This window comes from Elaeis guineensis, chromosome 4, assembly GCF_000442705.2.
Source record: "Elaeis guineensis isolate ETL-2024a chromosome 4, EG11, whole genome shotgun sequence".
Lineage (NCBI taxonomy): Eukaryota > Viridiplantae > Streptophyta > Magnoliopsida > Arecales > Arecaceae > Elaeis > Elaeis guineensis.
In genome coordinates this window covers 135,972,199-136,044,287 of record NC_025996.2, presented here as the reverse complement: position 1 = coordinate 136,044,287, position 72,089 = coordinate 135,972,199, and the positions used below count along the sequence as shown (strand labels likewise).

General features: G+C 38.5%; 2 protein-coding genes across 5 annotated transcripts; one reads left to right on the top strand and one right to left on the bottom strand.

Annotated features, from left to right (window-relative positions):
- Positions 1–16,451: 16,451 nt before the first annotated feature.
- Positions 16,452–35,498, top strand: LOC105042552 (protein CHAPERONE-LIKE PROTEIN OF POR1, chloroplastic). Of its 2 annotated transcripts, none has more exons than XM_073256832.1 (3): positions 16,452–16,884; positions 33,267–33,627; positions 34,873–35,030. In XM_073256832.1, the coding sequence occupies exons 1-3, from the start codon at positions 16,537–16,539 to the stop codon at positions 34,881–34,883; spliced, it is 720 nt and encodes a 239-aa protein (XP_073112933.1). In that variant the 5' UTR covers positions 16,452–16,536; the 3' UTR covers positions 34,884–35,030. The 2 variants fall into 2 exon arrangements, with proteins under 2 accessions (XP_073112933.1, XP_010918122.2); XM_010919820.4 differs by lacking the exon at positions 34,873–35,030 and adding an exon at positions 35,138–35,498 and having other exon boundaries at positions 16,453–16,884.
- Positions 35,499–37,858: 2,360 nt separating this feature from the next.
- Positions 37,859–48,863, bottom strand: LOC105042553 (probable protein phosphatase 2C 60). 3 transcript variants are annotated; one of them, XM_010919822.4, is made up of 6 exons: positions 48,636–48,853; positions 48,162–48,544; positions 47,450–47,873; positions 46,440–46,807; positions 44,050–44,286; positions 37,859–38,373 (listed from the first exon to the last, which is right to left on the bottom strand). In XM_010919822.4, the coding sequence occupies exons 3-6, from the start codon at positions 47,766–47,768 to the stop codon at positions 38,104–38,106; spliced, it is 1,194 nt and encodes a 397-aa protein (XP_010918124.1). In that variant the 5' UTR covers positions 47,769–47,873; positions 48,162–48,544; positions 48,636–48,853; the 3' UTR covers positions 37,859–38,103. The 3 variants fall into 3 exon arrangements, with proteins under 3 accessions (XP_010918124.1, XP_019705711.1, XP_010918123.1); XM_019850152.3 differs by having other exon boundaries at positions 48,382–48,544; positions 48,636–48,852; XM_010919821.4 differs by lacking the exon at positions 48,162–48,544 and having other exon boundaries at positions 48,636–48,863.
- Between the last annotated feature and the right edge of the window lie 23,226 nt (positions 48,864–72,089).

Here is a 72,089-nt window from a genome sequence, read left to right as displayed (position 1 = left end):
TGCTTGTAGAGCACAGTGATGCAGGCTCGCTATGGTGGATGGAGCCATGGGACTCCCATCCAGGTTATCCAAGGCTGCTCCTTCATATGGAAGAAGATTTATGTTTGGAGATTTGAGGTGATGGACCAGATTAGATGGTTAATCAATGATGGTCATTCGATGGAGGTGATCCAGGATGCCTGGATTTCAAACATTCCTTTATCTCGTTGGTCGATCCTTGTCAGCAGCGAGGTGGAAGATCATATGAGGGTGTCTAATCTCATTACTGTTGATGCCCCTAGCTGGCAAGCATAGGAGATCACCCAACTTTTTGGGCAGTCTCTTGTGGAGCAGATCCTTGCCATCCTAATTCTAGTGCACCCTACTTAGGATGTGAGGGTCTGAGGTCATTCTTGCTGCCTTAGGGTTTCCTTGAAGGACCTCTCCCTTTTGTACAGACTGACATCTTCCAGACGGATTAAGGCTGCCTGGATCTGGAGAGTTGCCGCTCATCCTAGAATGCAGATTTTTCTTTAGAAACTTGCCTGAAATCGTCTCCCTACTCGGATACTCCTCGAGGAGAGGGGCATAAAGATTCCGATCTTGTGTTCGATTTATGGCATGGAGGACGAGACTACAGAGCACACAGTCCTACGGTGCCTTAAGACGAGGATCATTTGGAGACAGACAGGAGGTTACCCATGGAAGGCGAGCACTGATCCATGGTTGGCATCTTTCGTTGCCTTTATCTATCAGAGTGTGACAGACAGGATGCTTATGATCGGTGGGTGAATGATTTATATTGCTTACCAGATTTGGCTGTTTAGGAACAGCCTTATCTTTGATAATGAGGTCATTTCTGTCTATCGGGTGCTGGATCGAGCGATTTGTTTGGCTCAAGAGTACTGCCAGTTTGATACTGCTATTTCGTTCCTTAACATCCTCAATCTCTGATGCTCCCTGACTGTCTCGACAGCGATTCATAGGGTTCTATCTATTTCTTGGGAGCCCTCTCCCCCAGAATTTATTAAAGTTAACTTTGATGGCAGTGTCAGGAATGGGAGGGGTGGAGCGGCCTTCGTCATCCATGGGCCAGATGGAAGACTTTTGATAGCTGGTGGGTCTCACCTTTTCAAGCCTTCGGTTCCAACGGTGGAGCTTCACACCGCGTGGGCTAGCATCATTTTTGTTAGACAGCAGCTTCACGTTGAGAGGACCTTTCTAAAAGGTGATCTGCTACCATTATTTCTTGGATTTAAGGAGATGCCAGGCAGCTCGAGGTTCATCCACTTATCTGGGATGTCTGAATCTCTCTTCACCAATCTGTTATAGTGCAAGTCCGGCATGTCTATCAAGAGCCAAACACTGCAGTAGATTGGATGGCAGCTTTTGTTGCTGAGCACTCCGACGATTGATTATGGAGGTAGGGAGATGACTGCCCACTGACACTACAGAATTTTATATATCTTGATTTTTTGGACTGCTCTAGTACCAGATTGGTATAACTACCTATTTGTTTAAAAAAAAGAGAGATATTCAACAAATGAATTAAAGGTAATGGCATTTGATGATGATGGCAATAAATGCCTCTATCGAAAGATGATTGAGGCTAAAAGGCCATGAAAAAGAAATCAAAATAGTATTTAAAACTTCCAATATTACATTGAAATTTAGAAAATTATATTTAATTATTGATATTAAGCAACCAACACTAGTGAAACAAAAGGCCAACCAAAAAAATTGAGGTAGTATATACATACATACATATACAGATATAGATACATACATATACAGATATAGACACACACACACACACATACACACACACACACACACACACACATATATATATATATATATATATATACATACATATATACATACTGTTGGTGCAAAAATTTGCTTGCACCGGAGAAGCTGGAGTCGGAGAAGTCGCGGTCGCCGCCGGAACCTGCAAAGGAAGTCTAAACCGGAGGTGGGGTTGCTCCGACAAGACCCTCCTACGCTCAAGTCAGTTCTCTGCCTCAACAAGAATGGAGTGCTCGAACGGAGAATTTAGCAGAGTTTTGAGATAAGAAATGAGCTTAGAGAATAACGTATCTGGGTCCCCCTTTTTATAGGCGGAGGAGGTAACGGATTGATGGCGACGTTTGTAACCGTTTGGTAGTGGGCCGCCCATAGTCAGAAAAAATTTATTGCGGAGGGTAGTGGAGCGGAATCATGGCTATCGCCGTAGCTCGCCACGTGGAATCAGTTGCGAGGAGTGGAGCAGCGTCCGTTGTCGTGACTTGCCAGCGGATGGGAGAATCGCCCGGTATTCATCGCAGGAAGTGGAGCAGGATCGTGGCCGTTATTGCGGCCTGCCATAGAGTAGTGGAGCTGCGTGGAATCCATTGTAGGAAGTGGAGCAGGGCTGCGACGTTACTGCGGCCTGTCAGGGGTGATGGAGCTGCACGAAATCCACCATGGGAAGTGGAGCAGGATCATGGTTGTTGTTGTGACTTGCCAGGCGGTGCAGATCCATCGGCTGAAGTTCGGCAGCGGTCGGAATCCGGCCTCTGTAGGGGTCCGGGCGGAGTCCTCCTTGCGGTTGGGGTCATGGATGGAGCCCGGCTTCCGTGGGAGTCCGGGCGGAGCCCTCTCGGAGCTGAAGTTGCGGGCGGAACCCAGCTCCCGTAGGAGTCCGGGCGGAATCCCCTGCAATCAAAATCAGATGCGGAGTCCGGCTCCCGTAGGAGTCCGGACGAAGTCTGCTCGTAGCCGTTGGAGTCGAGGACGAAGCCCGGCTCTTGTAAGAGTCCGGGCGGAGTCTTCCTGCAATTAAAGTTAAAGACGAAGTCCGACCCCCGTAGGAGTTCGGACGGGGCTTACCAGCAGTTGACGTTGAGGACTGAGCCCGGCTCCCGTAGGAGTCCGGGCGAAGTCTACTTGAGGTCGAAGTTGTCGGCAGAGTCCGGCTCCCGTAGGAGTCCGGACGAAGTCTGTCTGCAGCCGTTGGAGTCGAGGATGAAGCCCGGCTCCCGTAGGAGTCCGGGCGGAGTCTTCCTGCAATTAAGGTTAAAGGCGAAGTCCGGCTCCCGTAGGAGTCCGGACGGGGCTTACCAGCAGTTAACGTTGAGGACGGAGCCCGGCTCCCGTAGGAGTCCGGGCAGAGTCTACTTGAGGTCGAAGTTGTCGGCGAAGTCCGGCTCCCGTAGGAGTCCGGACGAAGTCTGTCTGCAGCCGTTGGAGTCGAGGACGAAGTCCGGCTCCCGTAGGAGTCCGGGCGGAGTCTTCCTGCAATTAAGGTTAAAGGCGAAGTCCGACTCCCGTAGGAGTCCGGACGGGGCTTACCAGCAGTTGACGTTGAGGACGGAGCCCGACTCCCGTAGGAGTCCGGGCGGAGTCTACTTGAGGTCGAATTTGTCGGTGGAGTCCGACTCCCGTAGGAGTCCGGACGAAGTCTGTCTGCAGCCGTTGGAGTCGAGAACGAAGCCCGACTCCCGTAGGAGTCCGGACGGAGTCTTCCTGCAATTAAGGTTAAAGGCGAAGTCCGGCTCCCGTAGGAGTCCGGACGGGGCTTACCAGCAGTTGACGTTGAGGACGGAGCCCGGCTCCCGTAGGAGTCCGAGCGGAGTCTACTTGAGGTCAAAGTTGTCGGCGGAGTCCGGCTCCCGTAGGAGTCCGGACGAAGTCTGTCTGCAGCCGTTGGAGTCGAGAACGAAGCCCGACTCCCGTAGGAGCCGATTTTGCTGAGGACTTCGGCTGTGGGTATTTTATACCCAACACCAGTCCCCCTACTTCCGAGTTCGAATTTCGAACGAAGGAAGTACAGAGAGATGGGCACAGCCGAAATCGTCTCCTCGAATCCTGCGCACCGCCGCCCCCAGATATTTTGGCATTAAATGTGTGCATATCGGAGCTCTTTTTCTGGTTAAGGTGACCCGAAGAGTCTTTTCAGAACTCCCGCCGAAATGCGATCCCAAGCGCCACGCATCGGAAATCTGCGAACGGTCAACCCTCGATAGCGGTGAGGGGGACATGCCGGACACGTGGCATGTATCAGTTGGCCCAGATACGCCCGTTGCCATAATTATGCTAAGATTTGCTGTCTATTTAAACCCCCTGCTCTCCCTTCGGGGTTTCATTCTGTCGAGAAGATGGCACCCTTCTTTCATCTGAGAGCCTAGCTACTCCGCTACTTCCCCGCACTAGTCCTTGCCGTCTTCAGCCCCCCAATTCTTCTCTAAGGGGTTCTCACGCCATGTCCTCTACCCCGGAGGCCATCCTTGAAGGGATGTCTAGGGCTTGGAGGAAGGCGAGGAGGAGAACAGCGGCCGGTGAGGATCCCCGTCGTTTCAAAGGAGGCCCAAGGAAGAATTCCTTCAACAATAGGGGTTTAATAATGGGGGCCGCCGGTAAAGTTATTCTGTCCGAGAATTTTGGAGTAGCAAGGCGGGGTGATACCGGTCAAGAGGGCAGAGCTGTCGTCACAAGCTGTGGCAGGATCCTTGATGCCGTCGGGGCCGAGGGACCAGAAGCGGTCGGCGTCGATGGTGGGGCAGTGGAACTTGTTGCGGGGATGATGGAAGTAGCACATGCCGACCTTGCCGGAATATTTTGGATGGCGGCTGTCGTGGAGCATTCGGAGATGGAGCATATCTTTGACATCACCGCTGCCTCCAAGGTGACTCCGGCTCTTCTTGAAACAGGTCTTCGTCACTGCTGCCGTTGCCTTTACCACCCCCGGGAATCTATCCCACCCTTTTCCCCCTAGGGTTGGGACTTCGGAGATGGAGCGAAGCGAGACGGGACGAGAGCCGATAAGTCCGTTACACGCACTGGAGAACACGGCTGAGAAGGACAGAAACGGGAAGAGGAGTTTGCAGCTTGGAGCGGCCTCCGGTATATCCTTTCCAAGCCGTGCTCGCGAGGCTTGCAATGATGCATATCTTTTTTTCCTTGACCCACCGGGTCTTGTAACGTATATCTTATTAAATGAAAAGGAGATTTTGTTACCTTGTCTGCATCTTGCATCAAATAGTTGTCTGTCGAACTTCTTCATTTTTCTTTCCTCTTTCTTCCTCCTTTTCTTCTTTTCTTTTTCACGTCGTCCTAAGGTCATCGACGACCTCTTTTATTCGTGTAGGGTTATTATTTGCCGAGCTCCTTTTCGGCTTTTACGTCGTTCGAAGATATTCGGTTGTCATTCCGTCAATGGCTGCAGGTTCGCTTGGGGCCATTCGGGCCCGGGGTTCCTCCTAGGGCTTGAATTTGGGGATCCGAGCCTCTGTCACCCTTGGGCGCTGTTTGTTTTCCAATCGTCACTGTTGCAATCCATTGCTTTCCTTTTTTCGCTTGGAGTTTTGCTCCGCTGAAGCCGAGGCGAAGTTCGGCTCCCGTGGGAGTCCGAACGGGGAATCCCTCTCGAGGTTGGAGTTGTGGGTGGAGCCCGGCTCCCGTAGGAGTCCGGGCGGAGCTTTCCTTGGCGTCGTGGACAAAGCCCGGCTCCCATAGGAGTCAGGGCGAAGTCTTCCTGCAATCAAGGTCATAGGTGAAGTCCGGCTCCCGTAGGAGTCCGAACAAGGCTTACCGGCAGTTGTTGTTGTCGACGGAGTTCGGCTCCCGTAGGAGTCCGGACGGAGTTGTCCTGTAGTCGATGTCGATGATGGAGCTCGGCTCCCGTAGGAGTCCGGACGGAGTGCCCTGTAGTCGATGTCGGTGATGGAGCCCGGCTCCCGTAGGAGTCCGAGCCGGGCTTACCGTCGGTCAAAGTTGCTTAAGCTAGGGCAAGGTTTTCTTCTTGGGGGGGGCGCATATGGGCGTTGCAGGGCCTCTCCCCCCATCCGGTCTAAAAGAACTAGGCCTTTGACTTTGTTCATGTCAGGATGAGGTCCTCTTCCTGTTCCTGACATGGCTGTGGGGGCGCATATGGGCGTTGTAAGGCCTCTCCCCCCATCCGGTCTAAATGGAACCGGGCCTTCGACTTTGTTCATGTCAGGATGAGATCCTCCTCCTGTTCCTGACATGACTGTGGGGGCGCATATGGGCGTTGTAAGGCCTCTCCCCCCATCTGGTCTAAATGGAACCGGACCTTCGACTTTGCTCAAGTTAGGGCGAGGTTCTCCTCCTGTCCCTAACAGGGCTGTGGGGGCACATATGGGCGTTGTAAGGCCTCTCCCCCCATCCGGTCTAAATGAAACCGGGCCTTCGACTTTGCTCAAGTTAGGGCAAGGTTCTCCTCCTGTCCCTAACAGGGCTGCGGGGGCACATATGGGCGTTGCAAGGCCTCTCCCCCCATCCGGTCTAAATAAAATCGGACCTTCGACTTTGCTCAAGTTAGGATGAGGTTCTCCTCCTGTCCCTAACAGGGCTGTGGGGGCACATATGGGCATTGTAAGGCCTCTCCCCCCATCCGGTCTAAATGGAACCGGGCCTTCGACTTTGCTCAAGTTAGGGCGAGGTTCTCTTCCTGTCCCTAACAGGGCTGCGGGGGCACATATGGGCATTGCAAGGCCTCTCCCCCCATCCGGTCTAAATGAAACTGGGCCTTCGACTTTGCTCAAGTTAGGGTGAGGTTCTCCTCCTGTCCCTAACAGGACTGTGGGGGCACATATGGGCATTGTAAGGCCTCTCCCCCCATCCGGTCTAAATGAAACTAGGCCTTCGACTTTGCTCAAGTTAGGACGAGGTTCTCCTCCTGTCCCTAACAGGGCTGCGGGGGCACATATGGGCGTTGCAAGGCCTCTCCCCCCATCCGGTCTAAATGAAACCGGGCCTTCAACTTTATGAGGTTGCCCTTTTGTTTTTGATACAGTTTGTTTGAATTATCCGAAGACATATAGGCATGCGATTTTCGATTAAAACGAAGTCACTGGTAGTACATCCGTAAGTTTTCTGAGCTCCACGGTCGTGGGAGGTCGGTTCCTCCGAGCTCCTTAAGATAATAAGTTCCGGGCCGGACTACTTCTTTGACCTCATAAGGTCCCTCCCAGTTTGGAGCGAGTTTCCTCCGGTCCTGAGGTTGCGAGACAGCAGCTCGTCGAAGCACTAGATCTCCTGCTTTAAAGGCTTTGTTCTTGACCCGGGCGTTGTAATATCGAGCGACTTTCTGTCTGTAGGCTGCCATTCGAACCTGAGCGATCTTCCATCTTTCTTCCAGCAGGTCGAGGTTGGCTCTAAAACTTTATGAATTTTGGTGTTCGTCGAATGCCACGACTCGCACCGACGGGAGTTTAAGCTCGATCGGGATGACGGCTTCCGTTCCGAAGGCTAAAGCAAAGGGGGTCCCCCCCGTAGGTAACCTCTGGGTAGTTCGATACGCCCATAGCACATGATATAGCTCGTCCGCCCAAGTTCCTTTTGCTTTTTCAAGCCTTGTCTTAATCCCCTGCAAAAGGATTCTGTTAGTCACCTCAGCTTCGCCATTCGCCTGAGGATGGGCTACTGATGTGAAGTTGTGGGAGATGTTGAGATCTTCACAGAATTTAGCGAATCTGGCTCCCGCGAATTGCCGTCCATTGTCAATGATTAGGGTTCTAGGCAAACCGAACCTGCAAACGATTGATTTCCAGACGAAATCTTGCACTTTCGCTTCTGTGATTTTCGCTAGTGGTTCGGCTTCAACCCATTTGGTGAAGTAGTCGATCGCTACAAGGAGAAACTTTCTTTGTCCAGACGCCATGGGAAAGGGGCCAAGGATGTCCATCCCCCATTGTGCAAAAGGCCATGGGGCACTCAAGGGTGTGAGCTCGGTGGCGGGCTGTCTCTGGACATTGGCGTATCTCTGGCATCGATCACACTTTTTGACATATTCAATCGAGTCATGATGCATCGTGGGCCAGTAATATCCTTGGTGGAGTAGCTTGTGGGATAAAGATCTAGCTCCCAAATGGTTTTCGCAAACTCCCTCGTGTACTTCCCATAAGGCGTAGTCAGCTTCCGAGGGACGGAGGCATCTTAAGAGGGGCAAGGAGTATGATCTTTTGTACAATTTGCCCTCATAAAGGATGTACCGAGAGGCTTGATTCTAGAGCTTCCGAGCCTCCTTCGCGTCCTGAGGGAGAACTCCATCTCTAAGATAGGTTATCAGCGGATCGACCCAGCTGGGCTCGTGGTCGATCTCCATTACGGGCCGCGATTCTTCTGTACTCGGATGTTTTAGAACTTCAAAGAGGACGTCTTTGGGCAATTCGGCCGGAGCCGATGTCGCCAGCTTGGAGAGAAGATCGGCTCTGGTATTCTCCAGCCTTGGAATCTGCCTAATGTCGAAACTGCTAAAGACGGGGGTAAGTTCCTTTACTTTCTCAAGATATTTGGCCATACTATCCTTCCGCGCTTCATAACTCCTGCTGACTTACCCCACCACTAGTTGGGAGTCGCTGTGTACCCGGAGTTGACCTATTCCCAGCTCTTTGGCGATCCTTAATCCTACGATCAGAGCTTCATATTTCGCTCCATTGTTTGTTGCGGGAAACTCGAAACGCAGAGCGTACTCCGCGATGACTCCCTCCGGGCTGACCAAGATCAGGCCTGCACCCGCACCTGCCATGTTGGAAGATCCGTCCACATAGAGGGTCCAAAAGCAATCGGAGGGATTGGCTTCTTCGTTGGGGGAGTTCGGTTGAGACTTCAGGTCGTCAACTTTGCTTTGCTCAGGTTCGGCCTCCTCTGGGATGGTGCACTCTACTATGAAATCTGCCAATATTTGGGCCTTTACTGCTGGTCTAGGTCTGTAGTTGATGTCGAATTCCGTGAGCTCGATCGCCCATTTTGTCATTCTTCCGGAGGCGTCAGCCCGATGCAAAATCGCCTTGATCGGTTGATCGGTGAGTAGCATCACGGTATGCCCTTGAAAGTAGGGTCGGAGCCTCCGAGCTGCAACCAACAAGGCGTAGGTCAGTTTTTCTAATTTGATGTACCTGATCTCGGCGTCCCTCAGTGTGCGGCTAATGTAGTAGACTGGTCGCTGGACTTTCGTTTCTTCTTTGACAAGGACGGTCGCTAGGGCCATGGGAGAGACCGTCAGGTATAAAAATAGTTCCTCCCCAGGTTCAGGCTTTGCCAGCAGTGGGGGTGAGCTGAGGTAGTTTTTTAATTCTTCGAATGCCTGTTGGCATTCAGGGGTCCAACAAAAGTTCTTCAGCTGCTTGAGGGTTTGAAAGAAGGGCAAACATCGTTCGGCCGACCTCGCGACGAAGCGATTAAGAGCTGCTATCCTCCCCGTGAGGCGCTGAACCTCCTTGATCGACTTTGGGGTGGTCATCTCTTGGATGGCACGAATTTTCTCTGGATTGGCCTCAATCCCGCACTTTGATACCATGAAGCCTAGGAACTTTTCTGAGGTTACCTCAAAAGCGCATTTAGTTGGGTTCAGCTTCATTCTATACTTTCGAAGAGCGCCAAAGGTTTTCTCGAGATCGGCGACATGATTTCTGGAAGACTTGCTTTTCACAAGCATATCGTCCACGTAGACCTCCATGTTTCGGCCGATCTGCTCTTTGAAAATTTTGTTCACCAGCCGTTGGTAGGTTGCGCCCGCATTCTTGAGGCCGAATGGCATGATCCTGTAGCAGTAAAGGCCGTGATTAGTGATGAAAGCTGTCTTTTCTTCATCTTCCGATGCCATTTTAATTTGATTATAGCCGGAGAACGCGTCCATAAAAGTGAGGAGCTCATGGCCTGAGGTAGCGTCAACCAGTTGGTCGATTCTGGGCAGGGGGTAGCTGTCCTTTGGACAAGCCTTATTCAGCTTTTTGAAGTCTATACACATCCTCCACTTGTCGTTTGCTTTCTTGACCAAAACAACATTGGAAATCCAATCAGGATAATTGACTTCTTTAATGAATCCGGCCTTGAGAAGCTTATCCACTTCCTCAGCTATCGCCTTCTGCCTCTCCGGGGCATGATTTCGGATTTTTTCTTTTGTCGGTCGATGCTTAGGATCGACTGCTAGACGATGCTCCATGACTTCCGTGTCAATCCCCAGCATGTCCGTCGGAACCCAAGCGAAAACGTCCGCATTCCTTCGGAGAAAATCAATAAGACGCATCCGCACCTCCTTCCCCAGGTTGGAGCCAATTAACACCACATGCTCCGCGTTCCCATCATTCAGGGGAACTGGTACCAGATCTTCGATTGGGCTGCCCCTTTCTTCGGTGAGGTCGTCGCGAGCATCCAATCCATTGACGGGATAGGGGTCAGTCGGGTCGCTTCTTTGCAAGGCGATGTTGTAGCAATGTCTGGCCAGGGCTTGGTCTCCCCGGACCTCTCCGATCCCCTGGTTGGTGGGGAACTTCAAATGGTAGGTTGAAACGACAGCTCTGAGAGCATTGAGGCCGGGTCGGCCAAGGATTGCATTGTAGGCAGATGGTGCCTTTACCACCAAGAAATTCACCAGAGCCCTGGACTGCTTTGGATACTGACCCGCGGCCACAGTCAAAGCTATCATTCCCTCCGTCGGAACGGCGTCACCGGTAAATCCTATCAAGGGGGAGCAAATCGGTCTTAGATGACCGTCAAGAGTGGACATTCTTGAAAAGGCGTCGTAGAACAAGATATCGGCCGAACTTCCGTTGTCGATGAGAATGCGACGGACGTCGTAATTTATTATATTCAAGGAAACTACGACCGCATCGTTATGAGGGAATTGGACTCCCTGGGCGTCTTCTTCGGTGAAGGTTATGGATTCTTCAACTTTTCGCCGCTTAGGGGATGCAGCTGGTATGTTGGTTGCCTCCCGTTGGGATTCCCCCGAGACGGCATTGACGGAATCCGACAGAGGTCGGTCACCCGGCCACTCCTCATCGGCGACCATAGCTGGAGGTGATTGTGCAAAGGCTTCGCGAGGAGACATCAGATGAGGGAAGGAGGAGTGGGTGCCGGAAAGGATGGTCGGAAGTGGATCCGTTGAGCGCTCCTTTAAGAACAAGGGTATTGCGAAGGTTCAAGCCCTCCTTCTAGCGCCAATCCTGTTGGTGCAAAAATCTGCTTGCGCCGGAGAAGCTGGAGTCGGGGAAGTCGCGGTCGCCGCCGGACCTGCAAAGGAAGTCTAAATCGGAGGTGGGGTTACTCCGGCAAGACCCTCCGACGCTCAAGTCAGTTCTCTGCCTCAACAAGAATGGAGTGCTCGAACGAAGAATTTAGCAGAATTTTGAGATAAGAAATGAGCTTAGAGAATAACGTATCTGGGTCCCCCTTTTTATAGATGGAGGAGGTAACGGATTGATGGCGATGTTTGTAACCGTCTGGTAGTAGGCCGCCCATAGTCAGGAGAAATTTATTGCGGAGGGTAGTGGAGCGGAATCGTAGCTATCGCCGTAGCTCGCCACGTGGAATCAGTTGCGAGGAGTGGAGCAGCGTCCGTTGTCGTGACTTGCCAGCGGATGGGAGGATCGCCCGGTATCCATCGCAAGAAGTGGAGCAGGATCGTGGCCGTTATTGCGGCCTGCCATGGAGTAGTGGAGCTGCGCGGAATCCGTTGTAGGAAGTGGAGCAGGGCTGCGACCGTTACTGCGGCCTGTCAGGGGTGATGGAGCTGCGCGGAATCCACCGCGGGAAGTGGAGTAGGATCATGGTTGTTATTGTGACCTGCCAGGCGGCACAGATCCATCGGCTGAAGTTCGGCAACGGTCGGAGTCCGGCCTCTGTAGGGGTCCGGGTGGAGTCCTCCTTGCGGTTGGGGTCGTGGATGGAGCCCGGCTTCCGTGGGAGTCCGAGCGGAGCCCTCTCGGAGCTGAAGTTGCGGGCGGAACCCGGCTCCCGTAGGAGTTCGGGCGGAATCCCCTGCAATCAAAATCAGATGCGGAGTCCGGCTCCCGTAGGAGTCCGGACGAAGTCTGCTCGTAGCCGTTGGAGTCGAGGATGAAGCCTGGCTCTTGTAAGAGTCCGGGCGGAGTCTTCCTGCAATTAAAGTTAAAGGCGAAGTCCGGCTCCCGTAGGAGTTCGGACGGGGCTTACCAGCAGTTGACGTTGAGGACTGAGCCCGGCTCCCGTAGGAGTCCGGGCGGAGTCTACTTGAGGTTGAAGTTGTCGGCGGAGTCCGACTCCCGTAGGAGTCCGGACGAAGTCTGTCTGCAGCTGTTGGAGTCGAGGATGAAGCCCGGCTCCCGTAGGAGTCCGGGCGGAGTCTTCCTGCAATTAAGGTTAAAGACGAAGTCCGGCTCCCGTAGGAGTCCGGACGGGGCTTACCAGCAGTTGACGTTGAGGACGGAGCCCGGCTCCCGTAGGAGTCCGGGCGGAGTCTACTTGAGGTCGAAGTTATCGACGGAGTCCGGCTCCCGTAGGAGTCCGGACGAAGTCTGTCTGCAGCCGTTGGAGTCGAGGACGAAGCCCGGCTCCCGTAGGAGTCCGGGCGGAGTCTTCCTGCAATTAAGGTTAAAGGTGAAGTCCAGCTCCCGTAGGAGTCCGGACGGGGCTTACCAGCAGTTGACGTTGAGGACGGAGCCCGGCTCCCGTAGGAGTCCGAGCGGAGTCTACTTGAGGTCGAAGTTGTCGGCGGAGTCCGGCTCCCGTAGGAGTCCGGACGAAGTCTGTCTGCAGCCATTGGAGTCGAGAACGAAGTCCGGCTCCCGTAGGAGTCCGGGCGGAGTCTTCCTGCAATTAAGGTTAAAGGCGAAGTCCGGCTCCCGTAGGAGTCCGGACGGGGCTTACCAGCAGTTGACGTTGAGGACGGAGCCCGGCTCCCGTAGGAGTCTGGGCGGAGTCTACTTGAGGTCGATGTTGTCGGCGGAGTCCGGCTCCCGTAGGAGTCTGGACGAAGTCTGTCTGCAGCCATTGGAGTCGAGAACAAAGGCCGGCTCCCGTAGGAGTCCGGGCGGAGTCTTCCTGCAATTAAGGTTAAAGGCGAAGTCCGGCTCCCGTAGGAGTCCGGACGGGGCTTACCAGCAGTTGACGTTGAGGACGGAGCCCGGCTCCCGTAGGAGTCCGGGTGGAGTCTACTTGAGGTCGAAGTTGTCGGCGGAGTCCGGCTCCCGTAGGAGTCCGGACGAAGTCTGTCTGCAGCCGTTGGAGTCGAGAACGAAGCCCGGCTCCCGTAGGAGCCAATTCTGCTGAGGACTTCGGCTGTGGGTATTTTATACCCAACACATACATATACAGATATAGATACATACATATGCAGATATAGACACACACACACACACACACACACACACATATATATATATATATATATATATATATATATATATATATATATATATATATATATATATATATATATATATATATATCAGGAATTAATTTTAAATATCTGAAACAAATATGAATTCTTCCACCTAAGCTTGGTCCAAATAGCTGTCAAACCCTTATTCTATAAAGGCATCACTAGTGCAATTATAATGTGCCTCAAGGACGATAGGTTTATAGAATACTATGACTCAATCCTAAGAATGATAGAATCAAATCTTTTTGATGGTCTAGTCTATTGCAAGTGTAACATAGACCTCACTGTTAAAATTAAAGACAAAAATATTCTCAAAGCCTTAGAGTTAGAAATCAAACTCCAAAATCTCAATATGCTGTTTGTCAATACCCTCAATCACATAGGAGCCATGAACAAAAGATTTCTGGGTCAAACGGATTATTTCCAAACTGACCCAAGCAAAGAAAATGTATTCATTCCCAGAACATTAAACTGGGATCAAGTTCCACTTCCTGAGGACTGGCTTCTCAAAAGATCAAGCTATTAGGCAAAAGCAGAGCCAACTTGAAACAATCACGACAACATAAAAAGGTGATATTTCAATTTGATTCAATCAGATAAAAATTGAGAGAACTAATAGTTGTAGATTTGATTCTCCAACTATTTCTTCAACTCCTTCTGTTGCTCCATCAAGGCAAAGTTGTTCAATAAATGTTAATTTGGTCCAAGTAGATCCTAGATCCAATATTCTAAAACTACCTATCAAGAACCAGCCTGAATAAAATCACCAAATATGTCTCCAACCTACTCCTAAAGATTTTCTTAGGAAAGAATTTTATGTTGGATGAAATAAATCATGTTGGTGCAAAAATCCGCTTGCGTCGGAGAAGCTGGAGTCGAGGAAGTCGCGGTCGCCATCGGGACCTGCAAAGGAAGTCTAAACCGGAGGTGGGGTTGCTCTGGCAAGACCCTCCGACGCTCAAGTCAGTTCTCTGCCTCAACAAGAATGGAGTGCTCGAACGGAGAATTTAGCAGAGTTTTGAGATAAAAAATGAGCTTAGAGAATAACGTATCTGGGTCCCCCTTTTTATAGGCGGAGGAGGTAATGGATTGATGGCGACGTTTGTAACCGTCTGGTAGTGGGCCGCCCATAGTCAGGAGGAATTTATTGCGGAGGGTAGTGGAGCGGAATCGTGGCTATCGCCGTAGCTCGCCATGTGGAATCAGTTGCGAGGAGTGGAGCAGCGTCCGTTGTCGTGACTTGCCAGCGGATGGGAGAATCGTCCGGTATCCGTCGCAGGAAGTGGAGCAGGATCGTGGCCGTTATTGCGGCCTGCCATGGAGTAGTGGAGCTGCGCGGAATTTGTTGTAGGAAGTGGAGCAGGGCTGCGACCGTTACTGCGGCCTGTCAGGGGTGATGGAGCTGCGCGGAATCCGCCGCAGGAAGTGGAGCAGGATCATGGTTGTTATTGTGACCTGCCAGGGGGCGCAGATCCATCGGCTGAAGTTCGGCAGCGGTCGGAGTCCGGCCTCTGTAGGGGTCCGGGCGGAGTCCTCCTTGCGGTTGGGGTCGTGGATGGGGCCCGGCTTCCGTGGGAGTCCAGGCGGAGCCCTCTCGGAGCTGAAGTTGCGGGCGAAACCCGGCTCCCGTAGGAGTCCGGACAGAATCCCCTGCAATCAAAATCAGATGCGGAGTCCAACTCCCGTAGGAGTCCGGACGAAGTCTGCTCGTAGCCGTTGGAGTCGAGGACGAAGCCCGGCTCTCGTAGGAGTCCGGGCAGAGTCTTCCTGCAATTAAAGTTAAAGGCGAAGTCCGGCTCCCGTAGGAGTCCGGACAGGGCTTACCAGCAGTTGACGTTGAGGACGGAGCCCGGCTCCCGTAGGAGTCCGGGCGGAGTCTACTTGAGGTCGAAGTTGTCGGCGGAGGCCGGCTCCCGTAGGAGTCCGGACGAAGTCTGTCTGCAGCCGTTGGAGTCGAGGACGAAGCCCGGCTCTCGTAGGAGTCCGGACGGAGTCTTCCTGCAATTAAAGTTAAAGGCGAAGTCCGGCTCCCGTAGGAGTCCGGACGGGGCTTACTAGCAGTTGACGTTGAGGATGGAGCCCGGCTCCCGTAGGAGTCCGGGCGGAGTCTACTTGAGGTCGAAGTTGTCGGCGGAGGCCGGCTCCCGCAGGAGTCCGGACGAAGTCTGTCTGCAGCCGTTGGAGTCGAGGACGAAGCCCGGCTCCCATAGGAGTCCGGGCGGAGTCTTCCTACAATTAAAGTTAAAGGCGAAGTCCGGCTCCCGTAGGAGTCCGGACGGGGCTTACCAGCAGTTGACGTTGAGGACGGAGCCCGGCTCCCGTAGGAGTCCGGGCGGAGTCTACTTGAGGTCGAAGTTGTCGGCGGAGGCCGGCTCCCGTAGGAGTCCGGACGAAGTCTGTCTGCAGCCGTTGGAGTCGAGGACGAAGCCTGGCTCTCGTAGGAGTCCGAGCGGAGTCTTCCTGCAATTAAAGTTAAAGGCGAAGTCCGGCTCCCGTAGGAGTCCGGACGGGGCTTACCAGCAGTTGACGTTGAGGACGGAGCCCGGCTCCCGTAGGAGTCCGGACGGAGTCTACTTGAGGTCGAAGTTGTCGGCGGAGGCCGGCTCCCGTAGGAGTCCGGACGAAGTCTGTCTGCAGCCGTTGGAGTCGAGAACGAAGTCTGGCTCCCGTAGGAGTCCGGGCGGAGTCTTCCTTTGAGGTCGGCATCGTGGGCGGAATCGTTGATTCTGTTGAGAACTTCGGCTGTGGGTATTTTATACCCAACAAATCAAAAAAAAAAAATTTAAAATCTACATAAAATCTAAAGAGGTGAAATCCAACCACACTATTATGTATTTATAAATTCAATCAAAAATTATTTTTGATAGATTCAAAATAGATAATAAGCAGAGAGATATAAATATGTTAACCACTCCTGGCAAAGAAACTAAAGACTGTAAGGCTCTTAGAAATTTAGGCACAAAAATCATGATGTCCTGACAGAAGGATAAGGGGAGAATCATTGAAAGAGTTCATCTGCCCCCAAAGGGAATAAAAATTTTTGTAAAAGACACCAATCACAGACTCCTCCAGTTAAATTTAATGAGAGAGATGTAAATAATATAATTGAAAAAAATAATTTTATAAATTAAAATTTAAAAATAATAAGAAAACTCAATAGGATAGGAAAAAATATATACGTAGACAAATCATATATATATATATATATATATATATATATATATATATATATATATATATACTGTGTATGTGTGTCAACTGTGTCAAGATAATGGTGATGATGACTTTAAATGATGGAGATGATACGACGATGTCATGTCACTTCCTTCCAGCGCTTATTCCCACAGCACAAAAAAAATCAGTTAAAAAATCAGTTAAGAGAGAGGGAGAGAGGAACGAAGAGGAGGAAAAGAATGGCAGCGGCTCTCTCGCTCAACGGCTCCATCCTCCACAAGAACCCCACGATGCCGCCTGCCGCCGCCATCTCCGCCCGGCACGCGCCCCACCGCCTCGGGTCGCGGCCGAGGAGGTGGTGGTGGGGCCCTGCGACGGCCCTCCCCCTCCTCCGCCGCCCCCCCACCGCACCGCCCCCGCCGGCGGCCGGATCTCGGGCAGACGACTCCTCGGCCCCGTTCGAGATGTCCTTTGAGAGCGCCCTCAAGCTCCTTGGCGTCTCCGAGAGCGCCTCCTTCGACGACATCCTCCGCGCCAAGAACGCCGTCCTCGCCTCCTGCAAGGACGACCAAGAGGCCGTCGCCCAGGTCTATCCTTCCTTCATCTAGTCTCTTCTTTAACCTGAGTTCTTTTTGGTGTATATATTTTGCCTAATTTTAGTTTCGCTGATGGGTATTCTTATTCTTGATGCTCGTGCGTTCAGAAAAAGAGTAATCTTGGTGATAAATTGATGATATATGACGATGGAATGCAAAGCATTCTATGTTTTCTGAACCCTTTGGCTTCAGGATTCTTTTGGAATGAACCTATGGTCTATGTTTCGGTTGTTGGGTCCAAAAGAAGGATAATTTTTAGGAGATTAGTTATGTTAATACTTACCGGGTAAAAGAAGTTTTGAATCTCTTCTTTATTAGTGCCAAAAAGCCGGGAATTTGGGAATCTTTGGCTTAGAACATTGCTGTGAAAACTTGAAATTTATGTGCCGATGATTGGGATATTTTTAAGGTTTATAAGATCATCCAGTCTTAGTTGCTCAGGAGGAGACACTACTAATATTGTTGCAAAGATTAGTAACATGTGTTATGCATGTCTTTTCTTCTCTCTTTTTGTTGACCCTTGTTTAATGAAATATCTCTCTCTCTCTCTCTTTCTCTCTCTATCTCTCTATCTATAACTCTATTTTAAAAAATGAACATGCGCGTTTCTTATTATCAAAGCCAATATCAGGCAGCTGATGGATTAATATACTATCTAAATCTGTAAATGATATTTAGTAATTCATGATAGCAGACCAAACAGATGATGATTAAATAGGAAGAGGGTTGATGAACTTCAGCACTGGAAGTCATTCAGATAGGTACATGAAAAGTGAATTATCATGCTTAAATAGGGAAGATCCCATTTCTTGTGTATACAAAACAGAATAATTCATGTTCATCCAATCTTCAAAAATAAATAGTCTTCTCAGCAACTTTCTATAATGAAAATGAATCCATATACAGATAGCAATGCATAGAAAATACCGGGGATTCTGATCTTCTGGGTTGTACTTTGGGAGGTTAAGCTTGTACAATTTGAGCCAAGCAAACTTTGAAGACATCATGCTGCTCATAAAATCATGCCAAATACTTACTACAATGTACGAGCATCACCAATCAGAAAGGTTGCCAGATAAAATAATATAATGTTTTTTCTCCTTTTTCGTTGGTTTCAATTTGGAATTAAGGACAATATCTGTCCTGATGTTCAAGTGTTCACACACAACATGGTGTGCAAGCAGTAAAAAGGGAAAATCCTACCTGTTAATATTTGTCAATGTAGAGTATCAATTTGTCAACTCATACAATTGAAGCATGTTATATTAGAAAATAAAGGTATTCTGCTGCAACTGTGATGAGAAGTTCTCGACCAGTTATGTAAGCAGACCCATGTTCTTTACAGGCATGATCTTCATTGCGCTGTTTACAACCTGCAACTTTGTTGTTCACCTGTTCATGGTGGTAACTGGCACTTGCATCATGCTGGTGTTTTATGTTAGAAATCAGAATAATACTCTACAATATATTGTCAGAAGAGCAATAATCTCCACATAGTATGCAGTGGTAACTAGTGCATGAAAAGCTATGCTTACTTGATCAAGAAGGTAGAATGATAATCTGGACATGCAGGAAAAAATATCCCAGAAGTCAAATTGGGGCTTCACCAAATAGAACAGAAGTAATGCAATTTTATTCTGAATATGCATGCATGATTCCATTCAACATATTTCAATCTTTAAAGTTTCATTTTGACATCATTTTATTTCTTTGAATCTTTTTTTGAACAATGTAAAATAATTTAAATATCACTTTCTTATTCAATAAAATTATAGGCATCTTGCAATAAATCTGGACTTTCCAGTTTTTACTGAAGTTGTACACATAACCGAACTTTATTCTCTTCAGACTTGTCATATATCATCGTAGAAATTCTTCTATCCTTAACATTATGGTGACAGCAACTCTTTTTTTATGAAATCAGATTCATTCATCTTTTCCTTCCAATGTAGGAATTGGTAAAATCAAACTTCAAATCTATAGATCATGCCAGTCCATTTCTTGTCATCTTGAATTATGTTCTGTTCAATGGTATCCTTCCTACCATATATGTTAATCCACATACAATAAATAGACTGATGGAAATATAACATTAACAAATGCAACACAGAATAACCAATCATGAGGTCTCTGAACTTCTTTAATCAAATCAGAAGGAAAAGTTTGAGGTGTTTTTAATGATACCAACATCAACTATAATTGAATCTGGTGCAAAGAAAATGCATGATATCTTGATGAAGGTAAATAAATGCTTTCATAAAGCATTTCTTCCTTCAGCCCAAAATACCCTTTCTTCTACCAACATTTTAGTCATCTAAAGTTCTTGCATAACAATGCTTTACCAACTCCTGTACATAGTCAATTTTCTTTTCTCATTAGGACTTAATGCAACACAATTCACACCAGTATGTTAAGAGTCAACTAAAGGTGAGCTGACCCACTTAACGCATATCAATAAGAGAGAGGAGACATGAAAAAGAACGTGTACAATTAAGAATAAAATCCTAATTTCTGGCATGCCCTTCCACAAGATGTTTTTGATGTGGTCAATTATCCATACCTTTCTAGTGAGAAAAGGAACATCTCTTTTGGTATTACCTAATTGTTTTATGGTTTCCCCACTGCCATCAATGTTCTTCTAATTATTCTTCCAAGTGGGTTGAAGTAATTTATGTCTAGGCCTTGTATGTAATTCTTAAGGACGATGATGCTTCATTAAATAGAATTTAGAGTGGATGTTACTTTAATGATACATCACATAACCTTAGTGATGGATTGAATGTATAACTATCTTGTAGCCTTCTAACGATCTGCATATTGCCTTGTTATTTAATTTAACCTTCTAACAATGCGATACCAGAAATTTACATGTTCAATGCACTTGGGGGAAGAGAAGAGGATGGAGATGTATCTATGCATGAGGAGTGTGTGCGAGAAAGGAGGTTGGAGAATCATGTGTTTGCCGTAGAAGTGGATGCATGCATGGTAAGAGGGGAGGGTTGGGTGCATTGGTTGCTAATATAGTTAGTTAAAATGTGTGCTAAATGGATCATTCAATTTGTGGAAGGAAAGAAAACTAAAAGTTTATTAGATAAAATTTCTTTGGGAAAAAATGTCATTGTGACAAATCTTTGTCAAAGAACCACATTATGCACAACCTTATGCTCAGCTTATCTTTTTCCTTCCTTTTTTTCTATATGCCCTATCATCTTGCAATTGTAGTTCCGTACTCCTCACAGCTTGTCCTCAACAAACAGACTAGATGGCAGGTTTTTAAAGAGATAGACCATGTGAAATCTCGTGACACATGTACCATTGCAAGAGCCACCTTTCTTTAATGTTTGATCTTTTGAGGCTGCTTATGCTGTTAGTAGATGAGTCATTTCTTGTTTTACAAATACTCTAATTCTGTTTAGATTGCATGCTCCATGCTGTCCTTGCCTACTAACCATGCATGCATCTTGGTAGGAAAATATATGAAAAAAGATGATGCTAAATTTTGTTTTGCTTAAAATAATGACCTTTTTTCGAGTTTATAGAGTGCAACCTTTTTTGGTTTGTAAGGATCCCACCTGAGCGCTTCCTACTTCTAATAGGCCGTGCACTAGATCAGAATCATTCTCAACAAATCTATAAAGAGTGATCAATTTTTTTTCATCGGGTCAGGGTGAGGACCAGAGATCTTGAGCGATCGATCCGACAGAACAACTCGAAAGATAAAAAAGTATTGTTAATTTCTTCATGCTCGTTCCAAGTTTGAAGTGCCATTTGTACAAATAAGAATCCCCTTACATGATTTCTCCTTCATATAGATAGATATTGGATCTATGGGGCAATTACTATATATCACTCCATAAGGTATTCGATGGATTTTTGTTATCACCAGCACTAGCTCAGTGAATTTCATTTAGAAGATGCATTTAAAGAAGATTTTTATTAGTTTGGAGAAACCAATATTTTTTGTTGAACCTTTTCATTTTGCTGGCAGTTTGGTTATTGTTGTTATTGCACTCGGTCATAGTCTGAACTGACAGGCATTATTTTATTAAATGGGGTTGGCTTTATAGATCAAGGTATGATATATCAAATTTCAAAAACATTTTGTGACTAGCTCTCAGCTGGACATCAATTATCATGGTGCTGAGATCTTGATCAAGATAACATTGGTAAGAGAGGTCTTGGAGGAGTGTGCCAAGAAATTTAGAATACCAACTGGCAGGCAGAGTGTTAAGTACTATATGCTTATGTAACTAAAGTCCAAGGGTCAATATGCAAAAGATGTGAAAGTAAGCATGATCGTTTCATAACTAAAACTTTTGAAGTTCCTCAAGGCAGAATTATGACATGATTATAGTCAATGCATGAAATTTTTTTCTTCAAAAACTTAAATAACTATTTCCATTGATCAATCTTTGTTCAGTTGGTGTAGTTACTACATTTATAAATGCTGCAACCATGTATGGTCTTTCTCAGAAGCTTGATGTTGTCATGCTATATTTTCTTGTTTTTAGACATCTCTTTGCAAGAGTCACATTCTAGTTCCGGAGTTTAATTAAAATAACTTGATTTTGAATTGCTTGTGTAAGTTGAGGATGTTTATTTTGCCTTAGAAGTCCGTTTTTTAGTAGCTAGAATCTTCTAAATTGGGTGGCACATTGGCTTTGAAATCTCACGAGAATTTCCACTTCTAAGTCATATTAGTACCTCAAATTTATTTGAGAGCCTACTTTCTTGCTTCAATGCTTGGATCTACTCTTGCATTAGCTCTCAACTCAGGAGAAGTCCTACTCCTGACATACTGGTTCTTCAGCTTTACAATTGCATGGTTTTAGCAAGATGTGCTCTTAGTTACCAAACTCTGAATGCTAAATGCCAAGACCTCAAGAACTTGATGTTGAATTGGCACCACGTACATCCCTTTTTTGGGAATATAATCGAGACACCCCTCTAAGTTTGAGCCATTTACATTTAGACCCCCAAAATTTAAAATGTTTCAGTTAGCCACCAAAACTTTATTTTTGTTGCATTATGGCCCAACCATCTATCTGGGTCTTGACATTGTTAATGGAGTGAGAAAAAAGATAAAAATATCTTTAATTTTGAGATGTTGGATCGTACCTTTTACGTGATTTCAAAGCACTCCATCCTCTATCATCCATTTGCTTGCATAAATCTCAAACCAAATCTATCATCCATCCACCTGCATAGATTTCAAAGCACTCCATCTATTGTCATCCATCCACTTGCACAAATCTCAAAGCACAATGTCATTTGTCATTTATCCACTTACATAGTTCTTAAGGAGCTCCATCCTCTATCATCTATCCACCTGCATATATTTCAAAGTGCTTGGTCCTTTATCATTCATCCACATGCATAAATCTCAAAAAACTCCATTTTGTTGTTCATCTGTTTGCACAGATCTCAAAACATTCCATCCTCTATCACTCATCCACCTGCATAGATCTCAAATTGCTTTATCGTCTGTTATCCATTCACTTGCACAGATCTCAAAGCACTCCATCCTTTGTTTTCCATCCACATGCACAGATCTCAAAGGCTTTATCCTCTATCATTTGTTTATCTGTATAGATATCAAGGCCTCTATCCTCTATCATCCATTCACTTGCATGGATCTTAAAGCGCTTCATCCTTTGCTATCCATTTGTTGCACATATCTCAAAGAACTCCATTCTTTATCATCTATCTCCTTGCATAGATCTCCATTCTCTATCATTCATTTGCTTGCATGGATCTCAAAGCATCCATCTGTTGTCATTCATTTGTTTGCATAGATCTCAAAGTGTTCCATCCACATAATTCAAAGTACTCCATCCACATAACTCTCCTCCTCTTCATTTCATCCTGGAAGAAGAGCCCTTTGCTAAGTTAGTGGGAAGGGCAATTTTGGGATTTTATAAAAGTTATCCAGTGATCCTTACGTGATAACATTTTGTAATGGAGATAGACGGCTAAGTCACATTGCAACGAATTTGAAGTTTTGGTGGCTAATTGATACTCTTTAGACTTTTTGTATCTTAGTGTAAATAGCCCGAACTTGGAGGGGTGTCTCTATAATTTTTCTTTTTTTGAATCTCTTTTGCCAATATTTCCATGAATGCCATGGTACTCTTGCTATGAATTCTTGTTTGCTATTTTTGTTGTCCTATGGCTTGTTTTGATCATTGTAGCAATTTGATCTTCTCCATTTGGTGCAACAAGGCAGACAATCAAGTGAAGTATAGAGAACAACTGGAAGATATGTCTGGAAGAAAGTAAATATGAATAGTTGTGTAGATTTTATCTCTTCAAAAGATAATGAGTTACTCTTCTTTGCCAAAGATATGTCATCATTGGAAGATAATAAAATTATCTGAACCATTGACTGATGTTAAGGTGTCCTGTTATGTTGCTAAGGGAGCTTATTTGACTGAATGTTCTGCCTACGATGTTGCATGGTTTGTGGAATTCGCACCGGCTTTGGTGCTTGCTTCATATTGCTGCCATTTCATCTTAAATTATTCCATCTTCATTGGCAGATCGATTTTTATTAAAATCTGTCTTAGTTCAATTGTTGATGTAGCATTTACTATCAAAAAAATTTTGTAAATTCCTATATCATGCATCTCTTTGTTATGAAATAGTTTAAAATAAATTTGAAACTTCTACCTATATTGATACATCCAAAGCACTTGTTTACCCCTTTTCCGCAAGCTTTTTGTTTTGGCACTTGAGTATACTCTCAAACACCTCTGATTCAAAAAACTAAGATGGCAAGATCTTGTTTCCTGGAAGTTCAGTGATTATTACAGTAACTGTGTTTAAAAAAAGATTCCATGTAAACGAAAATAAGAAGTCCCAAAACCATATATCTAAGTGCCAATCTGCACAACAATGCACGACATGTCGCAGTATGTACCATGCTAGTGCTTTACTGGCATGTGGCACTGCATGGTACTATTGGCATCCAGAGCCTTGCTGTTGTGCCTCTGCATGCCAAGCGCTTGTGTAGAATGACATCATATGGATATATCATGTGAGCGTTAGGTTGGCATGCCCCTGGTATGTGATCCAATCTTTGCACCAAAAAAAAAAAAAAAGAAAGAAAAAAATAAAAACAATGGTTGAATTTGAGACAACATAATAAAGTGAAGAAAATGATGTTGACCTGGAAAAATCTGCAAATTGTAGATTATGAGCTTCAGGATTGAGAAAGTATGTGTAAGAACCTTAAGATGAATACAGTAGAGTTCAAGGTGGTTCCAAAAAGATGAGAGGCTCAATCTCCTGTTATTAGACATGCATTACTATCTGATGTCATTAATGCACTTCAAAAATTTAGCCTTCCAAGATCCTTGCCATGGATGGGCCTTAATTACCCATCTAGTTGCAGGGTTTGGTTATTCAAATTTCTCTCTCTTTCTTGACTCTCTGAAATTAATATCTATGTTTCGTAGCATTTTGCAAATTTGACTTCTGTTAGGCAAGTTTCATTTTCTGTTTCACTATCTCACTTTGTTCCTCTTCTTATGCTTAGGATACTTGTAGTTGCTAGTGTGGGACCAATTTATGAGTAAGCAAACTTATTAACTGAAGCATCTGTATGCTCTTCCATCTTGCTTGCAATTACATGATCGAGTGCTGCAATTCTTATTTATTTTGATCTCCTGCAATGTAAAGCAGGTCTTCTTTTCTACTTGTGCTTTCCAGATTCATGTTGCTTAGCATTTTTGGATGCTGGTTCCTTAACTTCATCTATCTGTGCAGGCTCCAAAGTGGCAAAAACTTTATCCATCCTTTTTTGTATAGTAGAGTGAACAATTTGAACCTTTAACTTTGTTCAAAGTCTATATCTATACTTGATCCATCATTGCATGTGCCTTTGCTCCTTTCATTCTTATTTCTAAACCTTATCCCTGCTTTACCCCCCACCAAACACTACCCAAAGGCCTATGATAATCTTTTTTTTTTTTTTTTTCCAGAAAATGGACGATCATCAAAGTTCATTAACAGAATGAAATAAATCACCCATGCAATGAAATAGGCATATTATAGAAGAGGGATGAGGACAGATCCAAAGGAGAAGAAGGGTTTAGTTTAGGTAGGAAAATGTACAACCCAAGCCCTATCCTTTTTCTTAAATGAGCTATCTTTCTGATGTAGATGACCACCCTCAGTCCAAAAATTGGGGCCTGGTTGAGCTTAACCAATTCATGACCAATTTGAGTCATGGATTGACCCAGCCGATTTGCAACAATATTTAATTGCACAGTGAATTGACATAACAGATTAGGTTCTATGGAGGATAATTAATTAATACATATCCAAGTTAATTTTTTTAGAAAAGAAGGATCAATCCTAGGGCTTGAAAATATTCTTATACTTGGACAAAACATAGATGATTGAATGAATGGTTGTAGCGTTTCTTGTATTTGTATATAATTCAGAAATATAATATCAAGCTACAAAGGCTAATGATGCCAGAAATTTTAATTTCAGTACTAGATTAGGTCAAGAAATTTGCTAACTCAAACTAAGATTAGATAGTGACGGGCTTTCTCAACTCATTATGTGGTTGGAATCTTTTTTGTTAAGTTTATAATGGTTGCATCTTTACCAGAAGATATATTTGTAAGATTTTATGTTTTGTTGTTCTCTGTTAGAAATTAGTAATGCTACCATAGGCTTCACATGCCAAAGTATAGAAATTCATAAGCTATGCCAATAACATAAGTGCTACAAAGGATGTCTGTCATTGACTTTTATTGCTGCCCCTGCTCAAGTGAAAATACTGGATCTGAAAGCTTTGAGGTAAAGCCATGGAGGTAGTAGCATGATATTGAAGAGTGATGTGCCTATGAGCCTGTTAGGTTTCTTCAGTGTATACTTCACCTTGAGAATCTCTCATATTAGTTGATTTGTGGTATTTGAAAAATAAAAAAGATAGTGGTGAATGGTGATTATGAGGTGAAATTGATGGTGATATGAGGGGAAAGAAAAGATCTTTTGTCAGTGGTGATTAAATGAACGCTGGTGAAGATGGAACTTTGGATATATATATTAATCATGCACGTCTTCTATGGAATTCATGGATACATAATGCTATCCTTGGTATGGTATATATGCTCCATAGCTAAACAAAATCTTACAAATAAAGGCCTAAATTTTGGCATTGACAGTGATGAAAAACTGAGTCCAAAAAATGCTCTTTTATTGTAGTGCCATATCTTATGCTGGACCATACTTTTGGTTTTTGCCTTTCAACCACTATCATGTGATATGCCAATGGAGCATGAATTAAACCAGGCTTTCCCAATTCAGAGATGAGCCGGAGAAGATCTAAACTCATCATATCTAGAGCAGCTGGCTTACCTTGCCCTTATCCAACATTTTAAATAATATGTTCTTTGCTTAATCATGACTATCTATTAAGATTCCAATATTTGAAGTATTTAGTGCAATGTAACTACGAGATAGTTTATGTGTCCCCTTTTTATGAAGAAAGTAATGTCTTTCTCCTTATATTTTTCATTATGCATTACATTATACAAAATCAAACCACCTTCTACTAAGAAATCTTTACTACCTGCTATTTTGCTACAAATATTCCTCACTTTCTACTAATGAGTGTCTTGTGCATCAATATCCAATGTCATGCTCCCCTTCCTTGGATGGCTATTCTTATTGTTAGTGCTATTAATGAATTTGGGAATTGGGGGCCTACTTACATATATTTCTGGTGTTTGATGCATTTGTTGGAACTTTACCACTATGAGTTGAACCTGTATTAGCCTCCTTATTAAGGCCTTAAATTTTTGTAATAAGTCTATCCTAAGATTTATGAAATGATGATCTTTTATGGAACTCTTGATTAGGACGTTTATCTTGAAGCACTAGTGCATTATTCATAGAAATTGATATTTTTTAATTTTGGTTTGTGAAGTCTAGCCATCTTCCTTTATGTGTCCTCTCTATCTTGAGTTAAATCCAGTGCCAGCTTTAGTTACTTCATTAACCATACTCCCCGAATCTTGTACTTGAACCTTGCTTTGTGCATGCCCTAATAGTTTCTTTGTTCTATTACTCTTTCAAATGGGCACCCCTTTGGGTGACTTAGTATGTTCTTTATCCCCCACTTAACTCAACTCAACGGAGCCTTAATCCCAAACTAGTTAAGTTGGCTACATCAATCCTTTCCTTCATTCTGCTCTATTTAGCTGTTCTTTATCCCCTCTGTTGACAAATGTGCTTTTAATCTGTGCTAAAAAAAAAGGGCAGGCTAGTGCATGAGGCTCCCACTACTGCAGGGTTTGGGACGGTCAAATATACGCAGCCTTACCTACGTGCAGAGAGGTTGTTCCCTATTTTAAATCTACGACCTCCATGTTACAATGGATCAACCTTACTATTGTGCCAAGGTTCACCCTCTTGTACTTTTGATCTGTGCAAAGCAATTCAATTTTGGTTGATTGTAAATTGTTTAGATTTATGACATTGCATATTGACACTTCAAATCATTGCGTTGCAAAATCTCCTCTTAAGCTATTAGGAGTTTTCCCATAGGTTATACCTTCTAGTACAAGGAATAGTAATTGTTGCAACCACTTTGTTCGGTCTTCATATATTAAGGTATCTGATTTTTTTTTTAACTTTATTTTCTCAAATTTCTATTCTAGATATTTTATCATGTCTCGTGCTTTATCTATTCTTAAGATGGCAATTTGCTAACCCAAATAGGATCACTAAGGTGATCTTAGATCACTAGTGATTAATGGTGGCAATTTATGACCCCATCCATGAATGACCCACTTTAAGTGGGTTTGGATTTGAGATAAATGGATTTGGATCATAAATGGATCAATCTTGTCTAGGTCTATTTATTAAATGGATTAGATTTAGGTTTAGACCTTTGACCTGTTTAATTCATTTGACCTATTTAATAATGGGTAGAGTCATAATCTGACCTATTCAACCTGTTGAATTTGTTTAAAATATGTTTTACCTATTCTTGACCTGTTTAATCTGATTCGCTTAATCTATTTAACTCATTTAACCCATTTAACTTGATTTGACCTATGTAATAAATGGGTTTTATTGGTCGAGTTGGGTTACTTGTTTAATAAAAAAGTTGGATTCGGATATGAATTTTTTTATCTATTTAATAAACTAGTTGGGTTTGGATTAATGAATTTTTGATTCGATTCGCATTGAACCTGACCCATAACTAATCCAATCCTATCCAAATGCCACCCCTACCGGTTATCTTTATCTCGAGGTAACTTGATCCTTGATGATCTAAGATCACTGTGTTTGGTATGCTATGTTGTAATAATTAAAGATTCTTGATATCCATAAGCATCCTGTTTAGTATTTAATGGGAATCCAAGATCGCCGAATTATAATACCAGAACCCCTGATGTATTCTATAAAAATATATATTAATCATATAATATATATTATGATAAAAGATTTATATATTTATTAATATATTCCATAAAAATATGTTTATTAATCCTATAAATTATTAATCTTGTAAAAGTATATCAATTGTTATTATAGAATTAATTTTTTTATACTTATAACATACTATTATTTAATAGTAGTATTTATCTTGATTAGGAAAATAAGGTTGTTGTGGACAAGGGTTTGGCCCGTCATGTGAGGTATTATCTTCTCTAGCCCATGGGCCTCGCGGTTTTTCTCTTTAAAAGATGTCTTACGTGGGAATGATTTTTTTTCTCTTTATAAGAATGAGTTCCCCTTGACTCACAACCGATGTGAGACTATTGGTGCCCTCCACATTATTGGAACCATAACAGAGCCCCCTAATCAAGGGAGACTCCAATGTATACAGTCCAAGGAGCCCCACAGTCAGCCGAGGCAGACCTCAGCTCCAGGGAACCGATGCGGACCTCGATCCCTATCTGGTGCATTATTGTTGTGGATAAGAGATCGGTCCGTCATGTGAGGTATTGTCCGCTTTAGCCCATGAGCCTCACGGTTTTGTCCTCTAAAAAATGCCTCACGTGAGAAAGATTTTTCTCTTTATAAGCGTGAGTCTCCCTTGACTCACAACCGATGTAGGACTATTGGTGCTCTCTACATTATTAGAACCATAACAGTGTTGGAGGGCACCAATAGTCTCACATCGATTGTGAGTTAAGGGGAACTCGCGCTTACAAGGAGAAAAAAATCTTTCCTACGTGAGCGTTGTGGTTCTAATAATGTGGAGGGCACCAATAGTCCCACATCGATTGTGAGTCAAGGAGAACTCGCGCTTATAAGAAAAAAAATTCTTCCCACATAAGGCGCCTTTTAAAGGGCAAAACCATGAGACTCGTGAGCCAGAGTGGACAATACCTTACATGACAGGCCGAGCCTTTATCAGTAACAAAGATAAATAGAAGTCATATATAAAATAATTTTATTATATAAACATAAAGTACAATAATATATTTCTATATCAATTTTAAAATTTTTATTGAATAATAATATCGCAATAATATAATTAATAATATATTATAATATAGCATATATCATAAATACAATACATGTAATTTCAAATATAATATAATATAATGTATGTAATATTGATATACTATATTAATAGTATATTAATATACGAATTTTTTTTGCTGGATTAAGGGGTCTTTTTGCCCCCAAATTTCAGTTCAGGATCACTACTGAGGTGATCTTAGATATTTGACCTCAAGGATGGATATCCCATCATTGAGTTGGGTAGTGGCTTGAAGAGTGAGGGTGCTTTGAGATCACTGCCACATAGAATCATCATGGTGCAACTAAATATGGTGATCTCATCATCACCTCCGTCTACATCACTTTTGATCTTGGGATGATTATCCTATTACCAAACACCCCCCAAGAGTGTTTCTCTTATCTTCTCCCACCCTTGCCTCTCCTTCACCTCTTCCAAGCCTCTCTTCTTATCTCTCACCCTTGTTGCTCCTTCACCTCTTCCAAGCCTTCCTCTTCTTATTTGGATTTTTGCTGCCGTTCCATTTGATGCAATCCTTTTAGTTTCCCATCCCATATTACCTAGGTTATAGCTTCAATTAAAAAGCCTACTACCATATGTGTGTAAATCACCATTTCTGTATTCATGGTAGACTCCTCTTCTTGGTGATCTTTTCATATTATAGGTAGTCCTCACTTCGCCTTAATGCTATATTAGCATTGTTTATATGTTTACAATAAGCTCCTTGTGATGGTTGGAGCATGTCCAACACATCGCTTTAATAAAGAATGCATCAATAGTTATCACAATTATTGTTCCTTCATAGGATGCTGTCTCATTGGAATAAGCATTTGGTACTCATTGTTTATTTTCAGTACTGATACTTCAACCATCAGGCCTCCAAAGAAGTATCTGGTGTGCTATTTTCAGATGAATGACCTTGTCCCTGCTTTTTTTCTTCCCATGGGTACTTCTGAAACAGAATGTACATCTTTAATTGCATCAATTTGGAAGTTGTATAAGCTTTGCCACCTTATCTCCGACATGGGTGTCAAATCACGACTACTCCTTTATACTGAGATAAATAGAGTATGATTTACATTATTTTTAATAATGCAACAAGGCATATTAAATTTGATTGTAACATTATCTAACACACTCTAACACTGTATCCACCTACTCTATCACTTCATTGCAGTACTCAGCAGCTAGCAGATTATTATATGACAATCTGCTTTCATTATCTATTTCAGAAAATTCTTTGTTTGATCATATTTTACTTCAGCAGGGATATTAGAAATATCTTGTATTGTATTTTTATGTATCTCACTAGCATGTGTTAAATTTGTGTTGGGGTGACATAGCCCCTCGCAACGAGATAAAATGGATCTGGTCCAACAGCCTTTATAACCTTGCTTGTCAAGTTCCAAGTACCATGTCACCTACATATCCAGCAGCATAGATGAGAAACAGAAGCATTGGTCGGGAATTGCTCAGAATATCCTGACATGAAACCAAGGGAGCTCTTCTAGCATGTTATTCCTAAAAATGTAGGAATGTGTGCTAATACTCAAAATCTTTCGATGAGTAATGATCTGTATAAATATTTAGAGTGCGTTTGGTTAGCCATTGAAAAAGTACTTTTTTTGCTTTTTGATTTTTAAAAAGCAAAAATCAAAAAGCAATGTTTGGTAACACCATGAAAAGCAAAAAGCAAAAATCAAAATAATCAAAATAATTGCTTTACATGCAAAGGAAAAATTTTTTGCTTTTCAAAACTTGCTTTTCTGTTTTTTTTGCTTCCACACATCTAAAATGCCAAACCAAAAAGTAAAGAGCCCGAATTCTTCTCCTTCATCGAGCTTTTCACCTCTCCACCCCCTTCTCCCTCCCTTCTTGAACCCTTCTTCCTTGTCAAGCTCTTCACCAGCCATCTCCAAACCTTATTTTTTGCTTTATGGCAACGTAGTTACCAAACATACTTTTTACTTTTTTGCTTTTACTCAATAGCAAAAATCAAAAAAAATAAAAAGTACTTTTAAAAATCAAAAATCAAAAAGCGTAACCAAACGCACCCTTACATGACATAAAGCTGGCATTATTGCCATGGAGATATATATTCTGCAATTCATAGAATGCAAAGCATACTTGGAATCTATGCTCAGTACATTCTCTTATGTGCTCTTGTAATTTATGGCAGTTCCTCTTTTATTTCATTCAAGCTCAAGTATCTTTGGAAAACTTTGGGGAGAGAACTTATGCTTCTTGATGTTGATGTTTATGTCATGTTCATTGAATGATATTAAACTGTTTAAATGACTGCCATCTGAGAACTCTTTGAATTTTGGTCATTTTTCTCCAAATTTTATGTTTGATTTTTAAGTGATAATCAGATAAGTTCACAAAATTTTCATATATGATATTTAGGCATACTTGTGGCACAGCCTTCTATTTGTCACATATTATAGGTTTTGAAATCCAAAATCAGCGGGGAAGGAGATGGGTAAAGAAAAGACTATTTGTTTTCCAGTTTTTGTCTTTTTTGGAGCATAATAGTGGGAAATACAAAGTTCATTATTTTGATTGTTTTCTTTGTTCCTTTCTATTTAGTTCCTTTTCATTTTTCCTTGAATAGCTGTATGTTGTCTTTTGTACCATTTATGCTTGCACCAAGGTAAAACTTGGCATTTGTACCAATATAAATCCTGAACATCATTGATTATTTTTGATTGATAAATATTTTTCGAGAAGTTGGCTATCTTTTTATTTAACGTTTTGGTTTGCTGTTCATCCTTTATTGAGATGAATGAGGTTTGCCATTTTTAAACTTTCTTACCTCTTTGTCTAGACTCAACTAAAGTCTAGAGGAACCTTCGACCATTATTCCTTGACTATGTGAAGCCGAATGGTATAACTAATATGGTTGGCTTCCTTCCCATTTAGGGCCTGTTTGGATATTCTTGCAGGAATATCTTGTAGGACCTGGGCCAATGGGCCCACCCAGCCCGCATCTTCTACGGGTCTGCCGAAGTCCTAGCCTATATCCTAACCTGTGGGCCTGTTGGTCCGCTAGAAGAAAACAAGACCCATGGAGAGTTTTTTTCCCTTCTCACAAGATTCGGGCCAGGGGGAGGGAGGGGGGAAGGTGTTGGGTTGCTATGAGCTATGTTCAAATGGGATGCCCAATCCACAAATCCAGCAAGAAATTAAGCCCAATCCTACTGGATTACCCAAACAGGCCTTTCAGGTTTCATGGAAGCCCCTTTGTGCCCTATAATTACTTAGGCTAGGAATCTCATGCCATTTCAGAGGCTTGATGTTAGGTTGAGCATGTCATTAAGAGTACTCAAACTTTGATGGACCATATATTGATAATGAATCCAGCAAGAAATTGAGCTAATCCTACTGGATTGCCCAAAATGGCCCTTCAGGTTTCACGCAAGCCCCTTCGTGCCCCATATACTGGCTAGGAATCTCGTGCCATCTCAGAGGCTTGATGTTAGGTTAAGCATGTCTTTAAGAGTGCTTAAACTTTGATGGATTATATATTGATCTGCAAAGCCAACACCATATATCTTATTATGGATAAGAGTAATGCTAGGGGGCCTAAATGTGATACCAAAGAAAAGATGTTTCATAACTGAGGTGCCACATGACAATAGGGGATGGGTGCAGTTTGGGATGTAAACACAGCAGGTCCCTGGTGCAATGAACCAATCCCCTCCTAACATTTGGCCTTGAAGCTTTTCCTTGGTACCATATTTGGAAAGCATTTTACTTTAGATAAAGATTGGTGGTATATAGTTTAAAATTTCTTTAGAATTGTATTCCATGGCTTCCTTACACCAGTTTTTCTTATGTTGTCATATCTGAAACCATGTTAATTTTTCTGTTTCAGGTTGAGGCTGCATATGACATGTTGCTTATGCAGAGTTTATCACAACGCAGGGCCGGGAAAGTTGTAAATAGTAGCATCCGTTATGCTGATGTTAAACCTGTTAGGAGTGCAGGAACACGTGCAATGCCAAAATGGCTACAGAAAACAGTCAAGAATGTTTCTGTTTCAGTTGAATCTCCATCTACTGGCAATTTCGGTGTACAGGCTGGGGTTTATGGAGCCTTGATGGCTTTCACGTTTGTTAGTGGTACCTCCACATCTTCAGCTGGGACATACACTGGGGCTGATGTTCCTGGGATCATTTTGGCTACCAGCTTTGGAGCTTCATTGTACTTTTTGAGCAAGAAGAGCATTAGCCTAGGTAAGGAGCTTGGCGGTTAATGTGTTTCCTATTTATTTCAGCTAAATAATATATAAATTTGTATATATGTGTTCACAACTTAACATTGGAAATATGTGGATATTATGCTTCAAGATTAACATGAATTAACTACTGTACTATAAAACAGATCAGCCGCATGCAAAACGTTCAGAGTTATACCAGTATGCGAAATTGTTCATGCAGCTATTAAGCAGTTTATATTTGATCCACTATTTCAGTGCCTCATAAAAGAGAAACGTATCATTGAGCACTATGTTCTTGAAATTTTTGTGCTCAAGATAATTAATTGACATCAACAACAGTGGGATGAAATTTGGTCTAGTTCAGTAAACAAAATACTTACTTGAGATCTTTATGAGTATAACAAATTTATTATAGTTCACAGTGGTGAACCAATGTTAATGTCATTGGTTGAAGCGAACCATGACAGCAAGTTTTACACAATTGTTTCCATTGGATTAAGTATCCTGATTTTCCATTAATTTCGACTAATAGCCAGAACCTCAGTTATTTCTAGATTTTCCTAATTCTTTTCATGACTTCTGTTCATCTTCAGGAAAATCCTGGGTATATAGTTATATATACACATATTCAAACATACCTACATATATGTATGCATGTATGCATTCATGCATGCATGCATACATGCATGTATATGTTTATATAGATATATCATGATATAGAGTAATCTAAACTTCTGGTAATAATGGCATTAAATAAATATTTCAAAGGAAGTTGTGGTACAAGGTAACTACAAGATGTAAATTTTTTTGATATTTTCTACTAGTTCACTTAAAATGTTTCAAACCATGTTGATTTTGTTCTGGGTTAGACTGCTAATTCTTTTCATGACTTCTGTTAATCCTCGGGAAAATCCTGGTATATAGTTATACATACACATACTCAAACATACCTACATATACGTATGCATGTATGCACGTCTATTCTTGCATGCATGCATGCATGTATTTATCTGTGTATAGATATATCATGATCTAGAGTAATCTAAACTTCGGGTAATTATGGCATTAAATAAATATTTCAAAGGCAGTTCTGGTATAAGGTAACTGCAAGAAGTAAACTTTTTTGATATTTTCTACTTGTTCACTTAAAATGTTTTAAACCATATTGACTTCGTTCTGGGTTAGGCTGCTAAGTATATCGACAGATCGTTGTTTTTCCATAATGACAAATGCTGATGGTGCTTGATTTGGATATCTCCAGTCAATACCTAAGATTGAGGGAAGCGTAATTGGTCCCAAGCCTGTCAAAGGCTTACTGCTTGCTGCCTGCCGTTTTCTCCTAATCAAAAACATGAATGTGACCATGACTATATCATTACTCTCTCTCTCTCTCTCTCTCTCTCTCTCTCTCTCTCTGAGAGAAAAAGATCGTATCATTACGGTACATGTTTTTTTGAAGTTGCTCTATGCTTGATTTTTTTTTTTCTCCTGATATGTAAATGAATTGTATGTGCTTTCTTTCACAGGAAAAGCGACAATAATTACTGTGGGGGGCCTTGTTGTGGGTGCAGTGGTCGGATCAGCAGTTGAAAAATGGTTGCAGGTGGATATAGTCCCATTTTTTGGCATCCATTCACCTGCAGTGATTGTAAGTGAATTTATTCTCTTCTCCCAGTTCTTGGTATCACTATGCCTGAGGTAGATTAAAAAAGCAGATCAATTGTACCTGGTCTGTAATTAATTAATGTCAATTATCCCACTTATTTTTCAGCAAAATACCTGGTTGCTTCAAATGTATGTGAAACGAGAAGCAAATTGTATAGCAGTCCCCATTACACTTTGTATGCTGTCTTGCAAGTTGGGTATTAGTTGTATCTTAACGTCCAAGCTTCATTCATCTATACCAGTTTAGGTTTTATGGATCAAATTTTGATCCGTGATATTTTGAGAACTTGCTCAAACCAGTTCTCAAGTTAACTTCAGGGCAGGAGCGTGGCCGACATGAAATTTGAGATGATGGTTATTAATTACGTATCTTTAGCTTATGGGAATTATATATCTTTTCTGCAACCAAAGTGGAGAAAAATGTTTTCGATGTTTTGTCAATCAAGTGCAACACATTTGGCTGGAAATTTTTTAGATTCGATGCATTAGATCCAGTTAAGATTATTTTGTTTTATTTTTGAAAGGAAGTAGAGCTAAGGTATGCGAAATGCGTGCGGTTCACACAGAGAGAGAGAGAGAGAGCAAAACGTAACATTTTAGGGCTTGTTTGGTGTTTGCTCTTATTTTCTATTTTTTTTCAAAAATACAAAGGAGAAAAAATGAGTTAGACTGAACAATGTTTGAGAAAATCCTTATATTTTTTTTATTCATTTATTTATAAAATCGTTAGAAAGCAAAAATCTATTGCTTACAAAAAAAAGAAAAAGAAAAAGAAAATAAAAGTAGGGAATAATAGAAGGTTGTTTGCAAATGCTATTTTCGGTAGCAATCCCCAGGCGATATTTAAGTAATTCGTAAGGAAACAAAGACGGAAAAACAACAACAGTGCCCAAAAGTCCCTTAATATACGAATTTCCTAATATTTGTTCAGCAACGTTGCCTGAGATGCTACCTAGATGTCTAAATACGAACTGTTGCACTCTTTTAGAGGCCTTGTGGAATTACATTAAATTATGTCATTTCAGATGTCACCAGCTACAATATTTTGGTTACTGTCTTAGAATATACCTCCCTTGGTGCTCCTTCAGGTCAGCCTAATGTCACGAATTCAGTGCCCAAAAGCTATTAGATGAATCATTAGCTCTGGCTTATAATCCATCACGGCGGTTCTTTTATTAGCCAACTAGTTTTTTATCCAGTCCATTGCGTGCGATTATAAAACCATATCATTGATTATATGATAAAAAGAATAATTTATTAAAAAATATTTTAGATGAATAGTATCCATTCATATTCTGAACAGCAGATTTTAATCGTCTAATTAAATAGACATAAGTAAATTTTAATACCATCCATTAATGATATAATACTGAAAGAATGGTTAGATAGAAAAATTCTGATAGTAGCATATGAAAAATTGATTTTGATCTGCATGACATTCATGGATAAAAATTTACTGCTGACGTAGATAGTTTACTTAATCACTTCATTTACTCTCACTTTCTGCTATCATATATATATATATATATATATATATATATATATATATATATATATATATATATATATATATATATATATATATATATATATATATATATTAAATGTAGAAAAATGTATGTTATCCAACCTCATGATGCCATCATCGTGGATTGGCTCTTACTTGAGGGAGGAGGGCCCATCCATGTTTGAGGTCGTACGCAGCCTTTTCCGATCTTAGTCAACCTTGAAATCATCTAGTCAAAGGCCTACATGACTAATAAAATTATGATACACATTGATCTCATCTCTAATACAATGTCACAAGCTCACCGTCCAAGAGCTTAAGCTATTGGATGGAAGACCAGCCCAAGCTTAAAAACCTATATGACAGTGGCACTGCTTCGATGTGGTGGTATAACACAACACTGGCCTCTCGATGTGGTGGCATAACAAAACACTAGCCTCTCGATGCTACAATTGCATTAGTAATTTGGTATTTGATAACAAGATATTATTCCCTTTAGCCTTGTTTGCTTGTAGGATTAACTAAAACAAAGGAGGGAACAACCTACCATTTATCCTGCCAAATCATAGTGTTTGAAACCCAAGATCTCAGTAATCTCAGTAGGTGGTCATAATCCAGATTTCAATTCATCTCTTTGATATGAAAAGCAATCAATTTTCAACAAAACCAAGATTTCATAAGATCTCAGCTGACTGAGATATTGATATCTTGATCAATATAATAAATCCAACATTTACAACAATATTAAGATATTAATTTAAAATTTATTTTAAAAATATTTAAAGGTAAACAATAGTTAGAAAATATCACCGGTAAAAACCATGACCTTGGCCGTGATGAACAACTCCCACCGAACACCATTACAAATAGGTAAGGTTAAAGTACAAGGGAGCTTCTGAGATTCACAAATAACATTTTACTCATCCCTTCAAACTAGAGTAGAAATATTCTGAGATATAATGGTGAGAATAAAACCAACAAAAGAATAAAATTATGAGACAACACGCAGTGCCAGAAACACAGCTCTTTAGAAAGAGGAATGCAGATTAAAACAGTGATGGGAAGAAATGAAAAATACTACCAAATAATTTAATTTTCACCTTTAAGTTCCTTTCCTGCTATTTAGAAACTAGAAGTAGTTCCCCTATTTTATAAACATAACACAAAGGGAACTGATTCTTTGCAGCACAATTTTATAGTTTATGCAGAGTAAACAAGTACATGAGCTGCTTCACCTCCCATTTTTCAGATCCTATCATTAGACTAAGATCAAGTGTTCGGTTTCATATATAGGATGGTAGAACAGTTGAGCTGGCCTTGTCAAGAGTTACTGAGTTCCGTGGGAGTCATGCAAGGTGCAAGAGAGTTTGCAGGTAGGGTGATGCCACCCCCTCTGACAGAGAGAGTGGGACCTTTGTTTGAGGTGGCCCTGCTTACAAGATTTGAATCGAGGTACACAACTACGACAGTGATGTCATCATGGAAATGCCGACGCACCCCACGATCAATCTTCTTGAGATCAGAGTACCTCATCTCTCTTTTCTTGGCTGCTTCTTGCAGCGCAGCCTTCACCAGCCTCCGAGCACTTCCCTGCAGAAAATGGCAAGTAACAATGATTGATTCCTTTGATGCAAATTATCTTCAGGGAAGAAAAAGTGGTTTCCCATATGCTTTTACATGACAAGACAGGGATCCTAACCCTACAACTTCATAACAACATGTCAAGATTCAAGTCAAGGCCACCATATGCTAGTGTTAAATATGGATCTCCGACCGGCCGTCTAAATGTTATTCTCAGCAATACAGGGAATAAATTAGTTCTGATTATTACTTTTTACAGTGATATTGTAGAATAAATCAAATGTCTTTTCAACAAAAGAGGTGACTAAATTGCACAATGGTAACCAGCTTAAGCTCTAAATATTTTCCTCACTCTGTATAAGCAAATGGATGTGCAAGAGATTAACTATCTACATGTGAATGATGCACTTTGCATAGATATCTTATATGATTATACTTGTGTAGAAGTTTCCAAAAGAGATAGTAGTACGAAGTTTTAACAATCTCTTGAAACCAGTGACATGCAAGCAGTTCAAGTTCAACTCCTTGTATGCTGTATCTGGCTGGGCCTTCAACACCTATGCAGATGAGGATGCTGTAAAATGCACAAAGAGCACAAAGGTCCAGTTTCTTAATATAAATACTTAATCCATGGATCAGAAATTCCAATATGTTCTTAATTTTTTCACTAGATATTTTAGAAGTATCTCACAAACTACTTTAATAATCATAAATAAGACACAAATAAAGAATGCTACTAAGTGGCATGCCTATCCTCTTTAAATAAGAACCACGAACCATTAGCGATTAAGCCTCTTCCTCATCCAAAACCATCACCAATATCTCATGCCATGGCAAATTTATATGCTTTTCCTTTTTCTAACCTAGAAACTTTTGACACAAATCATAATAGATCTGTTACTGGTATTGCATAACAAGAAAATGGGTAGTAATGTCTGACTTCTTATCAAGGTACAAATCCCAAAAATAATTAAGTAATCTCAATACATCCGAAATTCATCAAGGGTGAAGTTTCTGATCCTTCTCATTACAAATATAGTTAGTTTACACCTTTATAGTTTCTCAGTGATACGGGCATATTTGACAGATCCATGGCTTGAAATTGCAAATTTCATTAGGCATACTTGTCTCTTTTACTTATATCGAATGCAAAGTCTTCCCTGAACAAATCTTATCTACATTAATACACAACAAGAGTTCCCACTTACAGGTCAAGCATATACTAGAAGGCTTGCATTTATAAAATACAACAAGTGAAGAATAATTTCTGATGAATTTGCTCTTGAATCTGACTTTATGCAAGTAAAACTCAACTGGGTGTGGTAAAAACAGAAAACAATTGGTTCATTGAAGATAAAAAAAAGCTCACATACTAAAGCCTTCAGGGTTGACCGGATGCTGAAGTCATGCTCTTCCAACTTTGGTCAATCCAAAATATTCGAATGAACATAAAAGAAAGCATGGTGAAAGCTGACCCCAACTTGGCCCTAACTTTGTACAGTTGAATACAGGTCTGCTACTGAAGTTATGATTGAGGGTTTTAATAGGTCTACTGTTCAATTGAACTCAAGCTAATTGTTAAATGGGTCAGTTCTGGGTCAATAATCAGGGACCTGCTGTGTTGGTCATATAGAGCCAACCAAACCAACCTACACCCTTAGGTACAAAGAAAGAAAATTGCAGGCTGTCCAAAACCTATTCCGAATTCCATTAATAGGTGCAGAAGGAACAGCTGCATTATGCATTTATCAGGTAATGTCATTAAGCCCATTGGGATATTATCATGGTTTGGGGCCTTTCTACAATGACAGGCCGAGGTGAACGGCTGGATTTCCATGTTATTAAAGACTTCATGGACCAGCACCCATTTACTTCACAATCTTCAGGGTGCAATTAAGTTTGTATTTGTTCTGTTTCTAAATGTCTAAGTTTTCATTGTGCCTCTCTTATATATTCTATTTTTAAACTATCAAATGTGCAGACTTTTATCACCTTCAGTTATATGATATAGCTAAACCTGTAGGCACTTCCGATCTTGCTCTATCTTTTCAAATTTCCCGCACCTGCTTCCTCAATCCAGTATCAATTACCAGACTCTGCCATTTTTATTATCCCTCAAAGCCTCTTGTCATCGACCATGTAGAGCTGATTGTAAGCTTGTAGGACTTCAATATAGAAATTCATCTTCTTTGACATCACCAAAGGTGCCAAATTACTTCCTCACTTCTCACCATAAAATAGTCTAGTGCAATGTCATCTTTCCATAAAGCAATTTGGAAAATAATTAGAAAATTAATATCCTATATAGGAAGTCAAAGAGCACTGTAATCCCTCTAATAACCTTAACCTGACACCATTTCCCAGCTAATAGCTAAATCCCAGCCCAATGACACAAACCACTCTCACATTATTTTGTCCAATCGTCAGTCTATATGAGTTCAAGCCTCAAGCAAGAGAATAAATCTCTTGAATTTTCATCCTAAGATTTCTTTGGGCATGTTTGGCAATGCCTCTGCTTTTCTAAAGTCATTCTCAAGAAGTATTTCCATCTAAAAAATTTGAATTAAAGTGCACCTTTTTGTACGGTCAGTGTTGGATAAATACATATTATAGAACTATATTTGACAAGTGGGCATACCATGTTAGCGACAGAGTAAGGTCACTAAGGCAGAAGTCAAAAGCCAGTTTTATGTTTCTGCTAAAAAGCCACTTTTTGGCTTATGCTTCTTTAGGAGGAACTTCTCAAATGATGTTACCAAACTTTTTTTTCTCTTCAAAGAACTTTCTTCGTCTTTTTTTTTTTAAAAAAAAAGAATTTAAAAGACAGAAAATGACTTTTCACATACCGTCCGCAAGGGATAACCAGTTAACTTTTCCCCTCACCTTTGTACAGTTGTACTACAGCTTTCTTGAAGTAATATGAAGAAGTGGGAAGCAGCATCCATGAAATCTGAGCTGCATCACACATCCCTAGCACTCCATCTATTACATACTCATCCCTTCTCCCCTCATATTCTTTAGTTCCCTAAAGAACATAATGTCCCTCAAGAGATGAGATAGATTCTCAGCTTGTAGCACAAAAAAAGTTCTCCTATGTCCAAGGTAAACCAACTACATGATTAAGAAAATGGTAACACAATTTTTTTATATAACAACCATCAAAGATTAATATATGAAATTAATCTTGAAAATGAAATTGTTAAAGAAATTTACCTAGAGCCCTTTTTGAATTTTTTTTTTTTTAAAGTAAACTGAAATTTCAAATTATGTAATAAAACCATATCTGCTGCAAGAGGATAAAAAGGAGGAAGGGAGGGCATCACTTGGAATACAATATTAGCCATTATTCCCACTCCACCATTTCAAAATTCTACCAATGAATCTGAGGATACCCTTGTTAAGACTTATAGGAAAATAACAAAAGTTAATCAACATATTAAAGATAAGGAGGATGTCGATGTAGAACCCTTTATGTAATATTTGGTTGATAATGAAGAATAATTTTAATGAACAAAATCTAAGAGAGGAAACATGATTATCTATTTATATCATGCATCTTCCTCATGAAATAAAGAAGGCATCCATAAGTTATTTTAGACCATCCCCACTAATAATACCTCCTGTATTCCTATACAAATCAATGTTATACACAAATCCATGTATTCTAGCCATGTGTGTCACTTTTATGCTGTCATTGGCTTAATATGAAACTTCAATCAGAAGGATAAGAATTCCACTACAATCTTGAATGTCATTGTTCTTCAAATACTACATTCAAGTTGTTCATGGATCCAAGTTGATCGAGTAAGGATGTGAAAGATCTGAGCTTCTCCTAACTCCACTTAATGATCCTTGAGATTAGGATCAGCTTAGCCCTAAATCTTTCCTCAAGTTACCCTTTTTCTCATTTAGCTTTTACAAGAGTTCCCTCCTTCCTCCTTGCTTATGAAACCACATTGAACAAGAAAACAGGTGGCAGCATAATAACATATTGCTTGATCTCAATGAATTCCATATTCTATGAAATCTTGAGAAAGATGCTTTCTAAAATAAAATCTCAAGGTAGGTCACAAGCCCACATAGAGCGAGATCAGACAAACAGTACTTTTCATTCTAGTTGGAAATGAAAGCTAGCCATCATGTAGTTGTAAATGGTATGATATATAATAAATAGAGTCATGATACCCTGATATATAGTACATGCTTAATAAAAAGCAAACCAAAAACTATTTAAGTTGATAATCATAATGTTGTCAATTACTTATGGTATAAGAAATTTTTTGATTTTATTGATCTAGCTTAATAAATTTCCTATTAAATGATTAAAAGCATCTAATGTTTCCAAACAACATGATATGCTCTAGCTTCAATTAATGTTTGTGCAACAGATAACAAATATACTCAATTTCTTTTTCTCTTCAAGTAAATATTTATTTATGCATTTAATAAGAGAACAAGTTAAAGATTTAATTTCTTCAATAAACAAAGGAATAAACTGCTTGCTCCATACAAAAGCAGCCCTTCCCAAGTGCCAACCTAGGCACTCAGGCAACAGCCTCAGGCCTTGCAAGCACCAAGCAAAAAGGCAGTAGGGCTGTCCAGGTGCCTAGATGAGCCACCTAAGTGCCTGTGCATCCATATGTGAAAATTATGATGCATGTACAGAACTTATTCACAAACTATATAAATACAGATAAACTAATAAAAGAGAAAATGAAATGTTTCCAATGTGGATAGCATAGAAACATCCATGTACATTACAAATATATATTGCACCATGGCTGCTAAACTCTCTTCAAAAAATGTTGATCCAAAATCATCCTCCTTTACACAAGTGACAATTAACATAGTATTCAGTTTTCAATGATCAACTACTCTTACATCAAAGAAATTCACTTCCAGTTCAACTCTTCTTTATTAATGACATTCAAATTTTTTACAGGCAACTTCATCTCGATGCTAGAGCAAATTATATGATACTGTCAATAAAGAAACAACCAGAGTCCTGTCTGTCCCATATAAGTGGACTTCTAGCTTGGACAAAATTTTCATTTGATGCAAGTTTTCTTTAATTGGTTTAAACAACTTCCATCTAGGGTCTTGCAAGTCTCCTGAACCCCTTGCAAATCCTTCTAACTATTTCCTTGATGAAGTACTTTTTCGTCTTCTTTAACATGCATTAACCAAATATTCATCCATCAATTCCAGTGGCATTTGAGGAACTCCCAAGTCCTAACTATAGTTTAATGTCTTAAAGTGCTATAGTATTCTTGTCTCTCCTATACTGGTTCTATGTATCTATGCCGGAATACTTGCCCAACAAACAGACTTATTCCATGTTATTGATCTTACCATCATCTTACAAAGTCTGTTAAGCCCTATTGGCATTTAATAAACATAAAAGACCCAAGAATGTGGAGATTTATTGCCTGTCCATTGACATATACTGCCAATGTACAGGTACTGCTATCACCTAGAGAAGAAACAGACCAACTTAAATCTGCATAACATTAAAAGCAATAGATTATTTCACATAGCAGTAATTAACATCAACTAACTAGTCATTCTAAATCTACAGTGATGTTTTGAGACATGTATAATTCTCAGCCAACTATTCCTGAACCAAAAGGCACTCAATTTCTTTTGATTTTGTATGAAAGGCAATGACTGAGACGGAAAACATACACTGCGGGGATGATTTTGAACAATGTCGACTGCTTCCTGATTGCTGATGTGCTCCCAAAGTCCATCAGAGGCAAATATAAGAAACTGATCTTGTAGTTGCAGAGGTTGCACCAAAATTGAAGGTTCAGAACTAAGTATTGGCCTTTTGAAAGGTTCTCGAAGACGAAACTTCACATACAAAGGCTCCCTGTTATACTCTGGCTTTTTTAGGTATATGTCTCCAATCGACCTAGAGACCTGCAGTGAAATCATGCTTTTGTGAATGAGGAATCAAATAAGATGTCGGTCAAGAAGAAGACAAGTTCTTGGAGACCTACAAATACAACATATGCACATACCTATATGTTTCTGTGTATGTCTGTATATGTGCTTGCAGACACAAACTAAATCAGAGAAGTTTACTCAAAATGCAAATTACCTAAATACCTCAGTTTTTGTTTCAAGCTTTTAAGGTCAAGGGCATTCTTGTAATTCAGCCACACATTAAATACATACATACAAAAAAGTCAATCACATGGTCACATGGGTCAGTTATGACAGTCTGAATGCCTGGCTATGATACAAGAATACCCTAAATCCTTCCAAGTATTTGACCTGCTAAATGACAAACACAGAGATGAGATGGCATCCTATAACTGAGGACCCAACCTGTAACAGCAAAACAATGACAGAACATCTAAAGTGGGGGGGAAAACATTATCAGATGATTATATTAAAAGGTCTAGAAACCAAAAATTAAATGTTCAATGATTTCCTATATAAGGATATTTCTAAAGACATTATGACTTTTCAGTTTGATTTAATAGATGAATTCTCATTTGCAAGCATTCTAAGAGGCTTAGATCATAATCAATGGTCTGGATTCTCAAAGTAAATGCCTTGTAATAAGTAACTACATGAACTTTATTGGCACCATCCAGTTTTTGTCTAACTGATGCTTTAGCAAATCCCCAAAAGATATATTCATAGATTCTCTCTCTCTCTCACTCTGTGTGTGTGTGTGTTGCACACATGCAGGTGCATGTGGGTACGTACAGTGAGCCAAGCTTAACGTGATGGCTTAAGTTTGCAGCATAAGCAACTTGACAAGCCAATTCTTGAGCTGAACCTGAGCCTATAATCATATTTACATGCGAACTACTATTTTAGCTCAGCTTGCTGAGGCTTGAAAATATTATAGATTATAATATTATGTATAATATGTACTATAATAATATAAACAATTCCATTGATGGCTTAGTTAAATTATTATGTTTTATGAAGTGATAAAGTATCTAATTATGTGTTTCATAAATTTTTAGATTCATGTTTTATGATTAAGTGTTAATTATTTTCTAAATTCAATTGTTTAAATCAGTTATATGTTAATTCAAACTTAAACTGTTCTTCAGTTGATCTTGTGTCAAGCTTGATACAAGCTTGAATTGATTTCAACTTGTTTCAAATAATCCAGCTGATTGATCAGGTCATCTTTAGCTGGGTTCAAAATCAAGCTGAAATTAGGCTCAGTCAAATGATAAATGAACCAAGCTTGATCTGAAAATTCAAGCTCAAAAATAATTTCAAGCGAAGCTTGATCAAGCTCGGCTCGGGTTTCACCACTTATTTCCAAAGCATTGATTTTGAGATTTATGAATTAAAAGAGCATATCTGATATAGTTAAAAAGTGACTGAAGAATCTCAATTGTGAGCTGATGCTTTGATATCATATTGTCCTATATCCTGACTTTATTGCTGTATCTTAGACCAGAGAATAAGGGCCGAGATTTTATACACACTGTATAAACTGAGATAAGAAGCGTCAACACCAATATAAATCTGAGATCTTTGCCAGGGTGAATATTTTGGACAGAACTTGTTAAGTTATAAGCAAATATGGAGAAAGCAAATCACCACTATAACTTTGCCAACACTAGGAGTCAGATTGTGTTGCACCTATGTATAATGTGCACCAGCAATATGAATGGCTAAATGATGTTATGTTTCGGAAAAGATTAAGCAGCAAAATTCCTCAAAGAAATTAAATAAACACCAGAGAAAAAAAAGATCTTGCAAAACAAAAAACGTACAGACTTTGACATCTGATGTACCCATAAATTCTTTGAGCAATGGCTGAGACATTACAGGTGGGAAGATATAGAAAATAGGCTAGAAAATTTTCATGATTCTCGACATATCTATCTGTAACCTTGAAGCTGGAGGCAGCCAAAAAAACATCTACAGAGAATTTGAAAGGATAACACCATAGATATAACGAACATGCATACAAACATCCAGCTAATCGTAATGACAAGGCTTATACAAGGACAAGATTGTTTTGCCTCAGTGCTTCAAAGTAAATATGACAACCCAATAAATATCACCATATGACCACAGTATGGAATGAATACCTGGATAAGGCCCTTCACACGCCAAACATTATGTTTCAAAACTACAATCTGTGAATCATCTGGATGCAATGAATATAATTCTTGTCTAACAGACTCGATGCCCACATTGTGCTCCATTGATAACTGCATTGCAAGAACCTCACCAGTTGCCTTGACAAGCCTCCCTAAAACAACACGGGAATCTCCAACATTAGCAACATAAAGGGTTCCGCCGCAGATCACACCAACCAGGCAGCAAGAGCCAACAGCTGCAATCTGAGGTTTCATAAGCCACTGTTTAGTGACCAGAGAAAAGAACCCTTCTTCTGTAGCTTGGAATGCCTTCCTTAGAACTTCAGCTGACATTGACTGTTGCTCAGATGCAAATCCTGGCAAGAATCGATGCTACTGTCAAGGGGCACACTCAATGACAGGAAATACAAAAGTGCGCCTCCAGTAACATACCCTTTTGGAGGTGAAAAGGCATAAACAATGATAAGTATGGCCAAGTAAAAAATCATTGTATATAGTCCTAACACCATGCTTCCAGATATACTGATAAAAATTCCAAAGGTGCAAAAAAAAAAAAAAAAAAGAACCAGTGTTGTAATAAGTTCCAATTACTAGTTCTATCAAGAAGCTCACTAGAATCCAAATCCCACAGATTATTCAGATCCAGATGAGATAGCACATATACTTGATGCTGAGTAAAATGAAAACAAAAACTAGCACACAATCCAAATTTTAGAGGCAACAAAATAAAGCCCATTTCTTGAGCAGTGACATGATCATGGATCATATTAACATATTTTCAACAGATGAAAGAAAGTATCAGCATTCGCAGCCTTCTAGTAGGGAGAAAAGATGCATTTTTAACCATTCAAAATCGACTACTGATGCTATAAATGATAAAATTCATATGCCTCCAAGCAGATCGAAGCAAAGAAACAAAAAAATATCAACTCATTAAGATAGAAAAATTACTACAGAAAAATTACTAAAGCATCAAAGCTCCATCTGCAGAACCTTACTTTTGACATGGTGGAAGAGATGATCATTGATATATCGGGATGTCTCCGGGCCACCATGCCCATCATAGATCCCGACGAAGGTCCCGTATGGCCCTGACTCAAGTGAGCTGAGTGGACCTGACTCAATCTGGCTCTGGTCCTCAAGCAAGTTGTTTGCCTGGACAACAGCCATGGAGAACTCCCCAGTTGTGTGCTGGCCACTGTCCTTGTACCAGAGCAACCCATCTTGCCGGCCGACTGCATCAGAGCCTGAGTGGATGTACTGAGCCGACGACGGCCCCCAGCAGGCCCTCACGAAGTTCATCCACGCCTCTGACATCCCTCATCTCAACGAGCCCCGCCTCTGCATCCCCCACGACATCTATCTATGCAAACCCTCGCTCCCTTAAATACAAAGCCCTGGCACCCTCTCCCTCCCCTGTGACTGAAAAAAGAAGAGAAAAAGACCACAATCACAAACTGGAAAACTAAAACAGCAACAACAACAACTATATAATCACAGACCAACTTCAAAAATCCAAACTTGCCCTTTTTGAATTGAATAACATCAAAGAAAGTAAGCAGAAAAGCAACAATAACAACAAAAACATTAATAACAGACCAACATCAAAATCCAAACTTGCCTTTCTAAAACTGCATAAAATCAAGAGAAAGAAACCAAAAAGCATCAATTAGAGAAATATGTTGATAAAAAACAATATAAAATTCAAACCTTGAATAAAATCCAGAAAAGTAAACCTAACAGCAAAGCAGAGTTCAATTCCACTTCTTTTTTCTCTATAACACTGGGTCCACACTATAGATCGGCAAACACCCCAGTCACGACCTCTTATACCACTCAAAGCTAGCTTCTTTTCAATAGGACTTTTCTCCTTTGGCAGTTGGAATTAGATGGAACTGAGACCCAGCATCAAAAAACCCGCTTCACTTACCCTCCACGGAAGAGAGAAAACTACCCAGAAAACTACCACTTGGAAAGGGACTAACAAAGTCACCATCCCATCATCTGTCTCCCCTCAAGCACGCAACTTAGGCTCATCGATTCCAATGCAACGGCCTGAGCAACCGAACAAAATAGAATCCACTACTCTCTCCCTACCATAAAGATTAAATTTTTTGATGAAAAGAAAGGGAAAAACATCAAGGTAAGTTCCAAAACTTGTGAATATACTGATAAAAATCCAACCTCGGTGCAATCTACACTCAAAGGGCCTCGGGTGATGGAGACCGCCGACGGGGACCTCAGATCTGAGCGCCCATCAAATCACACCAGAAAGAGAGAGACGAACGCTTCCTTTTATTGATTTTTTTCCAAGAGATTCTATGGAGACAGAGAAAAGGGAGAGATAAGGGAGCGGAGTAACGAAGAGGGTTTTTTTTTTTTTTTTTTTTCCTTCCCCTTGCTTTCTATCACTAAATATGGGCGATGGGGGGAGAAGGAAAGCTTTGAACCAGCCCTCTCTCTCTCTCTCCCAATCTAACGGCTGTTATAACGGTTTTTGGATGCTTAGATCCCAATGTGTCATACATAACGGATTTTTCAGGTAAATAACTAATGACTACCATTTGACTGTTATTCTATTACAACGATTTGATGATAAGGAGACTAAAGATAGGATTTCATGGTCTTCTTATTTGTCCCACCAATCCATTCCTCCACTTGCCATATGCATGCAACTTGGTTTGTATTTCCGTACATCTTTAATGAAGCTAATCACTAGCTAACAATTTAAAAATATTATCGCTACGGATTATTGATTTAAAAAATATTAATCAGTGATATATATTCTTGGATCATTAAAATTTAATTTAAATTTATGGTAAAAAAAATGATGTCCGAAGGTGAGAATTGTTAGATACAATCGTAATTGGACTTTTTGATCATTCATTAAAATATATTAAAATTTTTTCAACTAAAAAATTTATTTAATATCTTATTTTTGATGAAGTCATCTTTAGACTAATTAAGTTAGATATGTGGTGACCATTACTTATAACCAAAAATTGTAATACTGGAGGGGTCACTTATTGGGGGTAACAGGCGTTATGGAAACCTTGGCCAGATGACAGAAACCCATAAAATACCAACAAAAGAAGAGGTCAGAGCCAGTAAGGCAAAGGGCCAGCCATGGGCCCCAGCACTGCAGACAAGCCCAAGGGAAAAACAGGGGAAGGGAGGGGTAGAATGGGAAGGAAATGGGCATAGCAGGAAATGTGTGTGAGGGTGAGGGGTGTTTTGGGCATCAACCGCGTTACTACATCTCTCTTCCTCTTCCCCTTTTTCTCTCTCTACAATTTTTCTCCCCGTCAACTCCTAACGGTCCGTTCAAGGTATTGCTTGCAATAATTTTTTTTCCGCATTTGAACCGTTTTCATGATCTCTATCCGTCCACCGTGCTTTTATTTATCCACATTGAGCAACCAGCATCCGCGTCTTGCAGTGCCATGGAAAATGCTAACGTGCGCCGTGGGAACACAATTTCCTTGGCTTCACTTCTTATCAGATTTGGTTTATTTTCACTTTGTAATTTATAATTATCACGAGATTACTACCCAAAAAATCAAAAAAAAAAAAAAAAAAAAAAAAGAAGACTATGAGACTATATTGCATTGTTGCCGTCTTGTATTATAAGTTTGTTTGAGTTTAGATTTTTTTTTTAAAATTTTTTGAGCCTATCCAATAACGCAGTTTGAGCTTTGTATCAACTTTATTGGTGCTACCATCCCTCGTTGGAATATTTGCATATGGATTCAAGGACAAGATATCGATGAAATTTATTTTTTGCATGAACTATGATAGACTGAGAATGAAATCGAATTCAATATCTATTATCTGATCCAGCACTGATGAATCTAACTGAAATAGCAATGGTTTGTCTCATCTTGATTCAATCAAAAATTGAGAGTTTATATTCGATTACCTAATCTACTAAAATTGGATTATGCTCGAGAGGCTAATTTGACTTGAGCTGATCAAAAATATTTCATTTGAAATTGATAGAAACTCAAACCTAACCCAAACAAATTTATGATATACACCAAAACTTGGACCTAAAAACCAGTCCACATCAAGTATATCACATGCCAAACTTAGATCTAGTCCAGACTTCAAGGAACCTCCAATTTCATATCTTGCTAGATGGAAAACATATGGATGGATATCCAAAGACATGGAATGCAAGGGCAGTTTGATAATGATGTGACATCCTTTCTGCAATTGCTCATGGTGATTCTCTATTTCCCCTTGCAGCCCTTTTTAATCCCAAAGGTGCTCACTCGAGCCTACCCTATCCGAGGCATGGTCCATCAAAACCCAACAAGACCATGGCTGAAGCATGTGGGATGAGTTTTTGGACATGGATTGAACAATGATGACGGTGCTTCTTGCGGGATTTCTAGTTCGGCCTCAATCACGTCACACATGGGAGGTGGTTGGTTCTTAGGCCTTCTCATTGTACCTTGTTAGGCACCAAGATGTTTAAATGGCAGCCACTAAGCCATATAGGCTGCTCTATGTGACATACTAGCTTCTCGTGCTTGGTTTATCATAATTTTAGCCAATCAACACACAATTCGAATCCCCTCGTAAAGCTTGACTTTATGGTTGGAAAACTACTAGTAATGACAAGTAGTTGGAAATAGATCGAAAACACCATTATCCACACACATTCCCGACTTGCTTTAAAATGGAACATGAAGGATAGAGTCTCAGAGCGATGTAGAATCAATAGAGTTTGATGAAACGTGTCGGACATACGAGACAAAAAAATTAATTTTTTTTATGAAATTTTTTTAATTACTTTTTGTTTCAAGAAGAGAATCGGTAAAGAGTTTTACACATCTTGATTAGGTCATTATGATCCATATCCATCCCAAATCCACTATAGATCAGATAAAATTCATCTTACGAGAGATAGTCGGATAGATCGGATCGGATATCCAATAGGATGGAGTAAATTGCCATCCTGAGAAAATTCACCATTATTTAGTTTCAAGAAAGATGTGCTCTTTTTCTTAATACCTCCTTTTATTGGTTATCCCTGCAAGAGGCCTTGGGTTAGGCTCTGATTAGATGGAGCGCAGCTTCTCTGTTCATGGACCCGCAGGCAAGGTTGTGGACAGCGAATGGCCTTGGGATTCAGAAGTCACATGTGTGCAACTTGCACCGACCCACCCATGAATACATCATACCAAACCTTTTTCTTCTTTTAAACAATGTGCTCCATAAACCATTCATCCCTCCTTGGACACCATTATTGACCAGCACAGCAGCCATGGCTGGTTATTATCAAGCCAAAGAAGTTTATAAAAGAAAATTTTTAACTGCAGCATTTCACCTTTTGGATTAAAGGAAATAGTAATTAGGATGACAACAATAAGATTTTGTGATCCTGAGTATTCTGTAAGTAATAGATTTATCGGAATACTACTTTAAAAGTAAATATTATCTTTTGGGTATATGTATGGAAAACAATTGGGTTAGTTTTCTTTCTTTCTTTTTTTTTTTTTTTTTTTTGTTTCAAAAATGATAATCACCCGTCTTTTCATCGAAATAATGGAAATTGTGTCAAACACTTGGTAAACACCCTAGGGTTCTCACATGAACCTTCCTCTTATTGGAAGAGGAGGCAACTGCTGGACTATCGCTTTGTTTACTAAAATAGTTTTATATGTGGATATTTAATTATTGTATGATGTTATTGCAAATGAAAAAAGTTGTAGTATATGATTAAGTGACAAGGGGACATGGTTTTTATAAATAACTAAAATTTTAAGTCCATGATTGCCTGAGGATCCTGAAATTCTTAATCTTGGAGGAAATGGATCGAGGTAAAGAGGCAATGTCAGGATAATAAGACAATGATACAAACTAGAACTAGGATTATTTAAACATGGTAGGTCATATGAGAAGCATATGGAACCAAGATCTTTTGTTAACTGGTTACCAATATTTCATTTTGTTTGTGTCAAGAATTTGCTTGGCATCTACCCTAAACATTTTTAGATTTTAATTTACCAAAATGTTATTACTACGAGGAAATTGATTTCCCTCTGATTTCAAAAATATCATACCTTAGCATTGTTTTTTTCTTTTCATATTAATGGAAATGGAGCAAGCCAGATGATTCCTCGAGATTAATTAAAGAACAGGGAATATGCACAGAGAAAATTTCCATAGAGAGAGGTTGGCAGAGAAGAAATTTAGGGAGGGATTACATGAGAATAAGAATCATTCAGCATCCATGATTAAAGAAGGTTAAGTAGCCGTTCTAACTGTACAAAACTTTTCCTAAGAATAAATTACCCAGCATCTCAAAGGTATGCAATAATATCTTAGAAAAATGGATGTTGAAGAAGCCTTTCAGAAAGAAAGATTCTTGAGTTTCTCTCGTGCTATATTTGCCAACAAAATGCCATGAGAGTTGGTCCCAGCCCTTCGTAAGTTTAGAACGAATCGACGATAATATTTTGCCTTTATTTGACCACACATTTTCTTTGCCTTCAACCACATAATTTGACCTATGGAAAGCACATCATTAGTTGGAAAGCAATGCGTTATGTACTCAAAAATAAGTATTCTATCATGTGATGATGTAATCAAGTTTATTAGCATTTAGCTAGGCTTGACCAATTGCACATTATGATGCTCTACTACATATATATAAGTTCAAAAAGTTGACAGACTGTTGTGCAATCAAATGAACATATATATAATGGCCAAAAGGATAAGGGGAGTGCATGTTATTATTCAAACTCCCCTTGGAGAGGGGGATGCATTAACTTAGAAGGAACAGGAGAAGGCACTAAAAGGCAAAATATTTGTTACTCCCTTGAAAAAAACAAACACAAAACCCTTTCTTACTTCAATTGATGGAGACAAAATCACAATTCTAACAAAGAAATAGCTGGAAATCAATTTCTCAAGCCAAAAGTGACAAAAGAAGAAAAGAAAAGAAGGCAAATAACCAAAAGAAAGGAGAAAGAGGATAGATGGAACTAGTGAAACTTAAGCTCAAATTTTATCCATTTGTTCATAATAAAAAGTGTAATTGTCCGATATTTAAATCATTTTAAAGAAGAAATCTGGGAAACTTGATCTAAACTAAAGTAAGCATACTCTAGTGCACCTTCTCAAAAAGGGGGGAAAAAAAAAGAATAAAAAAAGGAAAAAAAAAATTAAGTCATAAAAGACCTTCTCTTCCTTTCTCTCACAGTTGTAGGAAGATCCCTAGATCAAGGTATCACAATATGGAGTCTTTTTTTTTGTAATTTAAGAAGCTTGACATTTTTTGTAATTGAGCCAAGCTCAAGCCAGCTTATTTAATAATGAGACAAACTCAAGTAGCTCATAAACATCTCATTTAAAATATAAATGAAGGAATAAGGTCCCTTGGTGCCTTCATGTATATAGTTTGAGCAATTTTGCAACATTATATTTTATCACATAAATCTCATTTTTAATATAAATTTTTGTTTGTAAATAGTAATTAGAATAAACATAATGCATAATATATGTTAAATTATTAATTTTTTCCTATTTCAAGTTTAACAAAACTCAATCAAAACAAATCAAGCGTGGCTCTAAATCATCTCATTTAGTTCTCAAACAAGCCAAAAATTCAAGCTAAGCATATATAAGCTGTTAATTACAAATAACTCGTTCTTTCAAGAGTCCTAATTATGGTAATATCTTGATATCATTGATCATTGGGAAGCAATGAGTGCTACTCTTGTTTGGGTTCTTTACGGCTCTATCTTCTAAAATAAATATTTGGCCTCAAGTTATCTACCTAAATTTGATACCCAGATTCTTACTAACATCGGCACATACTTTCTTATCTTTTTGGAAAAATATTATTTTATTTTAACAGCGGATATATTTCTTAAATTTTAGGTAGGCTGTAGTGTTTGGTGAAGAACATGTGCCATTCTTGGTCTCCAGTTGGTTTGGGTCTAGTCATACAAGCTCGAATTTGATATATATTTGATACCATAAGCTTTATTCTACTCAATGAGATTGTTAGCTTAATCCAATCCACCTCCAGCTCTACTAGTCATCATGTCACAGTTCAATCAACATAGCATGATGTTATATGAACTAATTTATTATATCTAGTTCTAAATCAAATGACAACTTTCCACATTATTTTTTTCTTGTAGAATCATACCCGACAACAAAATCCAATCCTGCATTCTTGTTTCATATAATAAAATAAGTGATTACGAATAATCATCTACAAGCATTTCAATCATTTGGTAGCGAATACAGAAGAACCTGCGGTCGGCCGATGCATGACCAAATACATCCAAGTCCAAGCATTGAACAGTCAGAATTACGCAACAATTATCTGAAAGTTCAGCATGTTCATGGAATGTAGACCATATCTGCTCTTCTGAGCTCACAAAAGGCATCATATCCATTTGAGTCTGCCTTGCCCTTGATAGCCTCCAAGTTAGTGAAACTAAATAGGTCTTGTGATAAAAATCCAATATCCACCAAACATTTCCTTTGGATTGGATTTTAATATAAACTTTGGCATTATTTTTTTTTTATCAATCCGCTGTCGGCTTATTGGATGAAGCCATCATTTCTTTATTGGGTGGCATTGGATGAAACCAAACTTTAGATAGGTCAGTCAAATGTCATCCACAGATGTTACTGGACAAATCACTATTATATATGTAAGGTGATGACATCCATGAACAAAAAATTTCACTATCGAGCATTGAGCATATGCCGAACTAAATAGATATATGTATGTAAAAGCTCTTTGGGATTATTTAATGTTTTGAGTACGGTTATTAACTGGGATGGGTTCAATCGACAAATTTCCATGATAGGACAGCCTACATGGCTTGATTCTTTTGGAATGTTGTGTTGATATCAATTGAAGAAGAATTTTCTCTTTACTTGGTGTATGAAGTCTAAAAGTTATTGCTTTATCACATGAATTTGTTGCACCAATCTTGGATGAGTCTTGGTCAGCAACTTCCCAAAGCTTATAGCGAAATTAAGAGACCATTTCCTCACCTCCTTGAATGAGGAAGCTTCCTTCTTCATTTGTTTATGGCCTTTCAATTACGGTGGCTGGACATTTATTTAGATTCCACCCATATGGAAGAACTTATAGCCTTTCATCTGGATTTCTTCACCTACGTGATCATCCCTAAGAGTTTTCCTCTAGCTAATATTGAAGAAGTTAAAGTTGTCGCTATATTATTGAAATCAATTCCAAGAGGATTAATATGCAGCCTTGATATAACAACCCAGAACCTCATTAAAAAAAGCTATTCGAAAAGTATTATGTCGCTTGGTCTACCTTACGCATCATCAATATGAGACTAAATACGTTTCTACGTGAGCCCTCACATACTTCTTTTATTTAAGGCTTGGTATCCTGGCTAAGTTAAAGATCTAAATCCATTTAAATCTAATTACAAGCACTACAACTGGCCTATAGCCAACCCCAATAGACTCGCGTTGCAGTCCCTTAATTCATATGAGTTAAATCCGCTTTGATATCATTTGTAACATCTTAAGACCTCTCCCAAAAAGCTAACTAGAATATATTATTTAGATTTATTAGCTCTGTATAAGTATCTAAGATCTATCTAATGCACAACCAATATAGGATTAAAAATACACTCATATGGATCCTCACATTTGAGTAATTAAATAGATTTTATCCTTTTTTCCGAGCAAGCTGAATATAAGACTTGGGGCTTGAGTTATTTATGATGGGCTAGAGCTTCTGTATAACAGTGGTAGTAGTTTTATCATAAAAAGCTTTGATAGTAATAGTCCTAGTATTGAAACCGGCTCCTATATGGTGCGTATGATGCACCACAATATGTGATGAATCGCATTGGCCGTCCATTGCACAATGGATGATCAGCAAACAACATAAATGGACTGCCAGCAAATAATGCACACCATGTGTATGCATGTCCATGCTTGTGTGCGCTCGTTTATGGGCTGTTCATCTTATGATGGATGGGTAGTGTGAAGCACACTTTGGTGCACTGTAAAAGATTCGCACTCCCTAGTTTTACTCATGCCTTGTCGATATCATAAACATAAATTCAATAGCATTGAGATGATTGAAATGGTCCACTATTTGTGACTTGCTTAGGTGCAAGAGGGTTCCGCCGCTTTTGCTTGGAACGTAGAAAAAGATTGGAGGAAAAAAAGGAATGCACACTGGTTGTTATTATTTGGCAATAAGGGTGCAATCAAGCTAAGTCAGTTGAATAGTTAGAAGTTTGAGCTTGATTTGATTCAAAATATTTCGGCTTGAAATTTGGCTCAATGAAAAAAGATAATACTTGAGTTTGACTTGACTCGACTCGAATATTAATTAAACTATACTCAAGTTCGAATTCGAACTTTAGCCTACTAATAATATATATATTATAAATAAAAATAATAATATTATATATATATATATATATATATATATATATATATATATATATATATATATATTCGAATAAGCTCACAAATTTTTAAGTCAAGTATCATTCTACTCAAGCTTGACTCGAAAAATTATTCAAACTACCCGAACTCGAGACTTGAACTCAAACCGAACTCAAGTAGCTCACAGGCAGCTTGACTCATTTGCACTCCTAGTTGGCAAGACTTTAAAACCTTCTTCCTTTATTTCAAGTAAAAAAAAAAAAAAAAAAAAGGATATAAGGGTTCAAGTCCAGATTTAGTTACATCAGTTCTAACCAAACATGTTTGGTACTTCACTAGTTCTGGAACAGATACCAAGTTCAGCTAAATCTGAGAAAATCATTGAAATAACAGAGAATAAATACCCCATTAAGCCTCCAATCACACCATTTAAATGATTTAAGGACAAAGATTTGCTATCATCATCACCATCGAGGACAAGGAACCCACCCTGCAAAGCCATGATTTCAGGAAAAAAAACATATTTTAGTTCAGACAAGGAAATGGACCTGTTGAAATTCTTGAGTTAGATAGGTCTGGTAGATTTCTTTTGGATCTTTTTTTTTTCCCAAGTACATCCAGCATTCTTGTTTGCCTACTAAGACCACCCAAGCTCATAAGACAATACTTTCAGATTGACTAGCTCCTGCCAATGAGCTTGGCTTTCGAAAAGTGCTGAATTCATAACTTATAGTTTCCCACAAATCCTTGGGAAGTAGAACTATGAACCATACTGAGGCCATGCAGTTTTTGCTGGAAAAAGAATGCTTGTGATCAAGTTATGGCCTTAAATTAGTGCTGTTTATAGAAAGATTCACTTTTACTATGGTTAATGGATTGTTTGAGACTCATGACTTCCATCCAAAACATCGGAGCCACCACAAGCTGTTAATGTTGGGCCAGAGCTTTTGTGCCACCAGCTTGGTTGATGAAGGAAGATCAAAAGCGATCAAACCATAAACCAGCCATGTAGTTTTCCAATCAACACCTTGCAGCTAGCTTAGCCTTCTCATGCAGAAGTTTGTTTTCAGTTTTAACCAACATATTCCTGCTTCTGGTTCCTTGGACCTTTAAGATTGATATGGTTTTGAAAAAAGATGATAGATATCTGCTGATAAATGATCCAATATCTATATTCAAAAAAGGATTTAAATTAAATATAGAATGTGGTATACATTAAGATTCAAGACTTTTTTTGAGGGAGAGAGATTCAAGACTTCTAATAATCTAAATTTTGTGTAGAGACTAGTGAAATGATTTCAGTCATCTTAAAAATAAAAGCAGTTAGGGAGCGATAAATACTAGATTAGAAGATTAAGAAAGAATGGAATTTCAGGCCTACATTGTTATGGATTAACCAAAAAAAAAAGAAAAAATTCTGGAGCCAAACAATTTATGCTACTTGTTAGTAAATATTATATCGAGTAATAATTTTTTTCCCTTTGATGAACCATTCGTCGGTGAATTATGGTACATTGGTTTCTGGAACAGGGAAAAAAATGTAATAGGCACCTGGTGGTCAAAGGAAAAGCTCCATGCACCATGACGTGATTTGGCTAGATCTTCTTGAACCTTACCAACCTCTATAAATTGCGATACTCCCCTTGTGCTGCATGGTATGAGGAACTTTATGTTAAGTAAACTGTTATAATCTACTTCCTTGAATTTGATATGTTATTTTTGTTTATTTATTTTGGCTTGGGAATTCAGTACGGTATACAAGAGTTCATAATAAACAAATTGATGGAAATCATCCGCTGATTCTCTTTAATTTTCTTGGTATCAAATTAGGCAAATATGAGCAGTTATGATGAAATCATATGTTGATTCTCTTGATACCAAATTAAGCATATATGACTAATTATGATATGGCCAGATATGCGACCTAGATATATTCCATTCCTTAATCAAATTTTATAACATTCCTCATGTCAAGATTGTAAATATTTATACAGATTTTCTTTATATCAGATCTTGTACAATCCCTTCAATGTAGGGATATTGATCTCATATGAGGTGTATATAGACTTATTATCATATCTAATGAAAGCAAGCTTTTTAAATACAATTTTTTTTAATACCTTTTTAGTTATAAATTTCTTCCTTGACATGGTATCGGAGCAAGAAATTGCTCTCTTCCTTCTTTCTCTTATGTTCTTCCTACATCTATATTTTTTTTTTCTTTCACTCCTTCTATGATTCATCAAACTTCTCATTTTTTCACAACAATACATCTCTTACTTGATTAATCTTTATCTCCCACCATCATGGCAGAAAGTTTTGCACCTTTTACTGTCTTTCGTTTGTCTACTCCCATACAAGTTAATCATAATGGCTCTCATGATGTTCTCGCTACCATTGTTTCATTCTTTACACCTGAGCAACATGCCTAAGCAACTCACATTGATTTCTTCAGGTACTCAAACACTAATAGCCAATGTCATAGGTATGCTTCTAGCTTGTTTCTCAATTCTTTCTCAACTATGAGTGATTGATAGTAGAGCTACTAATCATATAGTATCCAATTTTTTCCTTCTAACCTCTTCTCTTACCTTAAATTCTCCTAAAAAGGTGGCCCTCATTGATGGCAAAAAAGCCGACATTACACGCATACGAACAACAACTCTTATTTCTTCTTTGTCCATAAATGATGTCCTTTATATCCTATCGTCTTAACATAATCTTCTCTTTGTTAGCAAGCTCATAAAAAACTCTGAGCTATGTCATTATTTTCCACCCTAATGCATGTGTTTTGCAGGACCTATCGATAGAGATGAAGATTATTTTGGATAAAGAGCAAGGAGGCCTCTATATTCTTCAACTTGACTTTAACTCTGTTGCTGCTCTTTCGGTCTCTCCTCAGTCCTTCAACCTTTAGTATTGTCATTTAGGTCATCATCCATCTTCATCTCAACTACTTCATTTATCTAAAACTATATATGATACTTCATTTTCAAATAAATGTTGGTGTCAGGTTTGCCCTATTGCTAAACAAACGAGAGGTTGTCTTTTTCTTTAAGTACAATTCATTTGTTGCTTCTTTTGAACTAATCCATATTGATATTTGGGGTCTTTATTATTGAACCCAAAAAATTAGATCATGGAAACAACCCGTGCTATTGGCAAGAATCACAGAGTATCTCGTATATTATGTAATAATTCAAAATCTTTTCTTTTGTTAAGATTATGCAACCAAGGATCATGGAGATCAAACTAACTAAGAGATCTTTTCATATCGTGCAACAATTTAAAACCCTTCCTTTATTGGAGAGAATCATGGAGGATTATTTTGATTAAGAGAATCTCATATACTGTGCAACAATTCAAAAACTTTTCTTATTAGCAAGATCATGCAAATCAAGAATCATGGAGAATTAAGCCAACTAAGAGATTCTTTCATTTAGTACAATAATTCAAAATATTTTCTTTCAATATGAATGTATACCATTTTTTGTAAAATATTTTCTTCAATAATGAGTGCTCCATGTACTATAAATTTACAAATCAATGAATAAATTATGTGTCTCACAAATATCCTATCTCCTTAAATTTTTTACAGTATCAGAGCCATATTAGGACATCAAAATCCTTCACTAAAAAAATGCAACCATGTCGTCTACCTTTTCAAACCCTAAGTTAACATTCCCTTCAACCATTAATGTGGCAAACTTTGTCACATTAAAACTCAATGATAATAATTTTCTACTCTAGAAGACACAGGTACTATTTCTTATTGAAAGTCAGGACTTGCTTGGTTTCCTTACAGGAGAGAAAGCGGCACCACCACAAACTCTGACTCCATAAAATGGAACCGAGACAACCAATCCAGACTGTACATCATAGGTTCATGCCAATCACCTCGTAAAGTCATGGATTGTAGGCACACTCTCAGAAGAAGTTCTCAGACATGTCGGCGGACTCCGAATGGCGGTGGAGGTATGGAAAGCCCTAACTGATCATTTCATACAAAACTCGGTTGCTCGAGAATTCGACCTTCTTGTTCAGCTCTAACACATTAGGAAATGAAATAATTCTTTCATTATTTATCTTCATGAATTTAAATCTATTTGCAATCAACTGCATGCCATTGATAAATTTATTTCAAATGCTAATAAATTTTTAGGTTGCTTGAAGGCCTTGATAATAGATAAGTCATTTAAAATGACTATGTTCAGACCTCCTCTTCTATCATATGTAGAAGTGGTCTCACAACTTCAAAGCTATGAGTTGCGTAATAAGCGAAATCTAAGTACTACTCCAAACACCTCCATAGCCTTTGTCTCACAATGAAATAATGATGGCAACAAAAATAATCATATATAGGGGCAGAGGTAGAGCCCCACCTTTAACTCAAAAGTTTGTGGCTTTGCTCAGGTGAATCAGAGTGGCAAATATTTTTTAGGCAACAGCTATGCGACTCAACAGTTTGGTTCGGCCAGCTCCATACCAACCCAAATATTCCGGCCGAGCCTCTTATTTGTCAAATTTGCAAGAAAAAGGAGCATGATGCATTAAAATGCTAGTATTGCTTTAACAACAGTTATCAAAGTGGTGACATATCATGGTGTCTTGCCGCTCTACATATCTTGAATCCTCAAGATGACAAGTGGCACCTGACATTGGTGCTAATACTCATATCACTAATAAGCTAGGTAATCTTATGAATTTAATTCCTTATCATGGCTCTGATAGTGTGATGGTTAGAAATAGTATGCCACTATAAATTACTCATATTGGTACCAGCCTAATTAATAATAACACTTGCCATTTTTCACTTCATAATATTCTGATTGTACCAAAAATTAAAAAAAAATCTACTATTTGTATCTCAATTAACAAGAGATTATCTATGCTATTTTGAGTTTGATGCCTCTAATTTTTCTATCAAGGACTTCAAGACATACTAGGTGCTGATGTTGGAAATTAATCACCATGGACTGTACACCAATAAAGATCCCACTTTGCTGCATTCTTTTATCAGAGAAATAGGGTAGTAATGAACTCACTTGGTATCACCGACAGGACTATCCGAACAGTCATATTTTATAGTATCTATGAAGCAACAATTTAATTTTAGTAAATAAGTCAATTGGCACCTTATGTACCAGTAGCCAGATAAGCAAAAGTTCAAAATTACCATTTTATTTATCTAACTCTCGGTGTTCTTATTCATTGGAGAAAATACATTGTGATCATTGGGGACCTGTCATAGTTTCTTCATTGCAAAAATTTCATTACTACACGATATTCATTGATGATTTTTTCTATTACTATTGGTTATACTCATTGAAGCAAAAATCAGAGTTTTTTTTAAAAAAATTCTTTCATTTCAAAAATTGGTTGAAAATCAATTTGATTGTAAGATTAAAATTTTTCAATCTGCTAGAGGAGGAGAATTCACTAGCAATAATTTTTTACACACCTCTATGATTGTGGTATACAGCATTAGTTTTCTTATCCTGGTACACCGAAACAAAACTGTGTTGCTGAAAGGAAACATCAATATATTGTCGAACTTGGGTATGCTGCACTTTTTGAAGCTTCTATGCATCTTTGCTATTAGGTAGAAGCATTTACAATGGCAAACTATTTGATAAACCGACTCCCATCCACGGCTCTAGAAGGATAAAATCCATATTCTATCCTGTTCAAGAAGGACCCTTACTACTATTCTCTACTTTAGATTTTTGTATCTTGTTATTCATATCTTTGAAACAACATGATAAATAAATTTAACAAGCGCTCCCTACCATGTATATTTTTGGGGTATAATGAAAAACACAAGGGCTATCACTGTCTTCATCAATCAACTGGCTGTATTTATATATATCGACATGTTGTTTTTGATGAGCATAATTTTTTATTTGCTTTCTCTTCTTAGGTTACTGCTACAACTAAGAAGGAGCTATAGCCCAGCCCAATCCAACCCATGCTGTGCTCCAGCACTACTTCAAGCCCAAACCACAGTCCAACGTCCACTAAGCAATGGGCTGAGGCCCAGTCCAGCTCCACACCTGATCCAACAACAACTCAGCGATCCAATCTCTCATCCACTGAGTCTGATGCTGCATGAGAATGCGCATGCTTGTTCATCGAAGATACACCAGTTGTGGATGAATCAGTGATTGCAACCTTTAACCAACCGACCCTACCATTGGGAGAAGGTGACACCCACAGCCATAGCCCACCACAGTTTGAGGTTGTCACTTCTGCATCGCACCCCGTGGTCACCCACTCTAAGGTCGGCATTTTCAAATCTAATTTGAGGTATGCCAATATTACATTATCATCTATTCATTTCAAACCTGGGACTGTCCATTCAGCCTTAAAACATCTCAGATGGACAGCTGCTATGCATGAAGAGTTACATGCTCTCATAGCTAATCAAACCTTGAAGTTTGTCTTGCATCATCCCTCGATAAACATAATTGGTTACAAATGAGTGTTTAAATCAAAGCTCCAAGTAGATGGGATGTTTGACCGACTAAAAGTCCGTCTTGTGACAAGACTTCCACCAAGAAGAGGATGTCGATTTTTTTAAAACTTTTAGTCCAATAATTATACTAGGAAGCATTCATATTGTTCTAACGGTTGCCACTATTCGAAATTGGCTGATTCGCCAACTAGACATCAAAAATACCTTCTTACATGGTGATCTCGATATCCCTATCTATATGGAGCAACCGCCTGACTTCCGTGACCCATCCTATTCTAATCATATCTACTTATTCCTACGTACTTTATATGGTCTCAAACAAGCCCTCGGGCATGGTTCAACAAGTTCAGCGACTTTCTTATCGGATATGGTTTCTTCTGCAGCAATACCGACCAATCAGTATTTGTTTATCACCATGATGGTCATAGTATCATCATATTACTCTATGTTGATGACATCATTCTCACAGATGATTCTCGAAAACTTTTAGACCACCTTATTTGTGCCCTTGGTCATGTATTTTCATGAAAGACCTCAGCCCACTTCATTTTTTCTAGCATCGAAGACAGTCACTCCTCCGATGGGCTTCTTCTTTCTCAGACGAAATATGCTTCAAAACTTTTAGCTTAGGCTTCCATGGAGTAATATAAATTGATTGCCACTCTCATGACTGCCAAACCACCACCACTCAAACATGATGATCAACCATATAATGATCCCTTGAACTATTGAAGTCTTATTGGAGCTCTTCAATATTCTACTCTCACACGTCCAAATCTCTTACTTGCGGTTAACATCATGCATCAACACATACACGCCCCAACTGTGACCCATTTTCAAATGGTTAAATACATATTTGATATTTTTTAGGTACTTCATATCTCGAGCTTCGTATTTTAGCCCACAGCTTATTAGACTTGTTTACTTTTACCGATGCATACTGGGTCAAATGTAAAGTCCTGCATCACTCCACCACATGATATTATACCTTTTTTGGCTCCAATTGTATTTCCTGGTGTGCCAAGAAGTAGCCTACTATATCTCGATCTATCACTAAAGCCAAATATCGAGCTCTTGCTTCAGCTACTGCCAAACTCACTTAGATTTTATATATACTTCATGACATTGGGGTCCCACAACCTCGAGCTTCGCTACTTTTCTCTGACAACTTGTCTGCATTACATCTCACAACCAATCCAATCTTTCATGATAGAACCAAGCACATCGAGATCGATTATTATTTCATTTGAAAAAAGATCATCCTAGGCTCTATTATCACTCACTATGTTCCATCCTCTGTATAACTCACGGATATATTCATTTAGCTATTGATCCGGAATAACTTTATTGGTCTACGAACCAAACTCGACCTCTGATCCTTATCATCGCCTGATTTAAAGGAGAGTATTGAAGCCAAAAAATTAGATCATGGAAACAACCTGTGCTATTATCAAGAATCAAAAAGTATCTTGTATATTGTACAATAATTCAATATCTTTTCTTTCGGCAAGATCATGCAATCAAAGATCATGGAGATCAAACCAACTAAGAGATCTTTTCATAGAATGTAACAACTCAAAACCTTCCTTTATTAGAGAGAATTATAGGAGATTACATTGATTAAGAGAATCTCACATATTATGTAATAATTCAAAAATTTTTCTTATTGGCAAGATCATGCAAATCAAGAATCATGGAGAATCAAGCTCATTAAGAGATTCTTCTATTTAGTGCAATAATTTAAAATATATTTTTTAATATGAATGCATACTATTTTTTTGTAAAGTATTTTCTTCAATAATGATTGCTCCATATACTATAAATTTATAAATCAATGAATGAATTGTGTGTGGCATTTTTCCTCAAATATCCTATCTCATTAATTCTTTACTCATAGTGTTAAATGGTTAAATGTCATTGTGGTGTATCTTATTTTTTAAATTTAGTTGATGACTATTTTCATGTTATATGTATTTTACTAATACAATGTAAAACTCAAATTCGTCATTTTATCCAAAATTTCATCTTGCTTGTTAAAACTCAGCACAACACCCGTATTAAAGGAATTAGGACCAATAATGGTCTCAAATTTTTCATCATGAATTTCAACATTTTTTTACACCTTGAAGGTATTATTCATGATATAGTTGTGTTGGAACTTCCTAATAAAATAAGTTTGTAGAGCACAACCACAGGCATTTACTTCAGGTTACTTATGCTTTGCGATTTCAAATTTATCTTCCTTTTGATTTTTGGGGTGGATGTGTTCTTATAACAACTTGATTAATCGCATTCCCTCTCCAATTTTGTTTAACTGTTCTCCATATAAGATTTGTTTGGTACTCAACCTACTTATAGTCATTTTAAGTTTTTTGGTTGTTTATGCTTTGCATATAATATTCATAAGAAATATAAATTTGATGCTCATGCTATTCCTAATATTTTTGTGGGTTATCCTTTAGGACAAAAAAGCTACTATGTATATGACATATAAACAAAATAAATATTCACAAGTAGGGATATTCGATTCTTTGAAGATATTTTTTTTTTTCAACACGTTCCATCAAATTTTCTTAATCCTAGCCCAATGCTACCCCTTCTTATGAGTGATCTTGCTCTTGACTCTATTTTTTCTATGCCATCTCCTATACAGCCTATCATTTCAAATGTTAGCATGACTTCATTCCTTAACTATAAGTTTTTCTCTACCACATCTACATCTCTATTCCTATTCTTATCAACCTTAGATCCATCACCTTCTCCTAGTAACTTATCTATATCACCTCAACCAATCTCCTTGTCTGTGTCACTCTACTTGGCCTACCAAGTGACCCACCTATCTAAATAATTATTATTGCTCCACTAGTATTGCCTCCAAGCTCTCATATCAAAAGTTTTCATCTTCGGTGATTTCATTCTCAGATACATCATTTCCACTCTCTAACTATTTTGTTATAGAATTGATGAAAAAATAAAATAAATGGGCAAGATATATCTATGATATTGTCTCAAAGATAGTATTTTTTTCATTAGGATCATAATCCATAAATATATAGATGGCTACTTGAAAAACATACCTCCAAGATATAATGCCTGACTCTAATCTTTTTCTTCTAAATTTGCATATTTAGATAAAGATAAACTAATTAGAATCGTTGATCACCAAAAAATAAAAATACAGTGAAAGTATAAAAATAAAAAGAATTAAATATCTCTCATATTTTTTTATCAAATTTATAGTAATCCAAAGAAGGTTATCCAAAAGACATGTCCTTTGGGAGAATCCATTATTTTGGTAAGAAAAAAGCTCTTTAGAGTTTTAGATTTAAAAGAATCTGATAACTACTCAAAGAAAACTATCAAAATTGAAACTCCTATTTCATCCATACGTAATCCTATAGGCTGCAAACCAATGAAAAAAACTTCCATTGAAAAAAGAAACATCCATTCGAAATGTTTTAAACCAAGAGTCATTGCCTTTTTAAACTATATCAATTTTTTATTTTTTAAAAAAAGTACAATATTCTCCCACTATTTTTTAAAAAATAAAAAATAAAAAAATAAAAAAAATAAAATAAACTAATAAATAAACAACTATCTGCACAATACATAGCCATAGGTGGATATTCTTGAACCTATAGTTTAAACAAAGTCTAAAGTAAATGAGAGGATAAAACCTTGATCTCGTATTGTACTTTAGATTTGTTCACATTATACAAAGGTTAATTAGTTCTTTTAAAACCATACATTATAGGTCATGTGCTTATCCCAGCTTAGTGAGTATACTTTAAAACTTTACCACAGTTCATGAGTAGTGACCCTAACTTCTACATCTACAAACATAAATCCCATCAAGAGTGTTCACAACCTCTTTCACTTTATCGAAACTATAGGTTTGTTAAGAACTTATCAATTCAACCTTACCTTGTTGCAAAGTAGCAGTGCATATGTAGAGAGAGAATTTTTATTTTGAAACTATAATTTTAAGCACTAGTTTCAAAAATTTATGCATAAAAAATGTAACCTCATTGCTAGCATTTCAATGGGTCTTAACCGATAAAATTTTCTTTGAACTCCAATTTTGAAATTTGAAGGCTATAATTAGTTGACCTCAAGTATTTGGTAATAATCCCATCTCCTTTGAAGCTTTTAATAATTTTCTTTGTGTCAATAGTTTAGTAAATGAATCTGCCAATATAAATTCAGTTGGAAGATATTCCATAACCACTTTATTCTTTTTCATTATTTTTTTAATATGATGATATTTCATAGTAATATTTTAAGTCTTGTCAGATATTTTATTACGTTAGCAATGCATTTCGCTGCTTTATTATCATAATACATAGTAATGAGTTGAATAGGAGTATTGATAAAAGAAATTTATCTTAAAAATCTCCCAACCCATATTAGTTTTTTGCCAGCTAAAGACATAGCAATATACTCAGATTATATTAAAGATAGAGCAATACAGATATGTTTCTTAGAAGACCAAGTAATAGCACCACCTCCCATGCTGAATATCCACCCACTAATAGATTTAAAATCAAATTTTCTTTAAGCCTAATCAGCATCAGAGTAATATTCTAATATAGGTGAAAAGCCATCATAACATAGTCCATAGTGCAAAATATATTTTAGGTATCTAAATAATCTTTTAATGTCTCTCCAATGATCTGCACTAGGACTAGAAGTGAACTTATTCAATTTTTCTATAGTATATGTTATATCGGGTCTTATACAATGCATGCGATATATAAGACTTTCGATAATTCTAGTATATTTCTCTTACTCAATGGGTTAACCTTCATTCTTCATTAAAGATTGGGTACTTAAAGGTACCTTGCTAGGTGTGCAATCAAAATAGTTAAAATGATTTAATACTTTCTCAATATAATGTGATTGGGTCAAGATTATTTTATCATCTTATTGAATAACTTTTATTCTAAAAATCACATCCACTGGACCTATGTCTTTAATATCAAAATTTTGTTTAAGAAAACTTTTTATTTCTTCAATAATTTTTAAATTTAAATAAAAAATAAATAAATCATCTACATAGTGTAACAACTACTTTACCATCATCAGTCACTTTTGAAAAAAATATAATTTTCAACTTTGTTATTTTTGAAACCTAGTTTTTTTAACCCCTTCTTTAAATTTTTTATACCATTGTCTAGGTGGTTGTTTAAGATTATACAAAGATTTATTTAGCTTATAAACTTTATCTTCTTAACCAATTTAAATATAACCTTCAGATTGATCAATATAAAATTCTTCATCAAGACTACCATTAAGAAAAGCTGTATTTATATCTATTTGGTGTATTTCTAATTTATGTATAGAAGCTATAGCCATCATTATTCTTATTGTAGTAAATCTTGTTATAGGTGAATATACATTAAAATAATCTAATCCTTCTTTTTGACTATATCTTTTGGTCACCAATTTGGCCTTATATATATTTATATATAGAACCATCAGGCTTCAATTTCTTTTTCAATATCCACTTACAGCCTATATTTTTACATTAGGAGGAAGATTAGTTAAGGACCAGGTATTATTACCTTAATTTTATAGATTTTATCTCATTATCCATTGTTCTTTTCCATATAAGTGCATCTGGCCTAGATATAGCATCATTATAGTTCTTAGGATCATCTTCTAAATGAAAATAGTTCTTAAGATCATCATTATCCATTGCAATCAAAATAGTTAAAATGATGTAATACTTTCTCAATATAATATGATTGGGTCAAGATTATTTTACCATCTTATCAAATAACTTTTATTCCCAAAATTACATCCACTGAACCTATGTCTTTAATATAAAAATTTTGTTTAAGAAAACTTTTTGTTTCTTCAATAATTTTTAAATGTGAACAAAAAATAAGTAAATTATCTATATAGAGTGTAGCAACTACTTTACCATCATCAGTCACTTTTGAAAAGACATAATTTTTAACTATATTATTTTTGAAACCTAATTTTTTAATCTCTTCTTTGAATTTTTTATACCATTATCTAGGTGGTTGTTTAAGACCATATAAAGATTTATTTAGCTTACAAATTTTATTTCTTAACTAATTTGAATATAGCCTTCAGATTGATCAATAAATTTTTTTATCAAGACTACCATTAAGAAAAGCTATATTTATATTCATTTGATGTATTTCTAATTTATGTATAGAAGCTATGGCCGTCATTATTCATATTGTAGTGAGTTTTGTTACAGGTGAATACACATCAAAATAATCTAATCCTTCTTTTTGACTATATCCTGTGGCCATCAATTTGACCTTATATATATTTATCTATAGAACCATCAAGCTTCAATTTTTTTTTTAATATCCACTTATAGCCTATAGTTTTTGTATTAGGAGGAAGATTAGTTAAGGACCAGATGTTATTATCTTTTATAAATTTTATCTCATTATCCATTATTCTTTTCCACATAAATGCATCTGGTCTAGATATAGTATCATTATAGTTCTTAGGATCATCTTCTAGATGATATGTACAAGTATATTTATTTCTGGTCCTGAGTTTTTTTTCAACTCTCTTCCTTTTAATTCTTATTCATTCTAATTCTCTATTTTTGAAAAAAAAATTCTTCTAAATTTTCAAAATTTTATGAAAAATTTTGTTTATTTAAAAATTATTTTTTTTATTTGAAACACCTAATTTTTTTGCAAAATATTTTTCTAAATCTAATGAACTAGCATCTTTAATAGACAAATATTCAAAAATTCAGCATCAATTACTTCAAATAAAGTAATGAAATTCAGATATAAGGATCTATATGCCTTACTATTTTGCACATAACCAAGAAAAATGGACTTAATACATTTAGAACTAAGTTTAGGTCTTCTACAAGAAGTATCTAGCATATAAGCAATGTAACCTCAAACTTTAAAATAACTTACATTAGGTTTCTTATTTTTTCATAATTCATATGGTGTTTTATCCATATTTTTATATAATATGCTATTACAGATATAGCATGTTATATATAAAGCTTCATTCCAAAAAAATAAAGATAAATTAGTATTTAATAACATAGCATTTATCATTTCTATAAGGGTTCTATTTTTTCTTTCTACTACACTATTTTAGTTTGGATGGTAAGAAGCAATTTTTTGATATATAATATCATGATTTTTATAAAAAAAATAAAATTTATTTGAAAAATATTCACCTCTTCTATCACTTTTGATTTTTTTTAATTTTTTTTAATTATTTTTCCACTTCTGTCTTATATATTTTAAACTTATTAAATACTTCATCTTTATTTTTTAATAAGAAAATATAGGTATATTTTGAAAAGTCATCAATAAATATAATAAAATATCTTTTTTCTCTTTTAGTTAATTGATTATTATTATCACATATATTAGTATGTATTAACTCTAAAATAGTAGTAGATCTAATTACATATTTAGTAGGCCTTTTATATATTTTAGGTGGAACACAACATTGATATTTTTTATTTAATACAAATTTATCTATTTTAGACACTAATTCATATTGAATCATTCTATCTATAGTTTTTTTATCTATATAATATAATATAATATATAATGCGACATATTATGCATATTAAATTAAGCAATAAAATCAATATCAAGCAAGCAGAAGATGCATTATACTTCATTAAACTGAGCAAGTATATGTTGTACGTCTTTGGCATAGTCTTTTCCAACAAAGGTCTCTCTTTTAGTAAGGATTACTTTGTCAGATTCAAACATGACATGAAAGCCATAAAGGCCAAGTAAATATACAGATATAAGTCTAGGAGTATAATACATATATGTAAGAGTAAGAGTTTTTCCTGAGGATAGAAGAAGATTCACTATTCCAAACCCCACAACCATACTTGCGACTGAATTTCTCATATAGACGTTGACTTCATTCTCCATAGCCTTGTAGGTGGCAAAGGTATCTTTGTGGTGAGTTACATGACAAGTAACACCTGAGTCCAGCCATCAACCATCATCCAAATCAACTATAAAGGTTGAGAGGACAGTAACATGATGATTAATATCACCAATAATTGTAGGTTGTTACATTTTTTCATATTGTTGGCCCTTCCTATGATGGCACTCTATTGCAATATGTCTAAGTTTTCTACACATAAAACATGGACCTTTCTTCTTCTTATGTTCTTTTTTATCTTTGAAATTGTTCCTTGATTTGTGTAGCTATTTATTCTTCTTTTTTTAAGGTTTCTTTTGTAGTTGATTTTCTGACATAAGTATTTTGCCTTCAACAATATTATTTTCTCATTGTTTCCTTTTTCTTCAAGTTGATCCCTTTTGCAAGCCTGTTCTTCAATTTGAATATGTTGAAGCAATTCTTTCATACAGTAAGATTCTTTCTTATGTTTCAACATAGTATGATATTTTTTTTAAGAAGATAGTAATTTACTAATTATAGTTGAAACTTGAAAGTTCTCACTCATAGGCTCACCAATTGCTGCAATATCTTAGGTAATTTATTGCATCTCATCAATTTAATCAACAATAGATTTGGAATCTACCATATGATACTTAATATATTTATTAATCAATAAAGAATGATTGTTAGCATTATTATTAGCGTACCTTGCTGAAATTATATTCATTAATTTCAATACCATGTTGTAATGTCAAAATATATTAATTAGTGGATCAGCCATTGCATTTAGAATCATCACATGATATATATAATAATTTTCAAGTCATTTTAATTGTTCCATCGTACAGTCTTGA

Coding starts and splice junctions, on each gene's coding strand:
- LOC105042552 (XM_010919820.4), top strand. CDS start 16,537: ATGGCAGCGGCTCTCTCGCTCAACGGCTCCATCCTCCACAAGAACCCC. Junction 16,885..33,266: donor ACCAAGAGGCCGTCGCCCAG/GTCTATCCTTCC, acceptor TTTCTGTTTCAG/GTTGAGGCTGCATATGACAT. Junction 33,628..35,137: donor CAAGAAGAGCATTAGCCTAG/GTAAGGAGCTTG, acceptor TTTCTTTCACAG/GAAAAGCGACAATAATTACT.
- LOC105042553 (XM_010919821.4), bottom strand. CDS start 47,768: ATGTCAGAGGCGTGGATGAACTTCGTGAGGGCCTGCTGGGGGCCGTCG. Junction 44,287..46,439: donor GTGTGAAGGGCCTTATCCAG/GTATTCATTCCA, acceptor ATTTCACTGCAG/GTCTCTAGGTCGATTGGAGA. Junction 38,374..44,049: donor TTCAAAATCATCCCCGCAGT/GTATGTTTTCCG, acceptor CATTTTCTGCAG/GGAAGTGCTCGGAGGCTGGT.